This window comes from Tetrao urogallus, assembly GCF_951394365.1.
Source record: "Tetrao urogallus genome assembly, chromosome: 1".
Lineage (NCBI taxonomy): Eukaryota > Metazoa > Chordata > Aves > Galliformes > Phasianidae > Tetrao > Tetrao urogallus.
In genome coordinates, this window is record NC_136813.1 from 65876488 (window position 1) to 65948576 (window position 72089).

General features: G+C 42.8%; 1 protein-coding gene across 1 annotated transcript; it reads left to right on the top strand.

The window, feature by feature from the left end:
- Positions 1 to 34871: 34871 nt before the first annotated feature.
- On the top strand, positions 34872 to 42730 carry SHOX (SHOX homeobox; the record flags this gene model as incomplete). Its single annotated transcript, XM_079542627.1, has 5 exons — positions 34872 to 35145; positions 37446 to 37654; positions 41690 to 41747; positions 41828 to 41916; positions 42485 to 42730. The coding sequence occupies 5 exons, from the start codon at positions 34872 to 34874 to the stop codon at positions 42728 to 42730; spliced, it is 876 nt and encodes a 291-aa protein (XP_079398753.1).
- Positions 42731 to 72089: the final 29359 nt, after the last annotated feature.

Sequence of the window (72089 nt, forward strand, 5' to 3'; positions counted from 1 at the left end):
AATATGCAGGAGGTCTGGCTAAGATATTTATTTCTAATGCAGTCGCTTCCTACTGCAAAAGAAATGCCTTCAGTAGAAAACTTGCCATTGAACAAAACGCATGTTTTTGCATTGGTTTATATCTGGAATTAAGAGTGAGTGGGGAAAACTGCATGATGTTATAAAGGTCAGGAAGGGACAGACTGGATTTATGTGGCACTTTGTTAGCAACTCTAAGAAAATTGATGACCAAGAACGTAATAAATAACAATAACAGCATTTAATAAAACAAACAAAAAGAAACTTGTCTGTTCATTTCCAGTTGATGGCGGCACTCCATAATCGCATAGCACCTAATTATTATTCTGGCAAGAAACGATGTCCCTTTTGCTCCCCAGACTCTCATACGCCAAAAAGAGCCAAACTCTGATCTCACTGCGGGCAGTAATGACTTCCCCCCGATGCAGCAGCTCTCATGTCAGATGGGAGCCGCTTAGCATTGATGCAGATAGGCTGTTAGCGCTGAGAGGCAGCGCTGCATATGTGAGCAGAAGGTCAACATTTTCACTTGCCAGTTTTCATTGGCACACTGGGATTCTGTATGAAATTATCATAAGCTAATTAAATAAAACCACAATCTCGTGATGATCGATCAGGTCAGAGATTACGCCAAGTTGTCAATATATTAATTACTGTGCTTTGTTTTTCTTTCGTTTTGCTCCTCCTATTTTTTTTCCTTCCTTAATGTTTCCTCGCAATAAGTGCAAAATGGGAAATGATTTTAATTTACCATTGCTGTTTTAATTGTGGCTAATGGAAAAATGCTGTCTCAGACAAACATAATGGTAATTATTTCACTTCAACCTCCTTTTTTTTTTTTTAATTGAGAATTTATTCCGTAAGTGTATTTGCAAACAGTTAACCATAATGTATAGTAATTTTAGTGCTTTATTATTTTTTTACTGTATTCATAGATGATATGTTTTCCTTCCTCCTACACTTTTTTCTTCTATCGATTATGCATGTCTGGCTTAGTTGATTCAAAGGATTATGAGTATCAAGAAAACCTCCAAATTACCTAAGTTTAAAGTGACATATTAGCAATTTGGGACTTTACTTTATTTCTTCTGTCAAGAAAACCTAACATATCTGGAAGCACTTTCTAAATTCTGAGCAACAACAACAGTGTTCACACTGGGCTTCTTTCTGCCTCTATTAAGAGCAGCAGAAAAACAAAGCAAAAAAAACCACTGCACTCATATTTATGAGGTTTCGCCAGATTGCAGATTACTGAATCAGAGGAAAAGAGGCACTTAGGTGTCTGTGAGGGTTTGATCCCAAACTGTACACAGTCAGTGTGCTGAGGGAAAAGGGAGAAGAGAGCGCTGGCTGTCCAGACTCCAGTTCTTATTCTCCAATCTCTGCTGGCAGTATGTTTCTTCTGGGTTCATTCGGTTGCTGCACAGTGCCAATTTCCCAGCTGACATCTACTTTTTCTTGCTTTTCCTTTGCAGGCATAAACACAACCCACTTTACTCCTCCTTTCTACTTCAGACTGTGAATGGTCCAAGGTATTGTCTCAAGGTCTACCTGTTAGAAAGAAAGACCGATATCTGACATCCTTCTCCACCACCAGTATGTACACCCTACAAAGAGCTTCCTGCTCTCTTCCAGCTGCAGTGCAATACCTGAATGATGAGACTATTTTGTAAATACACGGGAAATTCACTGCTCCTATTCTAGATGTCTCCTGAAAGTGATAAATATATTTTCTCTACATGTGATTGTTTACAAATCAGTCTGTTCCATAATGTCTGCCAGGCTTTGTTCTTTCAGCCACCAGCCCTCCCCTGGCACTGTCAGTGCCATGGAATCAGCTTTTCAGAATTTTAGTCTCATGCAAGAAGTTGTGAGCTATGTCACCCAACTGTTTCTTGGTTTGTTGGTTTCCTAGCTTTGATATTCTCAGCCCCATGGGAATAAATCTAATTTTTTCAGCCAATTAAAAAAAAAAAATCTGTAAAATCCTTTTATCTCCACCTGATTTCCTCCCATCTTTTATCATCAAAATGCTTGCCTCATTTTCCAGGTGCATTTCTGTTACCTGGACTGATTCTTTCATGTTGAGAGGCCATGACTAGGGGAAAACACAGAAGCAGACAATGAACAAGAGGTCTCTTGGCTGGTGCTCCTCAAGTGACATGCGCAGCTCAGCCCCATTGCCCATGTGTAGAGCTGGCAGTGGGCTCTGGTGTTTGAATAGTACAAACAGTAAGGAATGTGGCAATCTTAGGGCATAATAGAGAATCTGGAAAATTGAAATTATATTTTGTCTCTGTTCTATAAAGTTTTTAAAAAGCCCACTGCCTCATTTTCTCTATCTTTAAAATGATTATGTTTAAACCCTGAGTAGATCGCCTTGAAAAAAGAGACAGGTGTTACAGCATCACTGTGGGTTTCCACGTGAGGGGCTTTGAGCCCTGTTAGCCATGGGTGCTCTGCCTTTAATGCTGGGGTCTGGGTGTTGGCTCTGCAACTGTGCTGAGTAAGAGTGGCATGGAGAATGGTCCTGTTGCAAGAAAGAATGAGCCACGCTGCAGACCCCACTGTAACTGTCAGACCAGGGGAACTGGTACCCATGCCAAGAATTAATGAAAGGACAGCACTAATAAAGAACATGAAACACCAACATCCCAATTGTGGGATAAAACAGTAGATGGACAAGATATGCAGAAACTATTTCTGGACCACATAAAATATACAGATTCAACAAATGATGCATTAAAACTGACAGCACAAATATATACTGACTTCCCTTCCAGTGCCTCTCTTACCGAACTGTCTCCCCCTGTAATACTTTCCTTCACTCTACTGATATAATCAATGTATAAAAAAATAACAAAACAGAAAGGGAAAAAAGAATAGGGGATTCAACTCTTCTTCGCAGAAAAGTCAGTGGTGACCAGCAATGCCAAGCAATTCTCAGAGTGATGCAAAATTGGTGGTATGGGAGGATACTGAGCAGATAAATAGCAGAAAGAAAACAAATAAAACAGGAAGAATGATCTTAAGGTATGGACTGACTGCCGTGTAGGTGAACAGACAGGCAGGAAAACACTGTGCGATAAGGAAGGTCCTAGACTTGCTTTGCTCCAAACATATTTACCAAAAAAAAAAAAAAAAAAAAAAAAAAAAAGCCTGCAAAAGCAGTAGAATTTCAGCAATTTCTCTTTACCATGGTGAATCACAAAGCTTATGGGACACACACAAACCCTCATAAACTTTAGGGGAGCTTGAGCTAGAGGGCAGCCTCGGAGATTTGGCAGCACCTGGTTTGGGAGTGCATTCCCCGCTGGGGAGCCAGAGACCTTGCAAGTGAACAAACACAAAGAGCATGCTTGGAAAGGGATAAACCTCTGTATTTGAACAGTACAAACGTTAGGAAATGCTCTCTCTTCTGCTTTCTGGGGTCTACAATAAGACTTGTGTCCAGAGGTCCTAGCTGAGCCCTGACTGCCCTCCATGCTTTCATCTTAATGACATCTCTTCTCAGTAGTTAGGACATTAAGTCCTGGCCTTATGCGCTTATGAAAATGGAGGTTGCAAAACCTCACTTTTTTTCAAAAAAGAGCCAGATTTCAAGAAAGGCCCAAACTGGATTGGTTGGATGTCACTGGGGGAGAGTGCAGCTCTCACCTTTCAGCCATACTGCCTGTGCCATGCCTGCCATTATTGATCCAGGGCTCTGTGGTGTCCCACCAGCTGGCAACAGTTCCATAGGTCATGAGTGGATGAAAGATGTGCCCAAGGCTAGCTGCTGGGGAGGCAAACAGAACTGCCAGAGCTTCAAGGGAATATTTGCCTCTCTTGTGGTAAGGAGAGGAAAGGCAGGCTAGCCAGTCTCAGAAGTAATTGCAGTACATGGAAACTAGTTTTCTGATGTACAGGCTGCTTAAAGTACTCTGAGAAGTATTAAACTAAACAACAGTGAGCTTGTTGGTGAAGGAGAGAGAAAGCAGAAAAATCAAGATACCCAGAATAAAATTAATTAAGGTGACAGGGACCTGAAGAAAAATCTTTAATTGTCTTCAAGGACTGCAAGGAGCACAGTAATAAGCAAAAAGAAATGGATTTGCTCAGTGATGACCATGAACACATTTCTGTGGGTATTATATGACACTGGATGGAAAATTAGCTGACCTGATCTCAGAACTGGATGTTGGAGATTGTTTTGACTCAGATCGACTGCATTGACTCATAGAAAGCACATAAAGTTCACAATGGTACTATTACTATTACTATTAAAGTATCACAATGGTACTAAACTACTTAAAGTTTCTAGGAGTCCAATTTTACTATGTTGGAATAATGAAGACATAATTCAGCTTAGAAGAGCTAAAGTGGCAAAATATGAAAGACTGAATTATTTTATAATATTTATAAGTTATCCAAGAGCGACAAATTTTAAGTCAAGAAAGAAAGCTTAAAAACAACTAGTTTTTTTATGGGAAGAGAAATATGCATAACAATTAAAATCTGGTATATAATACATGGAAAAAAGAAATGTGGATAATAGTGTGGATAAATTATGAAATGTAGAAAACTGTTGAGGGTACAAAAAGGATAGAAAGGAAAAGATATAACCAGGAGAATTTAAGACAGTAGGAGGAAAAGGAATCCCAGTAAAAGTGCTACTTCTGTAATTAGACATGTTAGAACTGCCGTTAAGAATCTGAAATATTCAATAAACCTTTCTGCACCATGGCTGGAGGAAACGAGGAGGAAGAAGCTGATAAGGTATTAAAGTTACGTAATAATGATAAAATACAAGGACTGTTCCAAAAGTAATGTCTCCTATTTTACGACATGTGAGGCAGACTTTGGTGATATGGCTCTTGAAGTTGAATATTCCCACCAATATTCCATTACATGTTATTGCTGTGTGACAGATGGTAGCAGAGGAGAAATTTGACAGTGTGGTGTCTGACAAGGAAGTGTAGATGAAGCAAAGATGTGTCATTGAATTCCTCCATGGAAAAAATGGCACCCATTGGCATTCATCCACGCTTGCTGAATGATTATGGAGATCATGGAGTGGATATGAACACAGTGAAGCAGTGGATGGTCTGTTTCAGCAGTAGTGACAGTGAAAATGTGATGTGAAAACCAGGTTCCATTCTGAACAGCCGTGCAGATTTTTACAAGTGTGGTATGTAGTGTCTTGTTCATCACTGGTGAAAATAGCTAATGGTGGTCACTATGTAGAAAAATAGCATTTTATTGCTGAGAATTTCTTCTATGCAATAGTGCTGTTGTGCTCTTCGTATGTCAGTTGTGATTTCCACAGAAATAGATAGGAAACATTGCTTTTGTAGCAAACTACATATATCCCCATTCCACATTAACTAAAGACTGTCTTAAATTACCGATACTGAAACAAGGCCTTTTCAAATTATCCTGTCTGAGAGTTTCAGCCTCTGAACTGAAAAGCTTGCTGGTTCATTAATGCAGCTTCAGTAAATCCTAGGAAACAAAAAGACTTCCTCAAAAAGCAGATGCACCCATATTTAGCAAAAGTTGAAGAGATGCCTAAGTCAACGGATAGCATTCTCTGAAAAACAGCAGAAGAGTGAATTTAGAAAGAGATTAATAGCAATTTAAAGGAGGGAAATGTCACTAATAATTATCTGTATAAAACAATCTTGTTGGACTAGCTCAGTATAAATTTTAATGTTATTACAGCTTTGGTTGATGGAAGTAGGAGTATTTGCAATGTAATAAATGTCAATATTATTGTATATTGGACTACACATCTTGAATAACAAAGCAGAATGTTATAAAATCAATGTCATATATTAAAAAGACTGAGACTGTGTTCAACGGTATGTTCAAATCTAGTTATAGATAGGAAGACTCCATCAAGAAGGCCAAACAATGATTTTTTTTTCCTGTTTGTATTGCAGCAATAACTTAAGAGTCCAGGATGGAGTTCCTCACAGCTGAGGAGATTTGAGGATAGTCACTGATACAGAGAGAAAACATTGGTCTTTGTCAAATAACTTTTTGGTATGGCTGAATGCAAAATGCCCTGTCTGCAGGTCAGACTTCCACAGGGTGGTTCTTTTTGTGGAAGGAGAAAATTTGGGAAACAAGTCTTGTTGTCAGGATGAAAATCTGACTGTTTAGTCCCTGTCTGTATTTTAAAAAATAATAATTAAAAAAAAATAAAAATAGAGAGAGTTGGAATATTTCCATGGTGGTTTGTACTGGTGCCTTCGTCTCTTGGGTCCCATGCTGAGATCTGGTGCCAAAACTTCAGGAAGGTTATAAAAAAAAATTGTGTGAGTTCAGAGAGGAGCTCTGAGAATAATTAAAGAATAACTAATAGGAAAAGATTTAAGTAACTTCTAAGAGAGAAGGTTAACAGTGAACTGATTATAGCCCGTAAGTACCTCCACAAGGAAAAGATTTAGGTAATTCAGGGTTTTTCAGTCTGCCAGACAAAGGTGCAGTGACTAATAAGACCAATGGCTGGAAAAGGTACTGAGGCAAATTCAGACCAAAAAAGAAAGTGCGTGTTCTTAACAGCAAGGATAATTAATCATTTGGAATGATTTACATGGAATTGGGCTGGATTCTCCATTACTGGAAATTTTTAAATCAAAATGAAATTCTTTTTTTTTTACATAGCCATTCTGCTGCAAGCATGGCTTTTAATCTTAAGACATGAATTAATATAGGGAACTTGTAGGGGTTCTGTTGCACAGAAAGTTGCAATAAAATTGCAACAATCCTTTCTGGCTCTAAAATTGGCCAGTTCAGGAATCTACATCAATAAGGGGTTTATATATTTCTTTGTTTAACACTTTGAGGGTTTCATTTTGTTTTTGTGATGAAATCTGGCTTCTTACATATTCATGGGATTTCAGGTGTCAGGACTTTAAGAGCCACAGCGCAACAAAGGCAAATAGATGTATTTTCAAAAGCAGAGAAAGTCAAGATCAGTCACTGGATGAAATTCAGTTTTAAAGATGCAGCTATCCAGAGATGAAGCACTTGTTACAGCCTTTCATTTTACAATTTTATTAGTCCAAGCCCCTTAGGAATGAATATTCCTCATTGGCCTAATAAAAATTCATGGCAACAAAGTTAATAAAATGTCTCATCACCTGACAAATCTGGTAAGGAGTATTTTAAAAAATCTATTTTACAAAATAATCCCCCAAGGCCTTGCAGCATAGTCAAAGAGTTAACTTTAAATACTCAGAGGTGGTGACCTGTCTCTTGGTCACCCTGTGTGCCAAAGAAGACCCATCAGCCTTCAAAAGGAAGTCAGGAAAAAGCTGGGATTGTTGATAAATGAAATGACAAGAGGAACAGTGCTCTGTGATTCAGATTCTCTGACTCCATGAACTTTCATTTCCTAAAAATACTTTGGCTTTCAACAGCATTTATTAGTCAAAGTATTTTCTAAAAGTCCTCTCCTTTTGCACCCATTTGCCATTATCACCAGTGGGATGCAACACTATGTTGCAGTGCAGTCACCGCTCTCTGTGTTCTATAGGGGACACTTAGAGACCCCTGTGACTGAGGCTTTATGGAAGAGCCTCAGTCGTGATGCAACCTAAAAGCTAGAGTTTGGGGCATTATAACACGCTGCCCAGGGAGGTAGTGGAGTCACTGTCCCTGGAGGTTTTCAAGAAACCTTTTCAATCAAGAATGTGGATGTGGCACTGAGGGACATGGTCAGTGGGCATGGGTGGAGATGAGTTGATGGGTTGAGGGTTAAACTAGATGATCTTAGTGGTCTTTACCAACCTTAATGATTCTATGATTCTCTCTGATTGCCTTTCAGCTGGCACTGTTTTCTTTTTGGGCGTTTTTGAAAAAGTTTTCAACTAATACTAATTTCAACTAATCTTTTGAAGCTAGAAATAATTTTTAATGCAGCCCACCTTTGAAAAATGGAGCAACAACATCCATACTTTTTGAACATTACTGTGTGCCTTCATACCTATATTTATGTGTACAGATCCTATAGAATTGCAGGCACATTGGGTCATTCAGCATATTTCCAGGCTGAATGAGCAACTGTGTGCTCCAGGGGTGAGTTATATGTGTACCAAGGATACATAAATGAGTGTGCTGCCCAATACAAGTGGCCGCTTACATCCCGTCTTGCATGTGGGACAGTGAGGCACAGTGGACAGAATGTTTATGACACACAGATCTGCAAAGGATTTTCCCCTACATGTGCTTGCATTTGTTCCACCTCTTGTCGACAAGCATACTTTACTAGGGCTGTCCTGATTTTGTAGCTTGCATACAGAGAACGATCCCAGCAAATCTCACCCTGAAGTGAAAATTTCTGCCTTGCAAAAAGTAGAGTCTGGCTGAAGATATTGAGGGATTTTAGCTGTGGGATTAGGAATAATTCTCCTTTTTCTGAATATCTAGAGGATCATTTTCCTTTATTCTGTCCTGCACTGTAGTGACTCATGTATCCAGTATTCTTCATTCTTTTTTTTCATACAAAAATGATTGTGTAATTAACTTTACAACATCTGGGAGTAAAGAAAAAGAAAAGAAAGCCTATATCAAGGAAAAAAAAGATCACAAATGGGAAATAATAACGAACATGAGATCATCTTTATATCACTGCAGACATATTATTAATGTTTGACTCAAAGAGATCATTTTCTCTAGACTTCTTGCTATCTTGTTCCTGATTTTCAATGACATTCTGGCAATATATTAAGCATTTTCATGCACTTAATTCTAAAACAAGCTATTTTTCTCCTCAATCTCTGAGTCTTTCTTAACATAAAAGAACAGGCTTCTTCAGTTTACCTCTGTACAGAGCATCTCAGATGTAACCCCTGGATGTACTAACTGGCTTGACATAACTCTCTGGTGGTGCAGAACAAGGGCTGCTGGCTCCCACTTCTCTCCCCCCCCCCCTCACTAGCTCTTGTTTGGGTGGAAAGCAGGAGGATAGGAAGAGGCATTCTGGGACAGGGTGGGGCACACCTGTTCTTGGCTAGCCCTCAGCTGACACATGGTTTCTTACAGTCTGAAACCATCTGGTAAAAATTAAAACTGTCCCTCCTTGGGTGCAATGGGGGGGATCTATGTCAAAAGGTCCAGAATTTGTGTTATTTTAAATTATACGATCTGATGGTTGACAAAGATCATCACAAGAAGGGGGAGGAATGTAGCATGTCCCAGAGTAGCATAAAGTTTTGATTTGCATCAGTCTTGGATGGCTACTTAACTCTTGAGTGGTGAAATCATGTTAAAGTTATGAAGCTCAACTCACCAAGAGTTTATACCATATGAGGACAAGTTTTGCCCATGCTAGTCTCAGACATGGCAATAATTTATTTTTCCAAGGAGGTGTTGAAACTTTCTCCTTGTATCTCTGCAGATAGAGTCCTGCAATACTCATCAGCATGGCTTTTTCAACATATTAAAATCTACTTTGCCACAGAATCAAATACATTTGTCCACCATGAAGAGTCCAGATCTCTGCTGACTCATGAGTCCGCTGAGTTTTGTATTATTCATACCCTCAGTGAGCAGCCAATGGCATTTCTGGCTACTTCTGGAAGTTCCTGGACCTCTTTGGTACTGCACACTCTGCTACCATCCTTGCTCCCCTTGGGAGGGGCAAGGCCATGAGGGGCCATCAGGGAGCTACAAGGGGAATAGAAATAACTTGGTTTAGCCCTTCACTTTGGCACCAAAATCTGTTGCTGTCTTTGCTCTGAGATATCTATTTTTTTGTCTATTGGCAGATGTTTGTAATAAAAGCCATGGTTGCTCTTCTGTCCTCTTAGAGTAACCAAAGGATGTTTGGTTTTTTCTTTCTGTCTCCATTCCTATAGAGACAGTCCTAAACATGAAATAGACTCTAAGATACTGCAAAAAAACTGAAAACAATAATTTTTTTTTGCTTAACTGCAATGTTGTTGGAGTAACAGAGATTTGGGGGAGCAGCTTGCACCCCTGGAGTAGCTGTACAGACTCTTCAGGAGAAGAAGAAGAGAAGTTGAAAAGGCAAGACACTTGTTGCATGTGAAAAGAAGAATCTTGGGTATAAGGAGCTCCTCAGTGGAGCAGATGATGGGCTGGAGGAGAGTCTGTGGGTCAAGAAAAAGCCTGTGAAGGGTACATTATAGTGGGTGTGTATTAGAGGCATCCCAGCACAGTAAGAAAGTGGAAGAATCCTTTTTTAGAGCACAGGAAGAATCTGTGCTGAATCATTAACCTTGGTTCTTATGAAGGAATTTAACCTTCCTTGACATCGGTTGGAAGATCAGTGTGGTGAGATATGAGCAGCCATGTGATTTCTAGAGACTGCCATGAATAAATTCATGAAACGAGTACTGGGTTGGCCAACCAGGGGTGATCTGTTTGAGAGCTGTATCTGATCTTCATTGACATAGAAGAACAGGTTGGGGATGTGGAAATGAGCAGCATCTTTGGCTGTAGTGACCATGAAATAGCGAAGTGTGATATTTTGAACACAGTGAGGAAGGAGAGCAGCAGAGAGCAGACCCTGGTCTTCAGGAGATTAGGTTGGAAACAGGTTGGTGGGATCCCAGGGGAAACAGCTCTGAAGGACAAGTTTGCTCAGGAATGCTGGGAGTGAAATATTCTAGACCTACCACTTCCAAGTGACATCAAGGATTATAGCACAGGCTTCTGTGGCTCCATTAGTAGTAAAACATTGAACAAGGAAAATGTGGATCACTGATGAATGGGAAGGGTGGATTAGTGACAGTGGACACAAACAAGGTTGACGTAAGTGCCTTCTTTGCTTTGTGCTGAATGTCATCCTTGTACTACTACCTGTATGCTATAAAATCAAATCGTTGTGTAGTAATCTATCAGATTCATAAATTTTGTTACTGTAAAAATGTTTATGTTTACCATTTTAAAAGACCTTGCCTATTCACAACTGTGACATCTGGAAGCAGGAGAAGAAGAGGAAAAAAATATTACTAGTTTTATTTTACTCTAGTTCTCGCTCTCTTGACACAGTTAATAATACTGGTGGACTCAAGTTCAAGCTGCATTTCAATATTGGCAGGAAAAAAAAGCACAAGCATGCAGGGTCTTCCCAGTGATGGCTGTGAAATTCTCCTGCTTGTGTAGATCTATTATGCACTGAAATATTTTATTGAGAGCAGAACCCTTTACATAACAACACCTCATTGTTTCTCTACCGAGATCCGACCCTGCAACCATAAGCAACTCAAACCCACTGAATTCCTTCTGCAGAATTCTACAGGCTTTGGAGTAGACCCTAGAGCTTTAAGTAATTAAAGTTGGCTTTCCTGAAAGTTTAGATGCTCTCCTTCCCCTCTCTGAGCCTCCCACATCTCCTACGCAGATGCTGGAGGATCCTGGTTCAAGCAACTCTCGGCTGGTCCTGAGGGTAGGTGTGCTCCCAGATAATGCGTGATACTCCTGCTCTGGCTGCTGTGAGTCATCTGCTCAGTGTCCACATCTACACACATCTCGTGGGCTTTGCGGATTGTCTGCAGAACATTCATGCTGGCTGCCCCACTGTGTCCCCCATGCACAGGAGCTTTGCAGAGGGAGAACGAGAATCCTTGAGGTTAAGAATTCAGGAGAAAGTCAAGTAGGGGGTTGAAGAGGATTTTGCAATGGAGCAGGGAAAGTGTTCGGCAGATAGGAAAAGGCAAAAACATTCTCAGTGCGTGAGATGGGATTAGATGCAAAAATAAGCAGGAAAGTACAAAGAGTGAGAAGGCAGCAGCCTTGCAAGCTGCTTACACTGATGTCTCAGTAATGTGTTTTGCTTTTAGATCTTCCTAATGCTTCCTGAGATGTGAGGAGTGAGATCACTTTCTTAGAAAATTTCCTAGGACTACAGCCCAGTACTTGAAAGTCCTATTAAAATATACAAGCTTGCTGCTTTAAGACCGTAATTTTAACAGGTTGGTTGGTTTAACAAGACCTATTTTGGAGTGTGGACCTACGTTCTGAGATATGTTTTGGATTAGTGTGATGGAAATGCGTTGGTTTTATAGGTCAATTTTCCACTGTAAATTGCTTCTCACTTTTAATGGATTTTTATCCTCTAACAGGTTTAGTCTTTTAACAGGAACTCATTGGACGTACACACAAGTGGATCAGTCTCCAAATAAAAGCTGATTCATGATGTTAGCAGTAGCAGTAGACATTATACTAAGGACTGGGTCCTCTACATCAGTGAAGTGGTTATTTATGCTGTATGGCTACCTTACCACCTATCAGGATTCCAGCCACTGTCTGGTAAAACCCTGTGGTAGTTTTGTATTATGGTTATCAGGAAGCCCTTGGAGGAAGAGCTCTGCATCAGGAGATGGCAATACTGCCTTTGTCTGTGGCCCTTTCTTGCATATATAACAGTAATAAGATTGCCTAAATCCCTTGGAGGATTTGCTCACATCCCTGTGCCAAGAGCTCTCCATCTTGTTGATCACAGAAGCTCTGGGCTGCAGGAAATGAGTGAGCAAACTTGAGGGAACTTCACTGTACATCTTTAGACATGGATCAGTTCATACCTTGCTGACATTTTCTAGGCTGCAGGAGAATGGGAATCACATCACTTACTCGAATAGCCTGCACGTGAGATGGATGGTCTGATTACACTGCCCAGGACCCCACTGCGTAGTGGCATGAGCAGGGATCACAAGTGTCCAATCCTCCCCACTCACCTCAGGCTCCTGTCTTACAGTATGGGATGGCTTGTTCTCTAGAGGGTCTTCATATTTTGCCATTGGCTACAAAAGCATAGCTTGATCTGGACCTCCAATCATAAGTAGCCTAGTTTTAGTCCTTTGCTCTTGGCCTCTTACTCCACCTTTCTGCCAAGGGTGGTTGCATCTGCTGTACGAGGGGTAGGTTTTTGTGGCTGTGGTGGAATTGCAACTGAGAGACAATATTGTACTGACAAGTGGTTCACAGACTAGTCCTTCTCCTCTTAAAAACGTGCATGATTTGTTATGGGTGCATTCTATGCAGATATCTTTTAATTATATCTTCATCCCTTTATGTTGTGCTTACTCCATGACATTGATGTTTTCCCAAGTACAGATACTCAATGCGAGTGGAATGTTTTCCTGGCCTAGTGAAATTGTTCCAAAAGCCCAGATGCAGGGGATCAACTACATTAAGACAAAGCAAGAAACCTCTCCATCCATGAAAAAAAAAAAAAAAAAAAAAGACAAAGTGCTAGTTTCTACTGATTTGGAAGCAAAACATTTTAGTTTCACTTTAGGAAATGACATCTTGAATGTTGGCTAGTATTTATGTAGTGCAAAAGAAAATCAACTTTAGAAGCAGAAAAAAATTGTTGTTATAGATGTTGTGGATTTCTACATTGATACAAAATAAGCTTTATCTTCTGGCTATAAGGTATTTTCCTCTTTCTTTCTTTCCTTTTGTTTTTCAGATTTGTCCACTGAACCAAAAAAAAAAAAAAATCTGTCATGCTCTGAGCTCAAGTTTGTATGTTGTGAATGTTAATGGCCACAGGAAGAATAGTTCAATGTAAATAAGTTACATTTTCAAAATTAATGAGGTCTGCTAATTGAGTTTATCCAGGTAATAAAATCCATCTAATAAAATGAATCCATCAAATCTAATTCTTCCAGTTCTATAAAAAATATATGTTTCTCTGCCTGTATATCATCTGTGTGGAGATAATGAATACCTTGTGACACTGGGGTCATAGGTCAAATCCCAGACCTTATTACAAATCTAGGGAAAATTACCTTTTCACTGACCTATAGTATGACCTAATAGTCTAGGAGGAGTTAAAGGCCAATTGTTCATTCAGCATCACCAAATAATATATATATAAGTGTATATATATATATTTAATAACACAGATGCAATGAAAACTTATGCTGTAGATGTGGATTTATAGAACATCCACAGGGATTTCTCATGCAGATCTCAAGATGTCAAAAAACAACATAACAGCAACACTCTGAAGTGGATGTTTGAAATGAATGATGACAGACCTTGGCGTGTCGGGTATGGTTTTATTGTTCCTCCAGTGATTTGCGATAGACCCGAGCAGTGCATCTTTAACAACTCAAGACGACAAGCTTCTCTCACACATTTAAGGATGTGGGTTAATTGCAGCTACTTTTGCTGGCTGCAAGGAGATGAGGTGTTCAGGCTGCAGCTCCAGATAGCAATGCCAAAAGCCCTTCCAGGAGATCCCAAAGCTCCTTTGCTGTTGCTTCCAGGTGGAGCTGGGGCAGGGCTAGGCTGCCTCATTGAGCCAGGGAGATGGCCCAGGTTCTTCAAAAAGCCCTTGGAAAGGGGCATCTGGGGCCACGACAGGGTTCCTTGCTCTGTTTTACAGCACAGCCCCTCCAAAAACCATGTCAATGGAAGCAGGAGGGAGCTCGGAGACCTGCCAGGTGTGCAGGACCAAGCAATACCCCAGCTTTCTGGCTGAAGAGAGTGGCTTTAATGTGAAAAGGAAGGAGTTGCAGCTGAAAACACTGTCTAGTACCAGCTATTATGAAACCTTTCACAAGAGCCTCATGCAGTCAGAACAAGGGGAGCCTTAAATAGTCACAGCTGTTCTCCACATTCATTTGCTCTCTTCTTTAAAGGCTCAGTCCCATTCCCAGCACGCAGGTCATTCACATTTCTTTTCCAGTGAGCTTTTCTCCCAGCTCCTCTGCAGCTAGCAGCACAAACACATCTCCCATGCTTTTCTCCACAGCCATGTCGAACACCATCCCGCAATCTCAAGCCGGCCTTGATTTGCAGGTCTGCTGCCCCATAATGACTGACAAACAGGCCACAGATTACTTCCATTTTATGACTGGAGTTTAGGGAAATTGAGCATCCTAATTAAGCACAGATGTAAGGTTAAAGTGTAGAACAATCTGGACTGGTTTTCATTTAAGTCCCTTTCTGATTCATTTGGTTCTATAAGAGAGTCACAATTAGAAAAAAATATTTTGTCAATGTTGAAAGACATGTGATGTAGAACTGATTGGATTAAATCTGAGTTCATGTGAATTTTGGCAAATTCAATTAGGAGAGGCCCTTGCAAGTACTCTGTGGAAAACCTCCAATGGCTTTGCAGACTGTATTTGGATTTTCCAGTCCATAACGCTGCATGTGTTGACAGCACGCCATTGCAGCGTAATGTGCGAGCATTACAAACAAGTTTCTTTGCTTTGCAGGAACCGTAAGGTCAGATGTGCAACGAGACTGCAAACCCAGCTGCATCTGAGCCTTCCCAGACTGTGCAGAACCCCAAGTGGGTGTGCTCTGGGGGCAAGGAAAGGACAGACCATGGTGGGCTGCATCGAACGAGACCCTAATTTCTGGCTGCAATCCCTAAGTGCCACCCTGTGAGCAAGTACTTGTACCAGGTACTAAAATGTCTTGTGAAATGGGTTTCTGAGTCTGAAGGTTGTGGGTCTGATCCTGCTGCTTTTTGGCAGTTCTCTGATTGCTCCTCACTTTTTTTCATAGCTTTTGCAGGGGGAAAATACATGCAGAAGGTGCTGTGTCAAGTGGGACCTACTCAGGGTGTAAGGAGGTGGGAATTAGCTGAGTTTTGTCCAAACCAAACCTCACCACTCCCAGCCCTTCCTTCCCACGTGGACACAAATGCTTCCCTGCTAGAGGTAACGAGCCTGAAACTGTTTTCTTTTCTGACTTTGTTCAAGATAAAGTTCAGCTCCTGGCTTCCCCTGCACTAGGTAGGAATGTGCATCAATTTTAGTACTGGTAACATGTGTTGTAGGCTTATATTATTTTTAATAATCCTTTGTTCTGTCTCTACTGGCAAAGCATGATCGCCGGGGCTCCTTTGGCTTGATAACAGCCCTGCACAAACCAACAGGCACATAGGCACAGCCTTGTTTGTGAAAAGCACCTTTTTTCCTTTCCTCAGAAATGCAATGTTTTTCTATTGATGCAGAATGGGTTTGCTTCTCTCTACTCTCTCTGTTCTCCAGTCATACACTGGATAGCACGGCAGAAGAAAAAAATAAAGCAGAACTAAACAATAACAGCACATTAAAATGGACCCCTGCAATACAGTCAAAACAGAAAGCAGAGAAAAGGACTGGTGATAGAACCACAACATTCTCTGGCCATGTCCCATTACTACTCGTAGAGGGGGTTTGTCCCATGTGTCTCATCAGGGTTAAGACCCTCTTTTGCTGTGGCTTTCTGAGGAGCCCCTGGCCGGGCCAGCTTTGCCAAAGAGCTTGAAGAGATTTCAGAAGCTTTAGAAATGCTTGCTGCTTTTTGATTCAATTTACAGTGCCCCTTCTTCTTGCTTTTTCTTTCGTAAAATCTGGAAAGAACAAAAGTCACTTCATGTGTTTCCCCAAAAAGAAAAAGAAGCAAAGCCATCTCTAAATGAAAACCCTGCAAAAGCAGCAACCAGGGATGCAGTGGCCATGTGGTCTGGAGCAGCAGTGGCTGCAGATCTGGCTGCTCTGCAATGCACACAACATTCAGGCACGCCTGAACCCACTTCTATTTCCTTCTTTTGTCAAATTTTTGTATTTGGTGATTCTGCCAGCAGCAAGAGTTGTTTACATTGACCCTTTCCACTGCGGGTCTCTTTTTCTGTGCATTTAGTGGTATTGACTCATGGCACTGCAGAAAGCGTGGCAGTTCACCGTGCTGATGCATCTCAGGCTCCTGCTCTTTAATAACAATTTTTCCTCTCAGAAAAATTTTTCTCTTGGTGGAAATTCTGGGCTCCATGGGAATTTTGCCCTTTCCTTTCATCCTGCCAAGTTTTCCTCTGTCGTCTTCAGATTGCGTTGTGAATTTTCTCCTCATTTTATCGTCTCTGGAACTCACTTCCTGCACTCCTCGAGTGCCAGTGTTGACCTGTTCCAGCACCCTTCCCCTTAAATGCTGTTCTGTGGTCAGACGTCCTTGTAGGAAAGCCCAGGAAAGTTTTCTCTGGAGAACCTTGAAATAAGATGTGCAATCTTCTGCAATCTGGTATACCACAAGGCAGAAGAGGAAATTATGCTCAGATCTTTTGTACCATTCAAATTGACATGGGGATTAATCCTTCAGATTTAGGTGGAATCTGAACCGGCTCTTCCATCTCTCTAAGTTTTGGATGCATAATTATGTCTCTGCGAGGAGGCCAGGGATAGATTCTGTATGACACAATTATTCTTCCCCTTGTCCAGCCATCACAAACAATGAGGCCAACTTTTTTGATACTTCCTTGGAAGTATGCACGCAAATCCCATTAACAAATTAAATGCTATGAAGAAAATCGTCTTGAAGCCTTGCGTGTAGCTGTGGAGGAGCCAAGTTGGGTCATATTGCAAACTTGAAATAAAAATGACTAAGTTAGTGATCTCTGTTTTGGAAACAAACTTTTCCTTGGAGGTGCTTCGGAGGCATGTGGGAGTGTTTATTTGTCTGGTATATGTGAATTATTCAGTACATCTTACTGAACTGCAGATCATTATTTTTTACTGAGGTGCTTCTCCAAATCCAGTGTAGCCAAATCAGTTCAGGTCAGTATGGTTTTAGTACATTATTATTAAAATCATGCTGCAATAGTTACCTTTTTTTTTTCTTTCTCTGTAGTGTGATTATTGGATTCTGTAGGATTAGGAGCTGTGCAGCCATCGCTTTCCAGACTAGTTGCCCAAAATGGCAGCAGTGCTATAGCTTCCACCAGAATTGGTTTCTTACCCAGTCATCTGGGCTTTATGAACTCAGTTATATTGAGTCAGTTGGACTGTAGGACATCGCTTCTGAGGTATACTCAGGTGTACTGACAATCCACTTCTCAGCACCAACTTCAGGATGTACCTTTAATGCTCGGAATCACCTGGGGACCACAGATGGTCAGGCACAGATCTGCAGCACAGTGCTGTTAAGTAGCATGTGGGATCATACTCAGGTTAATAACCTCCCTCCCTTCCTCCCAACCCCCTTCCTCCTTCTGTCCCTGTAAGCTGCTATATGTTGTCGTTTAAAAATCTTCTATCTGCTCTGTCTTCCTTCACTGTACATAATGGTGCTTCTGGAAAATGCCTTTTGGAGGCACAGGCTATCTGTCCAACTCACATTGATTTTGCATGGATATGAGGTCCATGAGCAAAATTTGTCAAGAAGGACATCATCCTAATTCTGTTTGAAACTGACAAAGGAAACATAATAACCACTGTTATTACCAGAAACACACACATGCCAACACACTTCAACGCATTCAGTGCTTTTTTTTTTTTTTTTTTTCCCATGTATATTGGGCTTGTTCACTTACTCATGCCCAAAATGGAGCTCCTAACTGTGCATCTCTCAGCATCGTGTGACTTGGTGCAATTCTGCTACACTAACTCCAAACTCATGAAGAAAAAAAAAAATAAATCCAAGTGTCAAATCACTGCGTGTTGCATACGTATATGGTAACAGCTAATGAAGTCCGTGCTTATGCCAGGCAGGAAGGGGAAATCTGCAGCCTTGTTAACACTTTTGAAACGAGAGGCAGAAAAAAATCTCATCTGAAATTGTGGGTCTACCTTCATACCAATGCAATATGGATCCTGCCCCCATGCAACCGTGCAAAGGAACAGGGAAAAACACTCTCTTAGAAATAGCTTGGACTGAATAGTTTGGAGATGCCACAACCTTGTCATTTCCAGGGAACTGATCAGAAATTTTCCATCTAAATTTGAATTGATCTGAAGTGGAATGAAAATGGTGCCAAGCTGTTAGCAAATTCTTTGTGCCCACGCTCCGTTTTCCTATGGTTCTCCTTGAGCCTGACTCACCTCCTTCTGGGATCACTGAACATCCTACTCCTGAATTTGTTGAAAGCTTATCTGATCCTCTACCCTTAAAGTACAATTTCTGAGAAATTTATGTACAATGTTGTGAATTGATATAAAAGTAAACATTTATTATACAGAGAATGAATACTGAAAAGCAATTTTATTTTATGGAAAAATCATTCTGTCAGAGACACTATGCACATGATCTAATAAAGCTCTCAGAAACACATGAGGGAAATGCGGGGTTCTTTCACATTGGGGTGAATTTCACATGTAAGACCTCAGCTACACTGAGATCATGCTATGAAGCAACCTATTGTATACATTTTGCATTGAAAACAAAAGGTAGAACTTCATTGAAATAATCATAAAACTATTTTTCCTATACTAACTACAGCTGTGGGGCATGTTTCTATGGAAACAGTTTTCCTTATGTGCTTCTCTATAGCTAAAGGTCTCAAATGGACCTTCTGTCTACTCATTGCCTGTATAAACTGCAGATTCTGTACAATAATCTCTAACACAGATCAGCTGAATCTCCTGATATGTGTCAGAAAACATTATCAGGAGGCAAACACCAGTTATTGCAGGTTCCCATAAATTTATAGATAATCAGGTCCTTAGTGGCAAGTTGGCATCTTCAGTGTAAGGACTGTATTGAGGAGTTCTGATTAGAGGTCATTGTCCTACCCAAAGCTGTAACACACAGCCAGGAATTCTGCGGCTTCACCTTTGCTGTACGAAGATTTATGTTGCTTTGATTTGAATAATTTATGCTTCATAGTGCCTTTCAGATACCAGAAGCTATAAACAATTTGTTCTTTGTTGACATAAGTAAAACACTTGCAAAATCGCTGATTAAATGAACTGTACACCTTTAATACTTTTCTTACGGTAAACCATCATTGTAGGAAGAGAAGGCGTAAGTAAACCTGATATTCTTTCAGTGATACCTGACAGCACAAGTTGATGGTAGATAAAGCCACATAGATTATGAGACAGCTGCTATTTAAAAATACAGAATAAACCTTTTTAGGTATGCTCAAGCTGTAAGGTAGTAGCGTGTAAGTTCTTTTTACATTCAGAAACACTGAAATGTAAAGACACACAAATGCAGTCGTTTTTATATGCCAATGTACAAATAGTATTCTGTGGATAAATAATGCAGATGCAGATAAAGTATAGAGACTGTGATACCTACACGACTGGGTCTCATTCAGTCTAGTAAAAGGCAATAGGTACATCTATGGGGGCAGCTCCGAAAGTAACGCCTCCTATTTTATGATGTTGGCCCACAATGTCAGATGCAGATGTTGGTGGTATGGCAGTAGAGCTTAAACCTTCCCACCAACACCCCATTATATTTTGTTGCCATGCAATGGATGGCAGCAGAGGGGCAGCCCGGCAAAATGGTGCCTGGCATGGAAGTGCGGGTGGAGCAAAGGTGTGTCATTTAATTCCTCCATGTGGAAAAAATGGCAGCAATTGACATTTTTGAATGCCTGCTGAATGTTTTCAGAGGCAAAACAGTGGGTGTGAGCACAGTGAGGTGGTAGGTGATGCATTTCGTTGGAGGCAATAGAGACAGTAGGTCATTTCCACCAAAGCAAATTTTTACAAGTGTGGCATTCAACTTTTGTTCTGGTGAAAATGCATAGACAATGGTGGTGACTGCTGAAAACCAGTGTTTTTTGGCTGAGAATTTGCTCTGTCAAATATTTTTATTGTGCTCCTTATAGCTGTTGTAGTTTCCAAGGAAATAAATAGGAGGCATTACTTTCAGAGTAACATATGTGCATTTACCATAATAAGTAGAAAGATTTGTTTTCAAACTGTGGACTGTTATCAGAGAACATCATGGTCCACAGCCATGCATATTGTTGCCAGAATGAAACTGTGTTATAACAACTAGTAAACGATGAAGTTTACGGGCAGTAACTTGCAGCCCCTGTACAAGAAAGACTTTGGAATGGGTCTGGTCCAGAGGAGGGCCATGGAGCTCATCAGAGGGCTGGAGCACCTCCTCTATGAAGACAGGCTGAGGTAGCTGGGCTTGATTAGCATGGAGAAAAGAAGAATCTTGGGAGTTCTCATTGCAGCTTTCCAGCACTTGAAGGGAGATCATGTGAAGGAGTGAGATTAACATTTTACAAGGGCAGATAGTAACAGGACAAAGGGGAATGGCTTTAAAATAAAAGAGGAGAAATTTAGGTTAGATGTTAGGAAGAAATCCTAACAGGCTGCTCAGAGAAGCTGTGAGTATCCTATCTCTGGAGGCATTCAAGGCCAGGTTGGTTGTGGCGCTGGGCAGGTCGAGCTGGTGAGGAGCAGCCCTTCCCACAGCAGGTGGCTGTACTCAGTGACCTGTAGTGTCCCTTCCAACCTAAGCCGTTCTGTGATTCTATGAACCTGTGAGTTCTTGTTATTGTGCAGGTGAATAAGACTCATCCTACTCCTCTTTGGAGTTCAGTATGACTCCAGCAGAGCTGGACAGTCAGAAATGTCTGATATTTTATGTAAGAATTTCCTCTTTCTGGTTTTATTCCGTGGCACAGTGTTTTCGGTCACTAATAGAAGACTTTTATACGTACTTTATGTTTTCTGTATACTATAAGGTGGCTAATCTGCATCCTATCTATGAGTAAATGTGCTTGGTCTAAGCTTCCTAACTGGGCATGCTGCATTCGGGTGAGGGGCAGCAGGAGGGAATGAACAAGGAGGAAATCAGGATGAACTCCATCCTGGCTCTTGCTGTTTTCTGGGAACATCTAGAAGTTGAAAACAGCGTCCTTGTCTATTACCACCTCTGCAGCCCCGCCATGCAGTCCATATTGTCATCACCATGTATTATAAGCCATGAACTGGGAAGAAAATATCTCACTGTAGAAAAGGATGCAGATTTCCTGAACTCACAATTATGATTGTTTATACCAGAGCAGAGTGTGTGAATAACCAGAGGTTGCTGCAAGCATGTTGGGATCAATCTGTGATCTCCTAGAGGACTTTCATCCTTCTTTTTTTTTTTTCCCATCACTTTTACATAAATTTGATTCCATTGTTTTACTGTTGTTTGGATAGCTAGGGCTTTTATTTCCTCCAGATGAATGTTTTGAAATGTGTGGAGTCTTGAAAAAACGTTCAGCACAGGGAGACCTGCAGAGTGATTCAAGGGTGGTGGATCTCACTGGATCTAACAAAGGGAAAGGTGTGGAAGAAGGACATCCTGCTGAAGAGAAATATGGTCAGAAAGACAGAAAAAAAAAAGAAAAAAAAAAAAAGAGAGAGAGAGAGAGAGAATTAAAAAAAAAAAGAAAAGAAAGCTTTTGTGCTCTCAATTTACATGTTTTGATTCACTCCAGGCATTTTTCAACCAGTTAACATCAGCCACACGTGAGTATCTCTGTCAGTCAAAATATCTGAGATCGCACTACAGGTGTGTTGAAATGTTGAATATCTGTTTATTGTTTTGTTTTTGTTTTTTTTTTAATTATTAATTACTGACTGGTGAGATACAAGTACTTGCTGATTATGGGCAATCATTTCAAATATATAAACTTATTTCATAGTTAGGTCTCACTTCACAGTCACATTCAGGAACCTAATAATCAGCTCCAGATTTGTGCAAGAGCTATATTAAAGAGATACAACCTAACACTATAACATTTGTTACTCTGCTTTTTTTTCTTTTTTTTTTTTTTACAGTTTTTTTTTTTTCTTTTTCTTTTTCTTATTGTTAACATATCCAAGCTTAGTGAAATTGCATCTAAGCCCCATGCACCTGCTTGGGCTCACCGCCCTTCTTGCAATTGTCTAAGTAAATCTCTGTTAGAGTTAAATGCAAAGAAAATGAATAAATAAGGAAAACTGCATTAAAAAGAAGGCTCTCTGGAGCCAGAAACATCTCTGCTCTATAGTTTTCTTTGCCCCTGGCAGAGGCCAGTTTTGCAGGGCAGCTCAAAAAAGTGAGCACCAGCATTTGGGATCACCTTGCACTGTGTGCAAACTCCCTTTCTCCTAACCCACACCAACAACGTGAAGCCTGCTCAGACCTTGAGCTGTGGCTACTCTGATTCCCATTGCATTTAACACCAATGTTTTACCTGCTAGCTGTGGTTCTGTTTTCAGCTCTGAAGAGCTCCTTTGCTAAAATAATGTTTCCATCATTTATAAACACCCCTTTCCACCATCGCTTTAGCACAGGGCATGTCAGCATACATAAGCTATCGACAGCTGTATCTCGACTCACCCTTTGAATTATGGAAGAGCAGTAAGAGCTGCCTATCGGAATGGCCACTTCATTAATCAGCCTTTTAATTTCACAATATATTGCTGCTAGGGATGAAGAGATGCCTGACTTGGGTTTGGCTAAATCTAACACTAACTGCAGTGTTTACAAAGGAAAGCATCACACACACACACAAAATAAATATTGGACAAAAAATAATCATATTTGCAGTTAGAGACTGTGTTTTCCATTCTAAGCACATCCAGCCCTTTCCCTTCCTTGTTTTGTGGCATGAAATTTTTAGGTTGTTCCTTTCACTGTTTGCATTTTGTGGGATGGAGAAATCTGAATAAACTTCCCTTTAAAACCTCTGTCCCAAATCTTGGTCTTTTTGTTCCCTTCTCCATTAATATGGCCTGGTGTTGCAGCCTTGTAGCAACAACACAGCAAATCTCAGGGTGAGACCTTGCAGGATGAAGAGGTAATTCTATTTTGGAGTAGGATGGGTCTGGCTTGGTCACTCTCCCAACCTGCATGCTTCCATGCCCCAAGTCACGTACGATCATGGCCAAGACAGAAACCCCAAATCCCTATGGCGACAGCCAAAAGTAGAAGGTCCAGTATTTCAGAAGCAGTGATGCATCTAAATCTGTTTCCCAAGAAGAAGAGCTGGGCATCTCCATCATGAGCAAATCACTCGGGACCAGTCTGTTCTGGAGATGGTGGTTACACTAGTGGCTTTGACATTTAGCATCAGGAATTTATGGTCTGTGTCCATCAGAAACACAGTGAACAGTGATTTTTAGTATGGCAGTGTAATTCAGGGATGAAAGGACCCCAGTAGATGACCCAGTCCAACTGTAAGTATGTCCCATATGCAACTGAGCCGTATGCACTTATAGCTGTGTATGTCTCATAAGACTTCCTTCAGTTTTTTGAAGAACGTGACTATGAAGGTTATATAAGTATTTTCCTACTGAATGTTGACTTGGATTAAGGAGTCCATATAATTTATTATTTGTCAAATATAATTTTAAAAAGACAAGAAAGCATTACTGATGTTCTGTAAATAGTTTTGCTTGGCAAATAAATTTCAGAATTTTTGATGATTGTTTTGCAAAATTCTTTATCATTCTTTACACTGAAGATGGCTTCCAGTAGCAGACATAAGCCTGACGTCTTCCTTTCAGCTTGGCAAATAGGGGAAACACATGAGGTCACCTGGCTTGCAGCTCAAGTCTGACTTGGAGGTAGGAAAAACTGGTGACTGCTGAGCCTTGTTACTGATCGACTGTCTAATAAAATATAAAAATGAAGCAATGTTAAGAAATGTCTCCTCAACCACCCCTGCCAAAAATCTTTCTTAAAGTACAATTTAGGATTAGCAAATGTACTAATGCAATTTCTCTCCCACTGGACCTGTTTTATTTTAAAATCACTTTAGAAGTAATAGAAATTTTAAGTGTCCACAGTTTACACCTGACATTTCATCCAATCTATCTGTTATGTAAGGATGATATATTTGAATATGAAGGATCTTGAGGCACGGAAGGTTGCCTGGTAATGCACAAATAGACCACAAAGGAAGTTTTCTTCTCCCTCACTCACATTATGATTCTCTGAAGGACGGTATCATTTTCACATCTCCTCCCTCAAGCAGCATGAAGCCTGTGTCCACAGAGCCTGGATATTTGCCGTGGGAAAACAAAACAACAAACGGGGATGAAAATGAAACAAAACAACTCTTCTTTTTTCATGAAAAATCTTAGAAAGTAAGGGACAAAAAAACAGCCATGTTTAATTACTGTTACTAGTAAGTTATTTTTAAAATTAATTGCATCTGTGTGCTTCTGGAAAAAACAGTCACATGAGCTATGACGTAAAAATTTAAACAAGGAAAATTATTCAGAAAACCCCAATGCATTTCACTCACGTATTTGTAAAAAACAGGGATTAGTCAGTTCGAAGCATCTAAGTGAACATGCAATTGCCCAAACTGTGACTGCAGCAATCTTCAGTGCTGCTCATTTGTGCACGTGAGGCAGCTGAGGGGAGCACCCACTGCTTCTCTGTCACAGAGAGAAAGAGGTTGCCTCTGGCAGAGGCATGGCAAAAACAGCTGTGATGGAGACTCCTTAAACTGTTCCAGCTAGGTCTGCCAGGTTTAATCTGATCATACCCCCTTTTACTGTAATACAAAAAAAACCAACAGTGTGTAATTACTTAAACCTTCCTTCTCAAATGCACTCTCTAATTTGAGGTGCCTCACCTTTGCTGACTTGTGAGGTACGTGGGACAGGGTTTTTGAAGAGAATGGCACTTCACTTACAAATGTTGAAGACAACAGGACTTGACAACACACACTGCGGCTTCATATCCAGACATGTCTTAAATTAGAGAGACCATGCTGGGCTCTGCTCTCCCCTGCCACTCCAGCACAGGATCCGTGCATCTACATGGTGCAGGTGTGGGGTCTACATACTGCATGGTTCCTGCCGTTCCACACAACATCGCCCTGAGAACTGCAGATTTGGTGATGGGCAGGGAACATGTGGAGATGTTGTGAGATATTGCCCTACATTTGCCTTGCAGGAAGAAGATGTGATAAGGCCAAGGGAATAAAAGGGAGAGGACCCATTCAACTTATTTTCTGTGGTATGGAAAATGCCTAAGGGTACCAGGGAACACGACACCATCGAGCAGTAGACACAACAAAAATAGAAGCAAAGCCCTGAAGTGCAAATAAGGCAAGCAAATGAAGGCAAGATGCTCTGTTACAACTTATTTTGATCTTGGGAAACCGAGGCAGGGAGAGATTAAATAGTGATTTGCTCAACAGCACATGGGAAATGCACGGCAAAGCCAGAGACCTCCTCCAGTATTCAAAACCCAGGTGTTCCCAAACTACAGCCGGGCAACCTCCCAGCCCTCTTTCGTGCCCTATTCTTTTACTCCTGCCTCTCACTGATTTCTTTTATCTACATCAAGGCTTTCATATTACAATAGCACTGGCCTCCTGATTTTTTTATTTCTTTACTAAACCTTGTATATAATATGATATATTGAGCTCCATGCCACACCTTAGATCAGAGCATGTCTTCCTTCAAAGAGAAGCAGTGGCATTTGGGGCAGGAGGAGCTACCCCCTCTTGCCCTGATGTCCCTATCCACTCTCCCCATTGAGTCACAGGAAGGACAACCATAGCTTGGAGAAAGGCCACCGTGAACTCCATGCAGACAAGCCTCTCTCCTCATGAACACAGTGAGGATTCATTAGTACAGAGAGGATCCAAAAATATATAGGATGAAGAAAATTAGGCAAATCAGAGATGCATTCAATTTTGCCTCTTCTCCCAAAGGTCCCTGGAGGAGCACAGACAGTTTAACCACTTTAACAAGCTTCAGTGTCCAGAGGCGATGTACTTAACTCTCTTTCTTCTTACACTCTGAGCACCCTGCTCCTTGTTTTCAGCTTGTTTCCAGCTTAGCTTATGTAGGATTTTGTCCCTCTAGCCCAACACCAGCTTGTCACATATTTCTCCAAGATCTGTTGCCCCCATTATCTCATTTATTGCATCAATGGAGCTGCAGCAGGCTATCTTCTGCCTTCTCCCAGACTGGAAAGGCACTCAGGGCTCCAAAACCTTCCCTATCCCTCTGTGCAGTTTTTGTCGTCCCACTGTGGCAATAGCTTGGCACTCTTGGTGTGTACCTAGGAACTTCCCTGCTGCAGCCCAGCTAACCACGGAGAGCTGATAATCTACTAATTAATAACATGGAGTTAGTGAGTAACTCATGCTTTACAAATAAGTCAGCACACAGAGGTCTCAAGACCCCGGTGCATCCAAAGGAAGCCCGAGAGAAACTAATTGACATCTGTGGGGGCTACAAGGTCTGTTGGCTAGCCTTGCAGCTCTCCACAGCTGCTCATGCATACCCAGAGGAGCTAGGAGGAGGCTGCAGGCAGCCAATTTTTAAACAAAGCCAGAAATCTCCTCATCGTTGTGGATGGGTGAAAGCTTGCGTGCATGGATGCATGGTGAGGAGTTTAAACAGAAGAGAATCTGCAAGGAATGTGTGGTGTGATGTGGGTGCACCAAAGCCTAAGTGCTGCTTTCTTGGCAACATTGAGGACATGATTTCCTTCTTTAAAAAAAAAAAAAGAATAATCACTCTTCTCCTGACAGCGACTCCCATCCCCTGCCCAAAAGGAACAGTATGACTCTATCTGTGAAGCAGAGAGGCCTGCATGTCAGCCCTGGGCCTCCATTTCTTTGGGGCTAATAGAGGGGACCCAACATTTTGTGAAGGCATCATCCTTGTTGCCAAGCAGCTGAGCCGTCAAGAGCAAGCACTGGGAAAATCACTGCTGGGGCAGCTCTGAGAAAAGAAAGCAGCTGGGACAATAAGACCCAGAGACCTCAGTGTGGGGCAAGGAGGGCAAATACTCCATTTTGCTGCTTCTGTTGCCACCAGCATCACCCGTTCCACTGAAGCAGCGGCTCCACTAGGCTTGAAGGGCAGCCCCACTGCTCCCTGGGTGCCCCAGGAGTGCAGGTCCCAGCCCTGCTGTCACCCCAGGCTTCTCAAGAGCCAGCACAGACCCGAAGCCCTGCATTAAGCCAGGTCTGGCAGTGAGACTTGCCCCAAGCAGGCTCACAGCCTGCAGGCTCCAGCACAAAAAGCAGCTTCTATCAGTGCGTCCAAAAGCTGGCCATAGGTGTGGCAGGCAGAGGAAACCTTTGAAATGGTCATGAAGCACATGGCAGGATTTCAGTTTTCCCTGCTGTGTATGCTGGGTGCTGCAGGGCCGCATCCTGTTGGTCACTTGCAGTTCCTGGCAGCAAGGGAAGCCCTGGCTGAAATATGGGCACAATGCAGGGGAAAACCACAAGTACAGAATGTTCCCCTATTAAGGAAACTCTAGGGAAATTAGAAGTGTTCTGTGTGTATCAGGAAGAGATTTGGATGTGCCATTCAATGGCTGAGCCTACTAAATGAAGGTTGTCATATCACTTATCCCACTGGCTTTCCCCTGCCAGAGCATGTCTTTCTGGCTGCTTCCACTCTTCTTTTCTGTGCTGGACACAGGACTGCACTGCAGGGAAGAACTGCCCAGCTTGGGCAAATCCAAGGGTTCCGTCTGAGTAAATGCTCCTCTCAATAATGGCTTTTGCTCCATGGAAAGTCGGGGATGTTTGCAAGGGATCAGCAGCCACAGTGGGACTAGGAGCCAGGGAGCACCCCCAGCTGCCTCCCGGGGACCATTCCACCACAGGGCTGGGAGTCAGCCTGCGGCAGGGAATGAGGAGCCTTTCCATGTTAATGTTCACGAGGCAGAAAGCCAGTAACCCCTTCTTCCCCCAAAGCCCCGAGGAGCAGAAGGAGAGGACGAAACCATGCCATTCTCCCCACCAACCTCTCAGAGCCTCATTTGTGGAGGGGAGCTGGAAAGCCCAGCAGGCTGCCGCTGGATAACCTGGTTGCAGCGCTCATTCTCTTCTACCTAGAGCTACTGTTCTCGGGCTTCCCACCTCCCCAACTCTCACCTACGGTAATCCTGATCATAAGCACCTCTGCGCAGCCCTGCCTGCAACACGGAGCCCTTCCTGCCGCCGCCGCGAGAATGTCTCCATTGTAGCCCTGCGCAGGCACTGTATATAATCTTTCTCTGCCAATATATGTCTTCATGAGCTGCTGCCCTCCCCCTGCCGAAAATAAAACGGCTATTCTTTTCTGTTTTAAGTAGATTTCGTGCAATAAAAAACGTTTTATTGCTTCCAGTAATTGGTATTTAATTTGCAGGCCTTTACAACTTGCAAAGAACAGACTGCTTGAGCCGGAGCACTGGTATGTGTGCACACTTTGTGGATTTTATTCCACTGGCACTCGCTTAGTTGACCGGTGTAAAATGATACAATTATGGTTTTGCAATCAGAAAGGTTGCAGATAAAGACCCAGAAAGACATTACAGGGTTCTGGGTCCAATTTGAAGCAGCAGGCAGGGCCATATAATTTTAGGGGGCGCTGCCAGCCTCAGACATCAAAACTTGACTCCTGTTAAGTGTTTTCTATTTTACTGTCAAAATATCAAAGGCTGCTATTTAAACCCTGACTCTCTTAAAGTTGATATTTTTTCTCTCTCCTCCCTACCCCCCTTCCCCTCCATCGTTTGTTTTTTGTTTTTGTTTTTGTTTTTTTTCTTTCAACTGCCCCGATAAACACGAGTCGAGGCGACCTGTGAATCACCCATTGAACAGAGGCACTGCAGATCTTTAGGGCGTAAGCACCCGAAGGGCTCAGACCCCATCCCCTCGGATAGGGAGGCAGTGAGGCAGCCCTTGCCCTCGGGGTGTCCGTCTCTTCGCCCACCCGCAGCCCAGGGGCGCGGGGCCGAGAGGTGGCCGTACATCTACTCCCCTCCCCCCCCCCCCCCAGAGCACCGCTGCCCCCCGCCCGGCCCACGGGCACCTCAGGGCTAGAACCAGTGCGGGACGGTCGACCGCGGAGCCTCGCGCATCTCCCACGCCGAGTGCCGCCCGCCCGCGGGGCCGGAACGCACCGGCGGCCGTCGTGGGCTGCGTCCTCCGCGTGTAGCATGGCGTGGAAGCGGAGGTAAATCCGCGGGCTTCTGCCCGTAATGACCCCGCAAATGAATTATTCCTTCCCCCGAGGATCGAGCAGTTTCTGATTTAAGTTTGGTCGAACGTTTCGAGAAATTTCGTTCTGGGGGAGAAGAGACAGCCGTGCCCCTGACAGAATAAATAAATAAACACCGAAAGCGTCTTCTGTAGGAAGGGAGGTAATGTGCTCAATTATTTTCTGAAAAAAGATCATAACATCTGGAAATTGATATCAAATGGTGTACAGCCCCTGAGAGACGATAAACTTCCACTGGATAATATTTCCACTAGAAATCTTAATAATCCCATAAATCTTCCCTGCGAATTGGGAAAATGTAACAGTTCATTGAAATGCTCATTGGGAAATAATTGAAAAAATGTAATAGTTAGCTGAAATATTCGAGTTTTCTTCTGCCTTTGGTGCTGTTGCTAACTCCGTGCATGTGTGTAAATATCTCTACTTCGTTTTAAAGCCGTACGCCGAATATTCCCTGGAGCGCTGCATACCGTAAAAGCAAAATATGCCCTTTTGACTTATTAATCATTATTACAGAGCTCAGCGCTGCAGCGTCCCTCGCACAGGGCTGGGGGAGGCGAACGGCCCTCTGCGCGCATTTTGCGTCCCTACCATAGGCGCAAACTTTGAGGCTCAGAACTTTTCCTCTCTCTCTCTCTCTCTCTTTTTTTTTTTTTTTTTTCTTTTTTTTTCTCTCCGGCAAATATTATTTCTATTATTATTGTTGTTGTTATTATTTTCCTGACAGACGCTTCCAATTGTTTTCGAGTTATCCCAAGCTACCTAAATCAGGGGGACCGCTCGGGTGTGTGTTTTCGCGCTGAGTTGAGGTACCCCTTTGGTTACATTTCTACGATTCGGGCTAACGAGAACGAAGCCCTCTGCGTTTCTGCCGCACTCCATTCGCTTCTGCATCCCCCCCCGGCCGGGGCACTCCGTACGGACTCACGGGTCGGGCCCCGACGGCAGCTCACTGCGGGCAGCCCCGGCCGCAGCCGCTCCGCCGTTCGCTTTCCGTCGAGGTCGTTTCTCTCTTTCCTTTGCAAACATTTTCCTAAAAATAAAACTTCCACAGAAATGTTTTAAGATGCGATTCGCGAGGAAACGGTTTAATTTTCACCATATGTCGCCACAGATTAAAGAAAACAAAACAAAACAAAACAAAAACCTTTCCGCTGAAGCTACCAAAACCAAAATGCTCTATTAAAAAAGACTTAATATAAGAATGCTTTCTCCTTAATGAGTCCTCCAGCCCCCTCTCCCCCCTCCCCCCCCCCCCCCCCACCTTTTGGGCCATTTTACGGCCCTCAAAGAAATCTTTCAGGTGACAGCGAGGCGAAGAAGCGGCGCAGTGATGACGGAAGAGCAGCCCCTGCCCCGCGTTAATGCCACCGACGGGCGGGTCCGTGGCAGCCACCCACCGCCGGGACGGAGGGACACATCTGAATGAAAATCTATTAGCCCTCCTCGCAGAGACGAGCGTCGCGGAAATCAATAAACAGCAGAAAAAGAGAAGGCGGCGCAGGTTCCTAAATTAAAAAAAAAAAAAAATAAAGAAAGAAAGAAAGGAAGGAAGAAGAAAAAAAAAAAAAAAGGAAAAGAATCCCATCTATGAAATGTGCGAGGACGGCTGTAAAATCCTGACCCCCTCGATCGATACTGATAAATATTTAATGCTTTCCTTTTTTTTTTTTTTTTCTTTTTTTTTTTTTTTTCTTTTTTTCCCTCCTAAACACAAATTGAAACCCATTAACGCCGCATCCATTCTTATTATTAAAACAAATTGTCCTCGCAATGATGCGCCCTGGAAATGGAGCCCGATTGAAAGGGCAGCCTCGGAAAGATGTTTACTCGCTTTCATGTAAACCAATAAAAACCTGCGGGAGTCCGTAGAGCGGGCGGGAGGGTTTGATGTGCGTTGTCCATGATTACAGCCCCGGAATTAATCACGGGAGCGAGGAGGGGGGGCAGAGGGATGCGGTGGAGGATAGGGCTCTGCTCTGTGTTCCGAGCGGCGCTCCCTGCGCAGCGCTCCTTACCGCGCGGTTCCGAGCGGGGATTTCGCTGTTGGCTTATTTGCCCCATTCCGACCGAAATCAGCTGAATGGGGGGGGGGATGGGGGGGGGGGGGGGGGGGGAGGGAAAGAGAGATGGGGAGGGAGGGAATCGGCTCCTCTCTACGTCACGCCGTGAGTCAATGTACAAACGTAAATTCCTCTTAGAAATATGAAATTCAATGCTTTGCTTTGGAAATGCTTAAAGCTGAGGAAACGCTGACGCTCATTCAGAACGATCCCCCTCGTTTCGCTCGGAGAAAGCCCCTCACGGTCAAGGGATCCCTTTGCATGGGGAACAAAACCCACCAATATATGGATATTAGGAAAAATAAGCGTCCTTCGGTGGCACGGGGTGCGGGGCCGCTCCTCGCAGGGCGATGCGCGCACAGTGCCGCTTTATGCTGCCCCGAGAGCTGCAGGCGCCGGGTTGAGAACACCCGGGGAGGGGATCGGGGTGCTTTCGGGATGCTTTCGGGGAATGGGGGAAGGGGGGTTGCTTTGAGGGGTGTTCAGTCCCGTGGAGCCGGAGGAAGGAGGATGGGGAAAGGGGAAAGAAAGTGGGGTGGAAACTGGGGGAGGGAAGGGATCAACGCTGAGCTCCAGGGAAGGATTGGAAGGGGGTGGAGTGTGGGAGTTGTGCGCGGAGCTCTTTGAGGCCGTGCTGGGAGGGAAGGATGGGGTCCGGGTGCTCCGTAGGGTGCCGGGATGTCTTCCCCGCGGAGGCGAAGTAGTTTTGCGACAGTGTCCCAGGAGCTCCGTGCCTGCAGGGAACGGGTTTTGGACGGCAGCTCCCTCCCTCCCTCCCTCTGCCTCCTTGCTTCCTCCTCCCCCAGCCCACCTCTCCTCCCCAGTCCGTTATCAGAGCGGCACCGAGCGCCATTCCCCCTCGCATCCGCAGCCAAAGTTTGTGACGGGCTCCAAAGTACCCTCACCTTCATCGGCACTCCTCTTCGTGCCCTCGCTGCCCGCACGCTGCGGGAGGGGACGCTCCCTATCTGCTACGGGACGGGTCCGGCAACCCCCGCGCCCCTTGCGTGGGCCGTCGGCTGGGTCCCCAGGGGGGAGGAGCTGCGATCTGTACAGCTTCTTTTTATTCTTCCTCCCTCCCTCCTCCCCCCCCCTTCACTTTTTTCCTCCTTTCCCTTTCCGATGCTTTGTTTCGCTTTTTGCATTGGGAGAGACCCTGAGGCGGGTGCCCTCAAGCCCGTGCACCCCAACAGGCCGCCTCCTCGCAACCGTCGGTGCCGTCGGGCTGTTCATTTTCCGCGTTGCCGGAGCCGGGGGGAGGGAGGGGGAAGGGGAACGGCTGTCCCCGGGGGGCAGAAGAAACGGGAGTGCCACGGGGCTTCCCTCCCTCTGGCAGCTGTTTTTTGGGGGGGGTTTGGGTGTGGGTTTGTCCTGGTCCTCGAGGACGCGAGCCACAGGCGTAGCAGAAGGGCGCGAGGCTGGGAACTGGGATAGCGGTCCGGGGACGGCAAACTCTGGCAGCCCAAGTGCAATGAACATCGCCGAGCATAAGCATAAGCTCCGACGCAGGCACATGGCTGAGTGCGGCTCCGGAATCCGCTTTTTTTTCTTTTTCTTTTTCTTTTTTTTTTTCTTTAAGACATTGCTCCCACGTCTCCCTCCCGTTTGCCCGTATTATTAACGCAGGGCCGTGTGATGCGTACGGAGCGTTCGCGCTGACAGCTCCGCGTGTCACGGTGCTCGGCGTCCGCGGCCCCTCCGCAGGCTCTGGGGGAAGGACGCGGCCGAGACACAGAGGCACAACAACTCGCGCTGCCGACACCCAAGCGATCCATCCCTGTCCCCTCCATCATCACTTCCAATTCGCGCAGGGGGAAATTGATTTTTTAAAGCCCTTTATTAATTGCTTCCTCGATTATTTCCCCCCTCCTCCCGAGGAGGTGTTAACTCTGCTGCCGCGGGTTCCTTCGGATTCATTACGCCTATCAGTGGGGCTTTAACGCTGCGCTCATTCCCAGCGCTCTTCCCGAAAAAGGACCAAGGCTCCGCGCTCGGGCCAGAACCTCCGCACTTGGCAGCGCGGGGCGGCGGCGTGGGGCTGCCCCGGGGCAGGGGGCCGTCGGCACCGAACGGAGCTAGGGCAGAATCCCGAAAGCGAGCCGGATCCGTGTTTAAAACTGGCGGGGTGGGTGCCGTTAAAATATACATATATATACGCACATATATATAAAGAATGGGAAAAAAAAAAAAAAAAAAAGGAGAGAGAGAGAGAGAAAGGGAGAAAGGAAAAAAAAAAAAAAAAAAAAAAAAAAAAGGAGAGAGGCAGACGATGTCGCGCTCCATTTGCCGTGTACGAACTCCCGTGCTAACACACCGCCCCGCACGCACGCAGCAGGACAGCTCCGCAGCCACACACACGCGTTTCCCGCAGCAGCACCTCCGCGCATCGCGCTGACATTGACACCACACGACGGACCGCGCCGTGTCCGTTCCTCCCCCCACCGCCCCTCACCTCCGTTCTCGCTCCCCCCGACCCCACGTACCGTTCTTGGCCCGCGCACCACCAGCTCACGGCAGCGTTGTGCCCGGCCGGTTGCGGTGTTGACCATTGAATTGCGCTGAATCCGGCGGCATTCCCAAAGAGCGCGACAAAAGCACCTCGGCAGCTTTTTTATTCGTTACCTTTTTTTTTTTATTGAACAATGTTTTTCCGTTCGTCTCGCTCCCGTGGCCGCGGGAGTGCAGCCGCCGCTGGGCTCGGTCCGGTTCCGCTCGGAGACGGGCGATCGCTTACCCCTTCCCGCAGACGGTTGGGGGGGTTGGGGGTTTCTCTCCGTCCCCCCCTCCCTCCCGCTCTTCTCTCCCTCTTTTCCCTTTCGCCTCCCTAAATCAAGGTGCGGAGATGCCAAGCGGTGATGAAACGAGAAGAAAGCCAATTGCTGGCCTGAGGTGGGGGAGATCGCTGCTGGGAGTCCGCCCGCGACCACGGAGCGGGCGGTAATTGCTGCAGACGGGGAGCGGGGGGCTGGGCGGAGGTGGCCATGTATAAATAGTGTGATCTCAAATTGAAAGGCATAAATAACAGCGGGAGTGAGCTCACCCCGCACAGCCCATCTTCCGCCGCACGCTGCGTGCGGGGATCGCGGCCGAGGCCGGGGGATCCGTGTGGATAGCAGCGCGGGCAGCCATGGAAGAACTCACGGCTTTTGTATCCAAATCTTTCGACCAGAAAAGCAAAGAGAGCGGCGGCGGCGGCGGCGGCGGCAACAAGAAGGAGACCATCACGTACCGGGAAGTTTTGGAGAGTGGGTTGGCTCGCTCCAGGGAGCTTGGGAACTCCGATTCGGCGCTGCCGGACATGACCGAGGGCAGCAATCATTGCCCCGTGCACCTTTTCAAGGACCACGTAGAAAGCGACAAGGACAAGCTGAAGGAGTTCGCCGCGGGCAGGACGGCGGAAGGTAAGAGCTCCCCTCCCGGTCCCGGCCCTCGGAGCCCCGGCTCGGTGGGCCCGACCCCCCCTCCCCGAGCACCGCAGCGTACGTCCGCGCACCGCGCACGGCACCGTGCGGAGACAGCCGCAACTTCGGGCCTCCCCCGATCCCTCGCACGGGGCATTTCGCCATCGGCGCGGTTCGGAGAGGGCAAAGCGCGTCCGCGGGGTTCAGTGCTTCCGGGCAGTCGGTGCGCTGCGGTGCGGGGAGAGCCCCGCATCCCGAATGCCCCCCGCTCATCACCTGAACCGGGCCGGGCCGGGGGGACGCGGCGGTCCCGCGCTTCGGGAAGGAATTGACATTAAAGGCGGTTTCCGAGCTGGAATCATGGCCACGCTTGTAGGGAGAGAATTAAAAATGGAATGAGGGGGGAGGGGGAGGGAGGCTAGAAAGTTGAGAAAGTGTCTCCGGGTGGTGGGACAGGTGGGCCCGCCCGGGAGCTGCCGGCAGAGGGGCAACAAAAGCGGTTTATAGGTGGGGAACAGCGAGAGGCCTCTCAGCCTCTTCCTTCTGTTTGATCTCGTTTAGTAGAACACGGGGTGAAAGGCAGTTTAATATGCAGGCCCAGCGTTGGTTTCCTACCCTTCCCTTTCCCACCTTGGAAGCAATGGGCTCAGCCGCACGTCCCCCATTTCGGCCACAGCCGGTCCCCGCGAAAGCGCTGCCGGGATCGGGAGCGGGGCTGCGCGGCACAGGGAGCCCTCAGCGGAATTACCGTGCGCGAGAGGGCTGGGAAATGAGACCGGGATACGGCAGGGGGAAAAAAAAAAAATCTTAGCAAACAAACAAACAAACAAACAAGTAAATAAATAAATTTTAAAAAAGAGAGAGAAAGAGAAAAAATAAAAAAAAGGAGAAAAAAATAAAAAGAAAAGGGGAAATAAAAAAAAGAAAGAAAAAAAAGAGAACGAGTGAAAAAATAAATCTCCCTGCTACTGCCCCTTTTCCTCGTGTATCGAAATCCTGGCTGTGTGTTAGGCTAATCTCATCTATGGCGAGGGGCCGGGGGTGGGGATGGAAGGGAGGAGTTGGAGCGCACGGAGGTGCCTGTGACAGTTTAAATTCACGCCAGGTTGCAGTCGGATTTCAACTGATTCCTGCGCGTGATTTCAGTGTTGTTAATATTTTATAGCCAGTGCGGATGTGCTGTAGACCCGTATCTCCGAAAGGAGACACAGTTCTTGGGAGCGGCTCGTTCTCGCTGTCGGCATTTGCTGGGTCCGTATCCCGGCTCCTAACAGGGGTTCAAATACATCATGAGCAGCCGATACCTCCGGGCCGGACCCTTCCCCGAGCTGTGCGGGGAGCCCGAGGGGTTCGCGGACGGACGGAAGTGAAGGCAGAGCGCTCAGCCCTGTGCCCGCTCTGCTTCAGCACAGACACGGCTCAGGACGGTCTGTGAAGGTCAATGAAGTGACGCTGTGCAGTCGGTCATCTGAATTTCGCTGTGCTCTAATCGTATGGGCTTGTAGATATGTACATGTATATGTATGTGAGTGTATAAGGATTTGTGTACATATGTATGTGTGTATTTCTCTGTGTGTATGTATTAAATGTACGCACTTGGAGAAGAAAAACGGTCCAGACCTGGAACAACCCGCGGGGCAGTGGGGTCCCGGGCACTGCTTCTCAATCACCTCCGCCCCCCTCGCCCCCCCCAGCACCGCTTGCCTTCCCGTTAGTCCCGTTTATAAGGGTTTCAGGCCTCCCGGCACTGAGGAGAATAAGGAGGAAAGAAGGAAATAAAGCCTCTGTGCGGATAAGGAGGGAATGTTTGGGGATCTGGGGATACTTCCAGCCCTGAGCCCTCTACTCACGCCGTGCCGGGTGGAGGGGAGAGGGCGAGAAGTAGGCGGTAAAGGGGAGACGGTCCCGGTGTCAGCCCATGGAAAGTTTCGTTACGAGGCGAACATTTCCACCGTGGCTTCACCGTGACAGCGGCGGGGAGCTGCTTACACAGCCCAGTTTACTTAGGGAGTAAAGAGGAAAGCAGAAATCCCATTTCACCGCCGCGAGATAGCAGGGCCTCAAGAAAGCAAAGGGAATTTAAGTATATGTACAGAAGCGAATATTTCAGTTTTCTGCCGGGAATCGGCCGTGTTCAGTCCTCCAGCGGCCCCCGGCCCGGCCCCGACGGCGCGGCCCGACCCGGCCCAGCTCTTCTCGGCAGCCGGCGCCCGGCGGGGTCCCCGCAGGTGGGGATCGGGGAGGGAGGGAGGAGAGCGGATCGGTGCCGAGGGGCTCAGCGTTGTCATCTCCTCCCGCAGGGATCTACGAGTGCAAGGAGAAGCGGGAGGACGTGAAGTCGGAGGACGAGGACGGCCAGACCAAGCTGAAACAAAGGAGAAGCAGAACCAATTTCACACTAGAGCAGCTGAACGAGCTGGAAAGACTTTTTGATGAGACTCACTACCCGGATGCCTTCATGCGGGAGGAACTAAGCCAGAGGCTGGGACTGTCTGAAGCTAGGGTGCAGGTAAGAGAAAGGCTCTATGTCTGGAAGCGTCACTGCTCACTGCCGGCGTACCCAGCGCGGTGCCCGCTCCGTCCCGAGCGGGAGGCGGAGGAGACGAGTGCTGTACCGTCCTGACACCTTGCCCTGCCCGAGGGCAGCTACTCGCTCCTTTCATTGCCTAGGAACGCGATTTAATGATTTTTTAAACAATTATTATTATTATTATTATTGACTGGGAGAGTGGTGGTGACGATGTGTCTCTAATAACTGCGCGATTGGTTTTATTATTATTATTATTATTATTATTATTATTATTATTATTATTATTATTATTATTATTATTATTATTATTATTTCATTTATCATCCTAGTTTCCCTTGCAAACGCGTCATTAACTCTCTCTTAATCCTCATTTCTTTCCCCGCTTCCTTTCATGGGGCCATTAGGATAAGGAAAAAAAAAAAAAAGCTCCGATCACAATCCACAATCGCCGTGCGCGGGGCCGGGTGCTCGGGGACGGGATTAGCGGGGCGGGGGGAAGGTGCCCCTCTGCCTCACGCAGCGTATGAATGCATGGCACCCATCTGCCGAGTCCCCACCTCCCCCCACCCCCCCGGACGCAGCTAAACACCAATTAGCCCCCTAAGCTCTGCCAACAGGTCGGGTGCTGCGCCTTCTGGGGCCGTCGGGGCCGCCAGCCTCGGGGGCTCAGTCCTCGGCAGCGATTGTTTTCAGCTCGGTTCGCGGTTGGGTACGAGGGAAATACACCCCCTCCCCAAAGTTTACGGCAAGGAGGGAGTGCGTCTCCACAGCAGAGGTCTCGTAATCCAACCCAGCACCCCAGGAATAATTAATGGCACCAACCTGTGGCTCATTGAGGGACCCCGTCTCGCTAAGCGAGAACTCGGTGCTCAGAGACCCAACCTCAAACCCCAGAAAGTTCCCACCCGGCCCCTCCGAACGAACGAAACACCCCGGGAGCAGGAGATGCGCGTTTATAAGGACATCGCGCAGGGTCCCAGAGGTGCCGTAGGCGTTCGTCGCTGCCCGAGCCCTGCGGGGAGCGGGCCGCTGCTTCCCCCATCCCTAAGGCCCCGCTGGGAGCCCGTGGGCAGGGGCCGCTCCTCCCGCACCCTTCTCTGTGTGACAAGCGGCTGCCCCGCTTTAGCAGCCTCCTTCTGGAGGCATGTCCCGAATTCAATAGTGGAGCCGGGCGGTTTGCGTTCACGCTTTGGCTTTTGGAGGCTCTTCGTCGTCGTGCCCCCCTCCCCACTCCCCTCAGCCCGTGTTTCCCCCGGTGTGAGCGGCTGCTGAGCGTGCGGGTGCTGAGCTCTGCCGGCCGGCGCCCTCCAGGAAGATTGATCTCAGCGCACCATATAAATTAATGAAAAGATTAAACTTTTGCTGAAGGGGACATCAACTCTTATGTCATCTTCCCAGATCTTCTTACTTGGGCTCTGTAATATCTTTCCGAGGCCTTGATGTACTGTTTCTATAAAAATAAATTACTTGTAATTGAATTCTGCACTCTTTCTTTCAAGTACTTTATTACTGAGCAGCACCTTAACAGGATGTGCAGAGTTGCAGGGAAATTGGTGCTTCGAGTGTTCGCAGAGCTTCAAACAGCACCAAAAGGAAAAAAAAAAAAAAAAAAAAAAAAAAAAAGAGAGAGAGGGAGGAAAAAAAGGCAATGCTGGTTCAGGCCATGAGAAAGACGATATATATATATATATATTTATTAAAAGAATGTTCTCATGAATGAAAATAACGCTAGAAAGGAAAGAAATATCAAGAGGGAAAAGAGGAGAGATGGATAATTAATTAAGAAGTAAACAGGGCATGCTATCCATCAGGAGATGGAAATGGTAAAAAAGCAGAAAGGAAGGGGAAAAGGAAAGACTTTCGTAATATTTTCAGAACTGTTCTCTAATTCCTCTCCGAAGCGCCTCTGCCTTGTCGTTAAAGGATATAGTTTCAATTTAGTGTGGAAATTTGCTGTAAATAAATTGGAGCTCCTATGGTAGCTAGTCCTTATTAACCTTTTATTTTTAGTGTTGTACTGGAAACTCATATCAGCCAGCTGTCAGGGTTATAATTGAAAGTTATGAGACCGTAGTGAGGAGCAGGCAGTAATTCAATTACAACAAATATCTTTGGGTTTATGGTGCAGGGCTAAATTAAATGTCATTATTCACTGTCTCTAATGGAAATCAAAAGGAAATCAGATTAGAGCATTTGTGAAAGAAATCACTGAGTGATCCTTAATGAAGAAATAACTGTCTAAAACAGTGTACTGCGCTTTACTTAGCATATTCATGACTAATTGGAATTGATCGCGAATCACACCGAGCCTGATTTATTATCGCTTAACGCGGCGGCTAATTCATCACTTTTATACCTCATAACCTTATTTTTTCATAGCTAAAGGGAAAGGGCACTTCGTTTTCCAGATTTAAATACAATTTCTGGTTGAAAGATGTTCCTATTTGCAGAAGAAGTTGTTTAAACGCTGCTTAAATTCCTCCTGACAATTTATACTTCTTTGGCGAGGCAGCGAGAGCGGGGGGGAGGGCCGGGGCGGAGGTGGGGGGGAACACACGCAAGGAGATTTCCTGCAAGGATTTACAACTGTAAAAAACGCATTATTGTCGCGACCGTGCGGTGATACTTTGCGTTCTTGTACGTAAACCTCGGTAAAAAAAAGGAGCAGCGCTGCGCGTCGCTGGGATTTGCGCGTCTGCGGAGCGAGCGCAGCCCCGTGCCCTGCGCGCAGCCGGGAGAGCTGCGAGGCGGCTGCACCCGGAATGGGAATGAGAACGGAACAGGGAATGGGAACGGGAGCGGGCAGAGCCCCTCCGTCCGCCCGCCCGCCCCCTCTCTAGGTAGGAGAAACGGTGCTAGAAAGGAGAGAGGGCCGATTCCTGCTTAAGAAAATCGCTGAGGTACCCGAGGTAATTAATGCCTTTGGAAGCCTTTCTTTGCACTAATTACTCCGTTGTAAATGACCATCATTAAGGCAATTGAAGAAAGCTTGGAGGCAAAATTTGATGTAGGAAGTGCAGTTAGTATTAATTAACCGTATGATCTCTTGGCAAGTGCGAGAACATCAAAGGTTGGAGGTGTTTACTTAGCGACAAGATTTTATCAGCGGTGAAAGTCAATGTTTGTCCACAATCGGCAGATTTTGTGTGAGGATTGGGCTCTGCGGTGCTTTCTGCTCTGTCTCTGACGGTTCCAATGGGGAGAGCCGCCACCCCGAGCTCCTCAGAGGGGCACGGTGATGGGCGAAGGGATGGGCGTCAGAAGTGCCTTCGAAAGGAGGCTGTAGGAGGCAGGGGGGACTGCTTGCTTACGGGCGTCTCTCGGTCAGGGCTCAGCACTGCTGTGTACCCCATGTGGGAGACGTCGCAGTGTCTGCTCAGAAGCCCACAGAAGCGCGTTTATTTTTCCTCCCCACGTTTGGGAGTGACTCAGTCCTTTGTTCCCGTTCTGTATCTCGCTTGTCCTCGGAAGTCCCCAGCCTTCCCAGCCCCGGGGGAACGGTCCGTCCCGTCGCTCAAGTGGGCTTTGGCTGCTCCGGACTGCTGAGGTGTGATGAGGAAGGCAACCGGACCGCTGGGGGTCACGGCGAGCTGTGCCAGCGCGGGGCCCCGCTGCAGCCGGGTGGCACGGCGACAGTAACGGGGCACTCGCTGCAAGCGGCGGCTGAGGCCCCCCACGCTGTGAGGGGGCTTCCGGGCTTAGTTCCTGCTGGGAGACCCGCTCCCTCCCCCCCCCCCCCCCCCCAAAAAAAAAAGCGAGGTACCCCCGGGCCCTCCATAGCGCGCGGAGAGTCTCGGGGCCGGGCTCTGCCCCAGGGGACGGAGCTGAGCGGAGCTGCTCTGAGCCTCTCCCTCCGGCCTCAGCCCCGCAGTTAATCCGCTTTTTTAGCAGCTGCCTCGCCTACCCCCAATTTCTTTTTCTTTTTCTTTTTTTTCTTTTTTTTCTTTTTTTCTTTTTTTTGTTTTTTTGTTTGTTTGTTTGTTTGGTTTGTTTGTTTGCATTTTCTTTTCGCAGGTCTGGTTCCAGAACAGGAGAGCCAAGTGCCGAAAGCAGGAGAACCAGATGCACAAAGGTGGGCAGGGGCCAGCCGGGGGGACGCTGGGGGGCGTGCAGGGTCCCTTCGACGCTCACCGGCCCCGTCTGTGCCTGCAGGTGTGATCTTGGGCACCGCCAGCCACTTAGACGCCTGCAGAGTAGCCCCGTACGTCAATATGGGAGCCCTGAGGATGCCTTTCCAACAGGTAGCAGCAGCGCTCTCACTGCCCGTCCCCCGACCTCTCGCCGCGCTCCCAAGCTCTGTGTACGGGGGGAGGGCACGTATGACACACGCAGCTCAGCGCACAATCCCCCCAACCCCCCAGGAGTCGAGCGCTTCCACTATTTCGCTCAGTGGATGGCGAATCGATTCTTCGGGCCCGGAGGGACCCACGGCCACCTCCTGCTTCTCGCAGGCACGTGGAGGCTGACAGATTAATTGTATTGATTTTGAAAAGCCATATTTGAAGCCATATAATTAAATACATAAATAAACTACTTCTCACCACCCCCCGCTCACACTCCTATACCCTTCCTCGGAGCTGAAATCTCTGTGCCAACGCCGCGCGTTTTCTCGCACGTCGGAAGGGTTCTGAGGCAATCACCGTTCTACCGCGTGTGGGTTTACAAAGGGGCGTCCCTGAGAAAAGAGAGAGAAAAGGTCCAACTCAGCTTTCAGCACTGGGGTTAACACGGATAGGGGATCGGGGTGGGGGGGAAGGGTTGGGGACACGCACACACGCGGTGCTGACGCCGTGTCTCCGTGCCGCCCAGGTCCAGGCTCAGCTGCAGCTGGAAGGCGTGGCCCACGCGCACCCGCACCTGCACCCGCACCTGGCGGCCCACGCGCCCTACCTGATGTTCCCACCGCCGCCCTTCGGGTTGCCCATCGCCTCCCTGGCGGAGTCCGCCTCCGCCGCCGCCGTGGTGGCCGCAGCCGCCAAGAGCAACAGCAAGAACTCCAGCATCGCCGACCTGCGGCTGAAGGCCCGCAAGCACGCCGAGGCCCTGGGGCTCTGACACGCTCCGGCCTCTCGGCCTCACGCCTCTCCTTTTCCGGCTAGCACCGCGGTCCAGGAGCTCCGCAAGGCAGCCCCGCTCCCGTCAGCAGCGCCTTCGGCCGCGGGGAGAGCTGCGCTGCGGGCCGCCCTGCCGCCCGCTCTCCGGTTTTCCGGTTTTTATTTTCTTTTCTCTCTCTCTCTCTCTCTCTCTTTTTTTTCCCTTTCCTTCGTTTTTATTTTCGATGTCTTTCCCCCTTTTCCTTCCCCACCCCACTCTCCAGCTCTTCCCGGCAGCTCCGTCCCGCCGCTTTCCCAGAGAGGACATTCGCGGCCCCGCGTCCCTCTCCGGCCACGCACCGCCCCCGGCACCCCACGCAACCCAGAGACTCCGCGAAGGAGAAAGTAGGTGGGAGGAGAGGCAGACAGACAGACAGACAGAGAGGGGGACAGAGGAAAATGGGAGAGAAAACCGTCTCTGAGTCACGTTAAGCCGTGAACGTGGGGGACGCTTCGGATTTGTTGAGCCTGGCAAAAGTCGATCGCTCCGTCAGCATCCCGTCACCTGCTGCTGTCCCGTCAGTTTCGCTACCTTGTGCATGTGTCTAACTAAACACGTTTGGAAGATCAGAAGTATATTAGAACGAAACGAAACAAATAATAATAATAATAAATAATAAATCCTTGGGGCTGGTCTCCATTAAAGATGACATTTCTTTGTTGCCAACAGTATTATTTCACTGCCATGAATCTCTTCCATCACTGAGGAGCTGCTGCTGCAGAACTGGTTTGAATTTAGATGTGGAATTTCGGATTTGAGGCAAGGCAGTTTCTTTTTTTTTTTTCTTTTCTTTCCTATTAAAAAAAAAAAAAAGCAGCAATAAAAAAAAAAATGTGCGTCTCAAATGGCTATGTCCTTTGAAAGGAAAAAAAAAACCACAACAACAACAACAAAACAAACAAAAAAGCAGAGAGAGACTAGAATTTACCAATCGTTAATGATAACCTGGAAGATGGGAACAATAGGAAATGCACCTGTTTTGCCAGAGTTACCTGAACTCAAAGAGATGTGTTGTGCCATAGAAACAGGTCATTTTTTCTAACTTTTTTTTTTTTTTTTTTTTTTTCTTTCCCTGAAGGTCTGGATTGTTTAATTGAAATGTTGCTGTTTTACAGGATGTAGAAAGAATGACTTACACGATAAAGACGGACATATGGTTTTAAGGCATAATACTGATGCAGCATTAATTTTAGTGAAATGCAATTAAGTGCAGTAAAGTGCAATACTGTAAATATTATAGATTAAAAAGAAATAGGCGTACTTATTCTGTTAATAACCCATTCTGCAAGAACCATAACTTAAGTCCTTTACACTCAGACTGGTGCATTGCAGCTCCTTGCCAAAATGACGGTCTGAGTCTCCTATGAGTGGATAAAGTTATATGTATCGCATTTGGGAAAAGGTAGATGCCATGATTTCTAGTCGAGTTAATGTGCCATATTTCTGGGAAGTAAGCTGAAAAGTCTGTATGATGTTTTTGCAATCAGTCCTAAGTAAAAAAAGAAAACAAACCCACAGAAGCGTTTTGTAGAGGTGGACAAGTTCAATATTTGGCCATTAAAAAAATTTGCCTGTGATTTAGATACCAAACCTTAAGCTTAGGCTTAAACAAACTAACTAATATAAATCCAGAAATGATGGAGAGTACGAAAATCCTTTAAATTATGTTACCAAAGCGTCTGGGTTTACTGGCCTTCTCTCTCCCTTTCTTCCACATTTCTACTTTTTATGCTATTTGCTTCTGCTCTGTTTATTACATTTTTTTTCTTTCTTTCTTTCTTTCTTTCTTTTTTTTTTCTTTTTTCTTTTTTCTTTTTTGATGGGGAGGAGAGAGGAAGGTACAAATACTGGTCTTGTCTGCATCTAACAAGATAGCTATTTGTTGCTTTTGTTATCAAGGCCTGCATTGATGAATGGTTATCCTCTCAACAGTACTGTTATTAAGCCTGCTTTTTAGATCTCGTTTAGCAATCCATTACTAGTTTGGGCTTTTGCTGATATTTATCACATCCAAATAATACTGTAGGACAAGAAAAAAAAAAAAAAAAAGCAAAAACAAACAACCCATGCTGTAGACATTTGTCTTTTTTTTTTTCTCCTTCAAATTTTGATATTTTCTAGCAAGTGAAATTTCTGAAGTGTCAAGTTTGTGCCATTTCCCTTCAATTTATTATGTGAGAAGTAGTCATACTTTGGATTAGCTGGAGCTGAGAAATGTTACCTGCCTTTTCTACCTCTGTGAAAGCCCAGTACCTTTTTGAAACAAGACCAATATATTAAGATAGTGTTACTCCTTGCTGAGAAATATGGACAAAAATCTCAGGCAATTAACGTTTTCTTATTGAAAGAAAACATTTCCTAGAAAGAAAAACATTATTCATGATGATATATGAGTTTCTGGCTAAAAAGGGAAATATTCAGTGTGGTTCCAGCATTTCCAACACATGCATATTTAAAATAAAGCTTATATAGAGTGTTTTAGTATATAACAAGCAACTTGTTATATTGGATACCCACAGCCACCAAAGGAGAATTTGATGCAAAGTGCCGAAGACCAAAAACGTTCGATTTGGTGAACTACTTGTTATCTCTGCCTGTGATTTAATTATTTCCCTTTCAAGTCCTCTTTTGAGAGTTTATGTGATTTTTTTTCAGTCCTGTGCTGGACTTTCACAAAGGAGTGACTTTTCAGCCCTAAGCAGTTCTACAGAATAAACTCATTTGAAGTGATAGGATCGGGATCTGAACTTTCTTGGATGTTTTCTAAGTGAGGCTGTCCAATGTTACCAATCTCGCAATGGTACAGGGTGCATGTGCTGTATGCATTCCTCACACATTGGCAGGAATGATTGTTTCACTTTTACTATGTTTTACTATAAGTACGTACACAGCAGAAATTTGTGTAGTCTTCTCAGAAATTTTAATGCATAGATTCCTTCTTGTATTCAAAAAACGCTGATACTGTGCATGCAGTTCCCTGCTCACAAAAAATAAGGGGGGTAATGACTTGTCGTACATCGTAACAGAATGAAAAATTCTTGGTTTCTCTGAGTAGCTAAGACTTGTTAATGAATGTCTCAAGGACAGCCTTGGTTTCCACTGCAGAAGGGAGAAAGGTGGCAAGAGTACCTCCTTGTTTTGAAGGAGGTACGGTAGATCCACTTGGGTTAAGAGGCAGGATGTTGCTGAGAAGCTACCAACTGGTACTTTGGCACTTTGTGCCACTCTTGCATTGTATTTAATGGGAAACAAAGTGAAAAGGGTGCACTGTAGCCAAAACTCATTTCTGATTTCCTTATTTCTAGAAAGGGACACTTGCATCAGTGGTGGTATAAAAACTTTGCTGTGGATCACCTCTTCTTGTCATCCATACATTGCTGGGAAGAAATGAGAAGTCCTACCTGGGCTACCATGTACAGCGCTGTACTTCTCATTAACTGTAAATCACTGTGGCTCCATTTACCATGTGGAGATCCAGTGATCTGTACAAGGTTAGAATCTGAAGTCTTCTCTTCAGTCTTCTCTTTGCATTTCCTTAACTATTTTTTTCTTGAGGAGGCTGAAGAAAAGATTGCCAAGGTCCTGAGGTGCTTATTAAAAGTATTGTAACTGTATTAGATTCTCAGGCATGCCAAGTTTCATTTATGGTCTGCCACAGCAATCTTTGTGTTATCCTTCACTGAGAAGTGTAAGATTTCCAAGATCATCAAAACAGCAGATGCTGGGCAGAATTCTTGTGGAGACGTTCATTTAGTGTGTGTGGATTGCTAAAGAATTTTCCTCAAAAGTTTGGTCTGGTATTTTGAGAAATAACTTGAATGGCTGCCAAATGAATGATGTTGTTTATAAACAAGTCTATAGAAAAGACTTTTTGCAGTACGTGGGCCTCTTTAAAATGAAAAAAAAAAGCATCTGATCTTTTGAAACGATTGAATAGGCTGAAGTACTTCATCCATTTGTATCAAAATAGCAAGCTGACTCCGTGGTTCATTTTTACTGACTTGAAAATGTGTGAAAAAATTTTATACTGGATTGTTTTTTTTGCTTAGTAGGGTCATATAGATGTAGTGACATTTTGGTTAATATCGTAATACTTAGCATTTATATAATGTTTATTTGCAAAGCACTGTATAAATGTTTATTATTTAATCCTCTCCCATTATGAAGTAGGTAAGAGTTATTATCCCCATTGTTGTAGAAATTAGGGCATACAAATCAAGAGCCAGGTTCCATCCCCCAACAGACAGCACTGCATATGTTTGTTTTTGTAGCACAGCAGCATCTGGATCATACTCTGACAAGAAGCTTGTGGTGTTAAGACACCTTTCAGATCAGTAACTAGCAGAGGCCCAGCTCCAAGAAATTTGAACTCCATACCTGGCTTTGTCAGAAGTCTTAAAGGGAACATCAAACATGATTCAGAGTGGCAGCATGCACTTGTGTGCTGTCTCCACAGAACGTGAAGATGCTGCCTGATCCGCTGACCTTGGATGTCAATGGGATTTTTGTTTATGAATCAGTGGGGTCAAGTTGTGGCAGTGCTAAGGCTAGAACTGAAAATCTGAGTTCCCAGCAGCACGCCCAGATTGCTAGAAAGCCCCACATTTCCAGCTTCTCCCACAATATATTTTTCACACAGACCAAGTGTGCTGATGTCAATTCTTTGCATGCTTTATCTGCTATGTCTTTTAATCTGATGTTTGCTATAAAATAATGATAAGACAGATTTTGGATTGGCATAATACTGACACATTGAGACAGCTGACTCAAATAAAATAGACATGTAGTCCTACAGAAATCCAGGTCCTCAATAGAAACACAGGTTCCGATTTTTTTTTTTTTTTTGTGCATGACAAAAAAATATGCATGTTTTCTCTTCTTTTAAATGTGCTAGGCAAAACACATCATTTCTTTTCTCACTTTTTTTTCCTTTGTTTTTCTTTTTTTCTTTCCCTTTTCTCTCTTTCTTCTCTTTTTTTTTTTTTTCTTTTTTTTCTTTTCAGGTAATTTTACTTTTCCTACTCTTACTTTGGAGATAGCAGGCTTTTTTTTCCCTCTGCATTTTGAGGAAAGTTTTCCAAGTAAGGAAAAAGAAGATTACATGTCTTTCTTAGGAATGTGTTGGTTTTTGTAATATCTAATATCTAACAATTCAGGTGCATCCCTCCACTTACTAATGGTACTCTATATAAAGCGCACACAGCTGATGTGGTTGGATCTTTCTTGTTCTTCATCAAGAAGGTTTATTGAAGTGTCCCTCTGCTCATCTGTAAACAGCCTACCAACCCCATTATGGCTTTTTTTCCTCCCCTTCGTCATGTGGCAGAACTCCTATGGTTAGCAAGTTTCAAAACAACCACGGTAATCATTGCAAGTTCTTCTCGTTCAGTCACTTGAAAAACTCTACTTGTTGTGGTACGATGCTGTAGACCTGGAGAAGGCCTGGTATTGGAAACAATGAAAAGAAATGCAGTGTGCTACAGAGTGTGATTTCTTCTCCTTAGAAGAATAGAGCCTTCCACTTTTTGTAAGATAACATCTCTAAGTCGCATCTCTTCAAAAGGTGCACCATTGGTCCCATCGATGTAACCCAGTGGCTATTACTACACTGATTATTTTTGTTCATTGGGCTTTCTAGTTAGATCAAGTGAAAGGCCATAGGCTTGGGTGTTTGAGGCATTCTTCAAAAAGTGTATGTCACCAGATATCCCTCCAATTTTATCTGTTAGATTTATTGCTAACAGTTGGTGCCTAATTTTAGTAAATTAGCCTAGAAAGTTTCTGATTTCTGATAAACAATTGAAACTTGATGCAATTCATACACCTTATGTCAAAAAATTGATATTTAACTAAAATCAGTTGAGGAATGTAGAAAATATCAGATTTTGAAGCTGAAGATATTTATTGAAAGGCAATACTTTCATGAATCTAGGCTTATGATATGTATTAATTACATTAAAGACAGGCAAATATCTCTGTTTCTTTGTATTAATGTATGTGGATGTTTTATTTATTGTTTTGTTTAAAAATTTCTAAATGTGTATTATTTTAATTATGTTGAGTGTAAATTTGACAATGCTTTGCCTTTATTTTTATATTTTTAAAACTTGTTGCTTCTGCAAAACTATGAGCAGCCAGTACTATTTGCAGTACCATTGCATTGTTTTGGTTATGTACACATAGTGTGTCTGAGTTTACAGACATTTCAGGGATTGTTAAAGTGAAAAAAATCTCCGAAACCAACTTGTCTTACAGATTTGTACCCTTCTGCTATTGTGGAAGAGAAAAAAAAAAAGAGAACAAACACACAACTTTTTTTTTTATTTTTATTTTTAGGTTTCGGTTATGCCAGCATGCTCCTACATGAATTCACCAAACATGTTGAGTTCCAGTTTTAAAGTGTATTATGTTGAATCACATGATATGAATGTACATCTTGTAAAAGTGAGATATGAATAAACTTATAAATATTTGTAATCACGTGTTAAAGAATACCCAAAACAACTACTACCAAAGGGACTATAAATAATAAGGCATTTTCCCTTGTTAAAACAAAGCTTTTCCTTCTGTATTTAACACTTTTTTTTTTTTTTTTTTAATATCTCACTCATTTTTCTCATTGCAAGAATGAATGCAATGCATCTTACTCTGTAGTTGCTCTACTTACAGATATCTCACTGTCTTCTGTGTTTTAGAAAGCAAGATGTAGCTTAGAGCTGACTAATCAGAATCTACTCTTGCACTCCATCTACGAGTACTTTTTTTTTTTTTAGATTGCTGATTTTTTCTTAGCATCAAGAGAAATAAAGGACTCTGCATACTGGACCATTTTATCAGTTGTATTTAATGGTTCTGGTCTGTTGACTGTTTAAATCAAAGGGCAAGGCAACAGTTCAGGCACTTACGTGTCAAGCAATTAAGGATTTTTTCCATGTTCCTTCTTGTCATTTTGCTATATGTAATTTCCTGCTATAGTTTTCCTCCTTCCAATAGCAAACCAGCATTTTGATGTTGAAAGGGTTTCCTGAATCCTCTTGTTTCCATGTACATACTGTTTCATTCACGCCAAAGGAAACTAGGCCAGTAGGAATCTTTCTGTTCAGTTGCAGCCTGTGAACCAGGTTCTGAACTTCAAAACTAGTTGCAAGAATTAGTGCTGACCTGCCTTGTTTGATACACATTGCATTTAAAATTTCAGTCTTGCATGATGGGCAGCCCCATGTCACAGTCCTCCTCCATATCTTTCTGGCATGTCTTGACTTGAACTGCCTGTATGAACTGAAGCTGGAACATGCACCTAGCTTTTCTATCCTTATATTTGCTGCAAGTATTTGCATCCATTGGAAGACTGACCTGGAACATAGCTGGAAAGCAATTGGTACAGTACTCCCACATCATGATTATTGTTTCTCTCTAAGCCAACACCACAAACTGACATCCTGTTTTTCCTGACATTAGCTATGTAACAGACAGGCTATTATAAGAAAATTAATCCTTCCTTTTTCTCTCTTAAATATACATGGGCAGTAAGAGCTTGTCTGTAGCATGCACTGTAAGAGGAATCAGAAAAAAATATAAAGTGGTAGCAGCATGTGCTGAAAGATTAGCTTCAACAGAAGACTAATAGCAACCTACAAATACTTGTTTTAGCTTTTTTTTTTTCTTTTTTTTTTTTTTTTGGTCTATTCATAATCAGTTCAGATGTTGAAAAAGAGAGAGCTTCTTTTTGCAAAAGCATGGTTTCCAAGGGCTGATTGTTCAACTGCTTTCTGATTTCATTGACCATTTTGAATGCGGTTTCCCCTTTTCTTTGGGCATGAGAATTTATTTTTAATTAAAAAACAACAACAACAAAAACTCACAACCAAACCAACATAAAATCCCACATCTTTGGCCCTCTTGCCATCAGCATTTTGGCTATTGTACCTTGTTCCCTCTGTAGGATCAGAATTGATTTGGATAAGAATAAAACAAGTAAGAAAATAAATGTCTTATGAATTGTCAGTAAAATTTTCTTGTTTCTTAAATAGCTTCTATTTTAGACTGTTGTTTTTTGAGTTACAAACGTGAAATTATGAGGAGCTGCACAGGAAACAGAACTGAATATCTGCTGGCAAAACGCCTGTGAACTGTGGAAATTTTACCAGTATGAGTGGTTCAGTCCTATACTGCTTGCCTACAGAAAAGTCCAGTTTAGAGAGATCTATATACTCAAGTCTGCAGAGCAAGCTGCAAAAAAGTAGATCTAAATTCATAGGCCACATGTAAACGACTAATGATTGCACTACAAAACAGAAAGAAATTTATTTCATTTCCCCAAATACTCAGACTTTGTTAACAATGTGATTAAGAGTAGTGATCCTATTCTTGCATTTAATTGATAGTTTATAATTGCTACCAAGAGGTTCAAAAAAGGGTCTTAATGCCTCAGTTTGAAATTAGATTTCAGAGGAATTTAAATGCTTAGTTCCAAAACTTAACACAAGACTCTTGGCTACTTCTCCAACTTCTCCAGCCTGTGGGCTGCAGGTAGTCTCGTTTAACACTTTAAATATCTCCATAAGCATGATGTTCTGCTTTTGTGTGTGCCTGGCACCTGACAGATCTCTATGGCTGGGAAGCTTGCTCCTTTAGCCTGATTGAATTACAGAAACTGGGCATCTGTTCCATCTTGCTTAACTTCAGATTTACAGATATCTAGAGCAGAACTTGTCAGTGGAAGCATATAGTCACTTTAAGCAAATAGTTGAGTATAGTAAGGATGTATTAAGGATGTGCTCGGCTGTAGCAATCTACTTGCTCTGTGGCTACATGTCTATTTGGACAGACCAACTCCATGGCAGGTATATTCCACATGCTTCCTTCCTCCTTCCTTCTGTGCTCTGCTACAGAAGTGACAGTGGTTCTGTCACTTTTAAAAGTTTTTTTAAAGGACATTTCCTTATACATAATGACTCTGTGGCTACTAGATTCACATGGGATTCTACAATTTGGGTTTTCCTGGCTTTCACTGTCTGAATAGGTGGGGTAGCTGAAAAAGTAGAGCTCTTGGTTCTGGAGAAATACTTTATAGAACAAGGCAGGTAGGGATTTGTTGGGGAGTTGACTGTAGCAGATGACGTTCTGATTACATAGCAGACAAACGTTCCTCTTGCTCTGATTTCTATTCTAACTGGTTTCTTTACTGTACTTTTTTTCTGATATGGCAGTCAACAAAAGCACTACCTGTTCTTCTACACATACTTGGGAAAAAAGAACCATCTTATAGTTTCCTGTAGGTGTAGCTCAATATGAGAAGGTTTGAATATTTCCTAAATTTATTAGTCCTGTACAGAAAAGTTCCTAGGTTTCACTAAGTTTTCAATTTTCCTTTTCTCCTAATTGTAGAAAGACCTCTTTAGGGGAGTGACATAGATGTACATATACATATAAACATTAAAAAACAAATTCATCAAAACTTGACAGAATTTCAGTTGCCACATATACAGTCTTCGGGTCCTTAGTGAAGCAATCTCATGTGGTTCCATTTGATGTTATCTGGTAAATTCTTGCTTCAAGACATGTATCTTAGTTGGTCCATGAGGCAAACTGTGTTCAAGGATTGAATTAGGACAGTGAAGAGAATGAAATCATTTTCTAGGGGTGTTCCTCACTTGCTTGAGGTATCAATGAGTGTCTATATGTAGATGAGGTAAAATTGCAAAAAGAGCAAGTTTGTCATTAGCACAGCTACAGATTTCCAAGCTGATACTAGGTATGTTGAAGGTAGTAAAGCATTTCCAGAATGAAATACATGCTTTTTGTACTTTGGGAGTTAAAGCCACAAGATCAGGAGGCTCGTGTACTGAAATAAACAGCTCTGACTGTCACAACTTTAGCAAGCTTAAACTTTCTTAAAACTTAACTTTCTTAAGCTTAGAAGCTATGTCGATTTGAGACCTTCAGGAAGCGAGCAACATTATGCAGTGGTGTAGATTTTTGCAGTCAATATACCATTCACTTATTGCCTTACATTAGGCAGGTCATTGTGTCTTTCTGCTTCAGCCTATAAAATGGGTTTAAAGACACTCTCCTAGTGTGTACATAGGAATCACACTCTCCTAGTGTGTACACAGGGAGATTGTGGCCATAAATTCATTAATCTTTAGAGCACACTGATATGCTAGATTTGTGAGCATCAGCACAAAACCCATGAGGCAACAAGTAACTCTGTATTCAATGCAATGTTCAGAAGATATGCAGTAAATAAAGCATGAGGATAAAGAGAAATATTGAGCAGCTGGTGTATTCACTGAACACTGTGCAATGAATAAAGCTGGGGTCCCGTGGATTAAAAAAAAAAGAAAAAAATGAAAAGACTTATCATATAATTAAAGTATGTATCATAATATGTATACACATGGGAGTAGAATTCAATTGCAGAGTAAATGCCAGTAATGGCACTTCCTGACTTTTGGGTGTATAATGAATTAATGAATGCTTAGTTTTTCAGCCTTAAGAATCTTTTCCTTCAACATTTACATATATAATTGCCTACTTATTCTTTTACAAATTAAAAAAAGCCATATTGCATGCACTGTAGAACCATTAGGTCTGAGACACAGGACTCTGCTGTAGTCTAGAGATGTATGTTAATAGGAAAAGAAGGATGGTTATGATGTCATAAACTTTCACAAGACTTGGGCAAATGAGAGCTATTGAATTTATTGGCAAAGAATGTACAGGAAATTAAATTCTATGATATGAAGGATGGTCAAAGAAAAATAATTTGGGGCCTCGTGATGAGATATCAGAAAGAGTAAGTTTTTTATCTAACATAAGCTTTCAGTGCAATGTGAGTCTTTGCTTAACAGTAAAGGATGTGAAAGACTCCCAGAAATTAACTGTGGTGAACAAATTGTGCATTCACTGCAGGATGAATGATATTTGAACTTGGGAAAAAGAGTCTCAGTTCACTTTTCTTTCATTAAATCCAGATGGATCCTGGTGAATCCTATGCGAAGTGTTCTCTATTGTCACTTACGATGTGGCGCTGGTGCTTCTGGATATATAATTGTTCAGAATGTAAAAGCTGTAGCATGTAAACTGAAGTTAAGTTAGCTCAAAGGAAGGGGAACAGCTGGGAAATGCAGTATCTGATCAAGTCTGAAGTGATTTCATTAGGAGATACACAGGCCTTAACCTGGCATAGGGGGTGAGATGAATGAATGTGTTATCACTGGTTGACAAATGAGGTCTTTCTTCACGGGCTAATTTAATTCAGTGTATACCATGATTGCCAAGGACTATGAACACATATATGGATATTTGTGGTTGTACTGACTTTTCTGTGTATCTGAGCCTCAGGACTCAAGACAAAATGTTTGCAAGAGGTGCCAGCCATCCTTAATATAGAAGGTTTGCTACTGCTCCTCCTGTAGCTACTAGCTTTGCTATAAAGGGAAAGCTGTAGTATGGGTAAAACGTTGAACCAATTCTTTGTGCAGTACAATTACTATTTCTGGATCTCATGTGGTTTTTCTTTTGTCTTTGAGATTTGCACAGGTGCAGGGACACATAGTTTTTTTTTTTGGTCAGTGATGGGAAGAGGGATATTTGCTATAGATTGCAGTGCCTTTAGAAAGTCCAGCCTGGAATTGACATGTAATGAGTGGCAAGGTTTGTACTAGGGTGATATGCTTAAGGGAACCCTTTAGCTTAACAGAGAGACACATAATTAATTTATTAATATCTTAGAATTGTTTCTCACTTCATCCTCATTGCTAAATAATTGGGTAGTTTAGTTTAGAAATGGAACATGCCTAGGCCTTAAATAACATCTAATATATTTTATTTGAGGAGAGTTCAGTTTTTTATTCACAAAAAAAGCATAAATAAGAGATTTTTTCACAATGAATACTTTCTGAGCCAGTATACAGAGAGCCAGATACAATAGATGATACCATGAGGTCTGGAGTTGCTTTGGTGAACAAGAAGATAATAAGGATTAATAAAGGAAGACAAAGAGATGGTAAGTTCAAATCACTTGTCACTTTTGGTCCTTCAGTCCTTGGTGCTAAATCCCATCAAAACTACTTGTATGTTAAAAACTGAGAAAATCATGTTCTCAGACCTATTACTGCAAATATTTCTATCTGGGCCTCCTTCACTTTATGTTGCTCCCTATGACTGTTGCTGTTACAGGAAGGCACATTGATGAGTGACAGTTTCTGTCAGATTTAAAAAATTATGTTAATTTATCTTCTTTCTTTGTTACTCAGCATTCCCTTATTTCTTTTATCTGAATGTTTTCTCCATCCAGTCTTCCTCTTTAACTGAAGTCAATGGTGGTCTTTCTATAAACAGAGCAAAAATCAGATTGCATAAGTTTTCGCAGTTTTTGGGAAAATGGTGATAGAGGTTGGTCCTGCCAGATCAATGCTGACTTCTGAAAGAGCAGCAGCAGCCACTGTGTTATTATGCACCATAGTACAGCCATGCCACCAGCCAGATTAGTCTCAACTGTTCACTGAGGTTGTAATCTGTGAAGTTTGTAGGGCCCAGAAAATTTTATTCCTCTTGATCTAAGTCACTTTATGCAATGTGAAGGAAGAGTACTTCTAGCTAGGACCTGTAAACTATTGTAGAATGTCATAATGTATTACAAGTAGAACTGCATCTTATATTGACTCAAATGTTGGAGTATTTATTTGGGAGCTGCCCTTCTGAGGCAAGCAGTAGCTGATTGCTTGTGTTCTGATGTTATTGAATATGTTGCTTCATGTATTTAAAGTCATGAGTGTCTCAGTACTTACCATCCTGAAAGACTATGTCTGGAGTTGTCCAAAATAGTTCTGACCCTTTGTCCCTTAAGATATGCTCTAGGGCATATCTGTTTGCTTGCTCTCTTGGGAGTTGATATGGCCTACTTTTCTCTTTGTGGATTATGCTTTGAGGAAGGGTTATTAAAAAAAAAAACAAGTATTTAGAATATCCACATATATCATCTAACATTATGAGGGCTGATAAAAAGTGCTTACACACTTTGGTGTGTTTCTGCCGAGGGTACAGGACAAATGCAGTTTTATATCCTACACACTCCTGGCCATCACTTTGGGTCTGAGTTATAGGAATCTATCTTTGTCTGTATCTCTAATCTTAGTTGTCATTGGGCTTGGATGAAACTTGTGTGATGCTTTCTCTGCCTTCTCATTTGTACGTGCATTTGTGATTTCCTTTCTGGGATGTCACTGTATAGTAGTCTCTACTTACATGCTTTGCATGTATTAGAGGTGACAGAAAAACAACCTCTGAATATTTAGTTTACGTCCTACCGACAGAAGTTTGGTATGTTTTCCTTCCAATAGTGTGTATCCTTCAGGTCTGTTGGATGAGGCTATCTTGGCATGAACAGGACAAGATTAAGCCTCATGAACAGTCTCCCAAGTTCCTCCAACTGAGTGCTATTTTTGGAAACTGTAAATGAGAAATCTGAAGAGTACACAAACTCTTTTTGGTGCATGAGCACAAGGTTAAAAAGGATTGTCCGACTCATCAGATGCAATTACCTGACTCCACTCATCCATGCAATAGAGCTTTCTCTTCCAAGGCTCAGGAAAGCACAAGGCTAGAATCCAAGGGATACAACAAGCACACACTGGGGATCTTGCTTTTTATTTAAAACCTTCCTCCTCCTCCCACATCTTGTTAGACTCCTCCTATTCATGTTTTAGATATTGACAGGAGTCTCTGAAAGGTTACTCTTTCTTTAGAAAGTCTGCACATGTACATGCCACCTTGTGTTTATAAACTTTGAGAATTACCATCTTTCATATCACTTACATGTTTGTGTTTTGACATAATGCACTTTTTCATCTTAATAAAATTATTATTGAAATAATTACCTATCTTAGCTACATTGCATATGGCTGAAAAAGATGACAGAGTTTAGCTTTTTGTATATGGACATAGGAATGAGAAAGAAGTAATGTTTATTTCAGAAACTGACTGTAGCTATAGCAACAGATACATGATGTATTTCATCTGGGAAACACAAGCAGCCATGTTAGAAAAGAAGGGTTTATTTCAATAATGGCTTTTCAATTATTCATTGCACGAATTTTACAAGCCAAATTACAAAATACTCTCATGGTCCGACTAACGAAAATTAAGTTAATTTTGATACTCAACAGTGATTATTGCTGCAAATAAACACTCTTCTCAGGTTATGGTTAAAAAAACTGCCCAAGAAATATTTCCCAGAGAGCCACTAGCAACAACAAAAAAAGAAAGTTTAACATTTCTCAAGTGTAAATAGGATGCAAAAATTTTTATAGCTATCCTCGTTACCGTTTGATATCCGTAGTATCTAAATCAGAAAAACAAAGATTTCTAACTATATGTCCACAGGCAGAATGGGTTATAACTGAATATTTATTTAACTGATATTTAAATGCTTACCTAATTCGTAAACATTTGTGTTAGGGTATGTGGTTCCTAAAGGCGCATTAGTAGGCTTACTAATTTAGGTTGTTTCTTTTTAATAATTCAAACTAATGCCGTCTTTCCAAAGCCTTAGGTGTTGTCCCTGGCTGCTGCTTTGCTTGTACTTTATCCATCTGAAGCTGTAAGTCTTTTACCCTCCTGAATACTGCTGTCTCTGAAAATGCTATGAGGAAACATGAGAAAGCACTTTATGTCTTTGTTTATAGCAGTTACAGAGAGCCAAAGCTGTGTGCTAATGATCTCTATAGTGACTAATGAGTATAGAAGTTTTCAAGCAAGAAGATGTTGAAAGGGACAAAACAGCAGAAGCAAGAGAGAAAGTCTTTGAACACTAAATCAGAGTGCCAGTATTACAAACTGGCAGCAGCAACCTCAAATTTGCAGGTGAAGTTCACATGCACCCAAATATCAATATAGGACATACAAAGCGATCTACACTTTTAACCATTATTTTAATAGCTGCTAATTTTCTAATTAACAATCAGAGGAAATTAATCAGGAATTAAAGGGAGGTATAAGTTTTGTACCATTTATGAAAGGGTTAATTTTATCATTTAAAGAAGCATGCAAAGAAAAGCATGTGTAAAGTGAATGCAGATCTGGCTCACATACACACTTTGGCAGCAATTCCCAGACTAAATCCTTGACCGGCTACTTTCTTTCCACACGCACATTTTGTGACATTTGACTCAAAATTTACACGCAAAATTGGTCCATGCAGAAGGGAAGACTGCACTCATGTTCCTGAGTGCCTACTTTAGATTAGGGGCCTTCCTCCTTGTTGTCCCCTCCGGTAAATGGAAATCCATGATATATTCTGGAGTTGCTTCATGGAGATGAAATGAGGCTTTTCTTCTTTATGTAAGTGCCCAAGCAGCCTGTAAAAACCTGAAGTCACTAAGAATGTAATTTCTTACCTTATGAAGGACTACACAAAACTGATCCTTCAAACATCTTGTCCCCAGTGAGCGTGTTATAATAAAGAGTGTTTTCATTCTGAAGAGATTCACCATTATAGGGGAAGGATTTAATGTATTCATTTTTTTTTTCTGAAGACATATTTTTACCTCCCCTTTCCCGCCAAAAACCCAGAGTTAAATATTTGCTTACATTTGTGAGCATGGTATTTTTTTTCCTGTGATGCTTGTAGGCCAGATTTAGATTTTGTTTAAACGTTTTGTTATGAGAGAAAATTACATTTATGTTTTAAATTTACTATTTCAAAAACAAACACAACAGACTAAATTTTCCATTCTGACCTACACAGCAGCTCTCAACTCCAATAGTCTGTTCTTCATACATGAGGGCAACTCCCATTGATGTGCGGATCTGAGAGGAGAATTTTGCCCTAAGGGCTCAATTTTGCTCTGAGATTGACATATGCATATCATCAAAAATAGAATAATCTATGCATTTGAGGAGCTATCAGCAGTTCCTTTGCAATGCTGTTGCTGTTGGAGATTTCTGACATATCACTAAGATGTGTGGTAGGCTGAGAAGTATCTTAGGTCTAATATTTGTGCTAATCCCCTCCCCCCTGCAAAAAAAAATTGATGAGGTTTAAACAAAAGGGTGATCTTTCTTTGTTACAGTAATTGGTCATATTATGCTATCTCAGGAAAATTTCATAGAATCACAGAATGACTTTGGTTGGAAGGGATCTTAAAGATCATCAAGATCCAACCCCTTGCCATGGGCAGTGTTGTCACGCACCAGATCAGGCTCTGGGTGAGTGACAACCTGACCTTGAACGCCTCCAGGAATGGGGCATCCACAGCTTCTCTGGAGAGCCTGTGCCAGTGTCTGAGTAAAGAATTTTTCCTAACATCTAACACAAATCTCATCTCTTTTAGGTTAAAGCCATTCTCCCTTGTCCTATCATTTTCTAGCCATGTAAAAAGTCAGTTCCCCTCTTTCCTGTAAACTCCTGGAAGGCCTCAATGAGGTCTCCTTGGAGCCTTCTCCTCTTCAAGCTAAACAAGCCCAGCTTCCGCAACCTTTCTTCATAAGAGTGGTGCTCCAGCCCTTTGATCAACTTTGTGGCCCTCTTCCGGATCCACTCCAACAGCTCTGCAACCCTCTTGTGCTGAGGGCCCCAGAACTGAATGTAGTACTCCAGATGGGGACTCATCAGGACAGAGCAGATGGAGGCAATCCCCTCTTTCCTCCTGCTGGCCAACTTTCTTTTGATAGAGGATGCTGCAAGCACATGTCCAGCTTTTCATTCACCAGCATCCCTAACTCCTTCTTCTGTGGAGAAGGATTCTTTGTCTCATATCACTTCCTTGAGTAGCTTTCATTTTAGTGCCTCCTCAAACATGTACTCAGTCAGGAACTGCATTGCCTTCATGTAGTTTTTTTCTCTTCTTTTTTCCTTTTGCTTTTCTCCAGATTTTTCAGGTCTGCAGGAAAACATCACCACGTGCATGTACTGAGCACACATTTGGATAGAAATCATTAGGAATTCCAACCTATTTCTCCCACAACTTTCTTTCCCATCTGTGCCAGCGGTGAAGTTTGTTTTTGCTACAACTTGTTTCTGCTGACTTCTAACATCTAACAAGCAAATCCTCAGTCCAAACAGTAACACAGGGCTAGCATGGCAACAACTCTTTAACTGCTTGACAGTGTTGGATGCTCAAGACTCAAAGACTTACTTTAGCTAAGACAGGTCTTTACTACAGGAAGATTTTTTTTAGATTGTCCATAAGAATGCAATATTAAGTCTGTCTATTGTACTAATAAATATCTGTGTCAGCAGATAGGAGACAGTATCATATAAAAGTAGGTTTTCATTCTGGTTTGTAATTCTTCTTAGGCTACGACCTGCTCCCATTTTGGAGGCTGTAGCAGGAAAGGGATTCCTCTTCTTGCCATGGAATAGGTAGAATGGCAGTGGTTTCCCTCCTTTTTTTTCCTCCCCTTTTCTGTCATATTGAAAAAAAACCAACACAATCACATGAAAATGGCAGAAATAGCAAATGTCTTCCTCTGCAAACTTGTTCTTCTAGAGGAAGACACTGAGGAGCAGTTCCCAACACTGCTCCCTGGCCCCCTGCACTCTTGCTACCTGACACAGGTCTTCTACGGGTGTCATAACGGCTCTTTGGAGCAATTGGTTAAAGCACCCTTAATATAAAAGGGATGGTTTGTAACTGTTAGGAACAGTGCTCATACAATTATTCTACTAGCTCTTAAACAAAGGTAAGACAGCAAAACTTTGGGAAAATATGCCTTAGGTGAACAATAATGTGCTTCAGCCTCAGGTAATGGTTAAGTTTTGGAGGGGAATACAGCTTGTCTTCCATACAAATGTTGATTATACAGGTTTCTGTTAGCTCAGTGCCCAAGACTCCCACCGAAGTGGATGGATGTCTGGTTAATTCAATCAATGGAGTTTAGAGCAGATACTTAGAGGCTTACTCATTTCTGCATTTGAGATGTTCTTACTCTATCTCCTGTGAGAGGCAGCTAGAATACACAAGAGCATTCGAAATGGCAGCTGACTAAACTATGGGTCTCCTAGTTGAATAGATGGACACTTTGTTTTTCTGTAGCATTTATGTTATTAATGCCTAAGTTTAAGTATCTGAATCTTGAACAATTCCCTGCTCCACAGTCAATGTGCCATGACTAATTTATAGAATTTGGTCATGATGACTGTAATACATGATGTAGGATTAATTAAAAAAAGAAAAGAAAACAAAACAAAAACAAAAACAGCAGTATTCTTTCTGATTTTGTAATTAATGTTTATCAAAGGCATAGAGAGCTTAAAAATACAGCAAAAAATTGCCTTGTAAATAGGGATAACAATTTATACTTGTTTGGAATTTTATAATACTCTGTGTTTTAGGATATTTTTTCTTTTAAGAAGTATAAATATTTGCATACAATGCAGTAAAGTGATTCCAAATGTCATGAAAATATATTTCCAGCTATGAGATATATCTGTGCTCAGGGACCTGCTCTCTTACTATATCACCTCACCTTCCTGATAACTACTTTAAGTGCTTCTCAGTTGCTGCTTGGAGCTGCAAGATACCTTCTACAGACTCTCACTGTAAACTTTAGCCAGGAACTACTGCTCGAAACCTTTCAACTTCAGAATGCTTCACAGGCATTTAAAACTAATCTCAACAACACTCTTTAGTAGGAAATATAGCGCATTTTACAGGAGGGGAAACTGAGACAAAGAGATAAAATGGCATCCCGGGAGAACATAAGAAATCCTTAATCTGCTTCAGGCCAGTAAGCTTGCTGCCAGGCAATATGGAAATGCAGAAGAGCAACAAAGAAATGTGTGGGGCTCTCATAATCTTGACTATCAGAGTTACCTCTTATGATATGCCTGTTGTAGATATGGTTGGTGACCTAGCTACAAAAACCTCCCACGTTGCACAGACGGACAAGTGTGATTGTAGGGTACTGATAAACACTGGCTGATTGTCACACTCCTCACATCAGCTCGCTGCAATGAAAAGTGTGTGTCTGAAGGTCATACACAAACCAGTAATTCTTAGAAAAAAAGGTCTCAAGATAACAGATCAGCATATGTGTGGCTGAAATATGATTTGATTCCTGGAAATGGCATAAAAGGCAGTCTGCACTTGTTTCTATAGCAGAGGATGTCTTAAATCTTTCACACTAGTAGATGTAACCCTCTGAAGATGGAAATCCCACCTCCTCAAGCTGGTGAGGCCCATAATGAAACATCAATCATACTCCTGATAGATACAAAAAAATATTGGTATTAAAAATAAAAGTCTATTAGAAAAATAGACTTCTCCGCATTCGTAGCAATTAACTTCATACACAAGAAAAAAACATTGAGACATAAGTTCAGAATCTCTCTGAAACAGCAGAAACCTGCACTGAGAAAATCCAGCAGGCTGAGAAAAAGCCCTAAAGCAAAATAAAGCACAAAAATCCAGAGTCTTTCCTTACAATTTATGTGATGCAGCTGAGTGCATCTGTAGCGGCACTCCAGAAATCACTTTTCATTAAATCATACTTTTCCTGTGTTTAGTTTTTTCCATATGTCATAAAAGAGTATTGCCTTACCGTGCCAGTCAGATAGGCCAAATAGCTTCTCCTAGTGGCAGAGGAGACTGCAGGCTGCATCCAATCCCCCATCATACAGGATCCACTGTACAGGAGCACTGGCGATGGCAGGGGTTGACAGTACTGGATTTACCACATAGGAATAATAGGCCAGCGCTTCCCAGAATTGTTGGATTGGCTGACCCTGTGCTGGACCCCATATAGGCCTCATAAACAGGCATTTTGGTCCACGAAAGTAAAATTCTGTCTATGGGACTCAGGACTTCTATATGCTTCTCTCTCTTGCTACCACATACTGCAAAGGGGTGGTCTACGGCCCCAGCCTCATTAGGAATAACTTGACTTCCCTGTCTGCTGATAACACATCTGATCATGATATTCAGAAAAAATACCTCGAGGGCAGAACAGAGACCTAAGACTAATTTTTCAGGCATTGTTTTGGCACTGGAAGCTGATTATCTCTCCTTATTACGTCATGTATTTTGAATTTTAGCATATCTTGATCTGAGGACAAGAAAGACAGCTTTACTATTCTGATAGAAAATCTGATTTCCAAACCTTAAAGATAATAAAACTTGCAATACTGATATCCATTTATCTTATTTGCCAACATTAGCGTAATTCTATTTCTTCTTTCAGAACTCTTTTCAATAAGCTTTTTTTCCCACCCATCCTTCTCTTTCTCTCAATTTCCCTCTCTCTTGGGGCTCAACCTTGTCAATGTTCTACTTCATTCACATTTTACATGGCTGGTCAAAGTAATGTGCTTAGGGTTATGAAATGTTGATGGATGGCCAAACTAAACTGTAATACCATAGACCTCCTAATCTATTGTATTTAATTAGAAATTTCCCAGGATCCCTCAATCCTTTAAATTCTTTATTGAGTGAAAGCTATAGGGAAGCACAGTAGCCTATTTTCTATAAGAACACTGTCTAGTATAGGGACAGTGCTTGGTGTTGATCATAATCACCCCATTAATTTGGGCTCTTCTGAAGAAGAATCTTCAATAACCTACGGACTGTGCAGCACAGTCAGAAGCTTTCTTGGTAACCAAGATGCGAACACAAATTATTCTTTCATTTATTATACAGTAGATTAAAAAACCTCTGTAATAATCCAATTTTCACTGTTTCACGTTATTTCATTTGGTCAGTTGGCAGTAAGAATGATCAGGTGCCATCTCAATTTAATGACAAGTCTGTTTTGAAAAACTGATATTTGGAAATTATTTTCAGTTGTTTTTACAATTGTGCATGTGACCAGCCAATACAATCTTGAAATTAAAACAACAATAACTGTGGGCAAGTTTTTATTACTTCAAAAGGTACTAAGTATATGGTTATATCTTTAGCTGATGTAACCACAATGCACTTTCAGTGATGTCAGTAAAACCACTCTCTTGTTTTTTACAGGACACAATGAGCTACGAAGGTCCAACTCGAAGAAATCTCTCACTGCCTTGGAAGAATCTTGCCAAATTCAAAAGGGAAAAAACTATTAATATTTTAAGTCATGAGGGTTTAAAGTGATGGATTTATTCAGGATTAGGATGAAAAATTTAATCCGACTTCTTGTTTTGGATTAAGAAAAGTGCTTCCAGAGCCCTGAATCTAAGTAAAGATTGGCCTTTTGTTGATCTGTAATAATACTGCTCCTCTTGGAATGTGAAGATCTGCAGGGATTATGATGAGAACATGGAATTTGGAGGGGAATAGTTTAACTATGTCAAGTAGTTTATTCCCCGGCAGAAGTTCAATATTCCATTGAAACTTCCATTCCAAACAGATGATAGACCAGCCCTATGCGAAAATCCTACTGAATTTACGCAGTGGGAAGACCAAAGCTGTAGGAGCATTTATTTCAAAAACATAAAGTGTGAGTGAACACAGAAGATGAAAATTTTTCTACAAATTCTTATACCATTTGATAGTATTTTGCTGGTGGATTATAAGGATTTCAGTCAAAATCAGCTGTGTTGAGAATGTGGAAAATATGATTAGATTATGATGTTATTAATTCATTGGGCCTTCCCATAAAGGTGATATTGCCATGGTCTAATTTGAGATTCATCTTTAGCTTGTTAAGTGTCTTATATTCCTACGTGACTTAATAAAATCCGAGAGTACATCCTACTTCTTGGCAGTAGCTTGTGGGCTCGTGATACATCTTTTTCAGTTATCCTAATATTGTTAATATATACAGACAGATTTGTTTATGTAGGTGGGAGACAAATAGATTATAATTTGCATCATTACTTACTGGATCAGCTCTTGCAGCAGCCTCAGACCTTTTATGAATATGCAGATATGCTTGTGTATGATGTTTTATGGAAGGTATTTCAATATTTTAAATATTTTTCTCTTTATAGATATATTTTTGCTGCCTCTGCTACGTTGTGCTAAGTTTTTTTCCAGATTATGCCCTTCTGTCTGGACCCATCTAGATGACTACCTGTGCAACTGACTGCATGGAACCTGCTTCAGCAGAGGGTTGGGCTCAGTGATCTCTAGTGGTCCCATCCAACCCTCACAATTCTGTGATTCTGCGTGATTCCGTGTATTTTGGCAATTTTAACCACCTGGAATCTGGAAGACTGTTCTTATTTACAATGGATTTCCAGATAGGTGATGACCTGGTTGGGCCAAGTGGGTAGTTTGAGCTTTGCTCATCACAAACAAAGACCTGTAATACTGAGAATGGATAAGCTAAAGTATGAGGCAGCAAGCCTGGTATTGCCACGAAGTTTCTGGTAAAGATGTAGTCAAGGATGAACAGAAGGAAATTATGTTTTCTCACTTCAATTTATCTGTTGTGACATTTGCCTGCTTCTCTTATATACAAAAGGTGTGAGTTTATTTGCTTTTTAAAATTTATAGCTGTACCAATGATCTTGGAACAGATGTGCTAAGTCCTGGGCATCTTGAGAGCAGCACATTTACTGGCTGTATGCAGACCATCTGCACCTTGCATGTGTAACAAATCCAGTCTTTTCAAGAACTGCTGGATTTGCTGAACATGTGCTACATGACTTTCACACCTAGGAAATGATGAGAGAAATTGCTCCAGTCCTGGAGCAATTGGCAAGGTTGGTAAGAAGAGGAGAAGCATCTTCCATTGTAGGGAAACTAACTTTAGAAAAGAAAGAGTGCTTTCCCATTTGGGAAACTTACCCTGTGAGCTTTGGACAGAAGACAAATTCGGTGTCTCTGAGAAACCTTAGTGTATGAGAGAGAAATCTGTTCAACATTTAATATGGCTTCAGGCTCTGTAATCCCCTGAGGCAGCAAAGCAACCTCAGTGCCTTAGAAACTCCTTCAAGATGTCATCCTTGTCAGCGTGGCACTTGGGAACCGCTGTGCTGGCAAGCCACAGGGCAAGGATTATATCTCTGGTCTGTAAAGGTGAGGTTGATCTAGTTGAAGACTGTGGAGTTGGTATAGCTATGCACAGTCATGGAAAATGGGCAGGATACCAGGTCAACTTCCTGTTCATAAATTAAGCACCAAGAAGTACCTGATGATACTAGGAATAAAAAGGAATGCAGAAAGTGTGCCAAATAGAAGAATGAAGCTATTGAACATTTCACAGCAGAGAAAAGTCTGGATCTGTAGAGGATCACACTAGAAGACCTGAATGAACCCATAGTCTATCTGCATATAAAAAGGCAGACAGAAGATAATAGCTGTGTATCACAATAGATGTTACTTTAGTCTTAGTGACTTTCTTTTGTTTCCAGTTACTTTGTCAGTCAGAAGTAATGGTAAAACTGTTCAGGAGTATTTTACTAAGGAATATTGAAATAAAGAAATGTATATTTTATAAGGAGATTAGAAAAGAAGGTGTCTCTCTGTCTGAAAGAATAATTTTGCAATGTAATGGGGCAAAGTCTTGGTCACAGAGGAACTGTGTCTGGGATCTGGAACAAATTGCTGTTGGAACACTGTTGTGGTGTAATCCAGCAAGTGGATGAGTACCATTCAGTTATTTGCTTACTCCCTCTGTTCCCATGGGATGGGGCAGAGAATCAGGAAAAAAAAAGTAGAACTCGTGGGTTAAGATAGAACTATTTACTAAGATAAAGTATAATAGTTATTTCTCTCTCTCTCTCTCCCTCCCTCTCTCTCTCTCTCTCTCTCTGAATGTATATAAAAAGCAATACACAATCAATTGCTAACCACCCCCATATGATGACCAGCTAGCACACCAAACAGCAGAACAGAGAGAGATGAACTTCTCCCCCCCTTCAAAACTTCTTCCACATGATGTCATATGGTATAGAATATCCCTTTGGGCAGTTCAAGTCAGCTGTCCCAATTATTTTCCTCCCCAGCCCCTTAGGCCCTTTGCTGAGAGTGGCCTTTGCCGTATACAACACTGCTTAGCAGCACCTACAAGCATCAGTGTGTTATCAACATTGTTTGTCTCCTAGAATCAAAACCATAGCATCATGCCAGACAATTTAAAGAACACAGTTCTATCCCAGCTGAAGCTAAGATAAACCTCAAGGATTGAGAGTTGACACAAAAAATAATTTTTTTCAAAAAAAAAATTAAACTAAGGAACTAGGGTTCCTTAGTTTAGAATAAAGGAGAGAACATAGTGGAGAATCTAAAATAGTGGAAATGAAGATGCTTGCGGAAGATGTGATTGGAGTTCTATGAGAGCAGCCTGCAGATGGTATGGGAAAAACTGCAGAAACCATAAACTGGAAAAAAGACATGTGCTGGATTACATCACTGCAAAATAGTTTGTAAGAAGAAGCATAGAGGAGATCAATGACAGCACCATTTGCTCTGGGGGATTCCTCATAAGAGCAATTCATCAGAAGATGAATGGACTATCATCCTGAAAGCAAGTAAGACATTTATTCATTTTAAATTGGATACTGGTGCACATGATGGTGTGTTGATTGAAATAATGTTATCCTCCTGACAAGAAGCAGATAATAGAGAGTAAGGGAGGCTTATAGGGGTAAGCTAATAGCAACTAAAGTTAACACGGTGGTTAATAAAATGGACAGATACAGTCTGTATTAACCTTCTGAAGAAAAGTACCCATTATGTAACAGAGAATGTATTAAGCTTTTGTTCTCATTGAGAGGATGTGTTCACTGGTGAGGACAATAGACCTGAAAAAGTGTTAGAGGGCATTAGCCAGGGAAAAAGCAGAATGCACATCAGAATGGAGAGTCAACCTCCCACCTGTTCCTATTCCTATTGAAATTCCATTCCTCTTAAGGAAGAGCCTAAAAAAGGAGCAGGGTGAGTTTATTACCCCAAGAATCACAAAATGCATAGGAGAATGAACTGTGAGTACATTCTCTGTTCATCTGTAGAGAAGAAAAGAGGGACAGTATGTTTTGCACCTGGATAGACCAGAAGAACTGAATAAACAAAAAATGATTATAATAGAAAAGATCATAGTAATTTTTAGGAGATCTCTTTCAGGGAAATTGTCTAATACCAGACATTTTTATGTGCTGGATGTATCAGCAGTTTCAAGGGAATGGCTTTAGAAATTTCCAACATATGTTTTGTGTATTTTTCATGTCCTACTGAGAAAATCTTGTTTCTTCATACTTCTATTTAGGTCGTGTTCAGCACTTCATTTATTTCATCAGGAAATACAACAAAGTTTTGATGGTACAGAATGAATTGATGCTCCATAGATGATATCTTAATCTGAGAAAGATGGTAAAAGAAACTGGAATATTAGAAGAGAATGGCTGATCATTCTGGAACAGAAACAGAGTTGTTGGGTTAGAGTGATGTCAACAAAATATAATTTTCTGAAACATAATGAACACATCTGAGAGAAAGGGTTGTTTGGCATATAAGGCATATAGGTAGCAGTGAAACCATGGCAGTTGACAAATAGTAGATTTGGTAGAATGATGGATTACTTTAGGACAACTGTACCTTTAGCTGCTCTCTGAGTAAGTAAATAGAGAATGCACCTATATGGTGGCACTGCCTGACCTTAATAAAAATAGAAGGTGTAAAAGGAACTAATTTAAGAGGATGGAATGCACAAAACTATGTTGTCCATTTCTACCTCTATGAAAGATTTTGGTACAATCTTCTTGCAATAGAGTGGTCACAACTAGAGAACATTGGTTTATGCGTAGTAGATGCTAACAGGAAATGAGAGTTAATAAGCTCAGATAGAGAAGGAGGCTTTGGCATAGTTGTAAAAGACTTCATGTCTTAGTTGTGGGAGGCCTTAGCTATTACTATTTTATTAGCTGAAATCGACTGTGAGCCACTTATTGCTGTTACTGAAAATGGCCTTGCAAACACTCCAGAGAATTCACAGCCCACTTTTTTTTTCAACTACAAATGGATGATTTGTAAATTGAATCTGAACCTGGAAGAAATTTAGTGATGTAGACACACTCTTTAAAGTGTTTGACAGAAGTGGTGAAGAAATTCAGCATTAGCATGTTATGCTAATAAAAACAAACTTTTGTATTCTGCAGCAAACTGAGGACTGTGAGTTTCAGATTGATTACATAAGATGAAACACTACAAAAAGTAATTAAAATAACATTGACGTGAACAGCACATTCCTCACCACTGTTAACAATTTAAGGGGAGCTACTATCATGATATACTGTTTCAAGAATCATGAGTTTGAAGTAGTTATTAAAAAGTATATGGAAAGTAGTCAAAGAAGTCAATATGAATTCTTTGAGGAAAAAAATACTAAAGGAATGAAGGGATTTATTTTGACAGTAATATTGAAGGGTTTCTTAAGTTTTTCTACATATGCTACAAATAAAGATCAAGGTGTAGGAAAGAGTTGTATTGATAATACAACCTGGTGCAAATTTCATGATGAGCTGATTGAGACACTCTTCATTCTGTAGTGTGACATCTGTGCATGGCCATCTGGAATATGGCTTGTCTTTTATGTCACTGTTTCCCTTCTGAAATGCACCACCCACTGTCACATTGTGCTCACATCCATTGTTTGGTCTCCGTAAACGTTCAGCAAGCATTAATGAATGTCAATGGATGCTGTTTTTTCTGCATGGAAGATTTCAGTGACACCCCTTTCCTTCATACACACTTCTATGTCAGATGGCATTTTGTCAGACTGCCCCTCTGCTGCCATCTGTTGCACAGTGACAAAATGTGGTGGAATACTGGTGGTACGATTCAGCGCCTATTGACATACCACAAGCCTCTGACATCATGGGCCAACATAATAAAACAGGAGATATTACTTTTGTTGCAGCCCTCATATGTATTGATTAGGAAGAAAAAGCCCAGTACAGAAATCTAAGAGCTTTTTACTATTATTCTGATTCTAACGAGACAATTTTGTTGGGTGATGCAGCTAAACAACTGATGATAGACATCAAAGATGTATTTTGCCTAACATGACAGCAATGGGCCAGAAATAGATAAGTATGAATGTAAGTGATTTGCTGCAAAATGTTGGTTTAATCAGCTGTATGCTAGTCCCAGTAGCTCTGGTCCAGTAGACTGGTGAGAAACAAGGTGTGACATAGGAAACAGAGGCAGCACACTTAGGCTATAGGTCTCCAGCTTGCAAATGAGCCTTAACGAGTAGCTGTCCCATCTTCTGGCAGGAGCCAGAAGTCTGCTGTGCCAGAGGAAGCAAGGCATAACTTCAGACTCCATTGGACCGTCTAGTTATTATTGTGATTTCATGTATTTACATTAATAATGGCTTTAATTATAGCTGTCGTTACATTCTGACTCGGTATGGAACGTGTGGTATTTGGGACTGCGCCTTCAAAGGCTGAGCAGCTTGGCAGGGCACTGTGAGACTCTTGTTGCAGTGCACAGACAGTTGGAAGCAGAGTGGGGATTATTCCCAGCACCTCTGCTGCTGAGTAGGACTGAAGACCACAGAAGGAAGAGCTACTGAGGGCCAGAAGACAGCCTGGAGGCAACTTGCCCATGACCTATGATTGATCAGTAAAGACCCTGTGGAAGATAGGCCATTTGCTCCTGGTGGAAGAGGAGATGCCAACCCACCCAGAGGGAGGGATTCTGAGAAGTCTCTGAAAGGAGAACCTCAAGGAATGTCCCTCCTCCCCACAGCAGTCATTCCTGCGGGAAACACTGCCTGCCTCTTGAGGAGGTGGTTAGTCCAGAAATTTTGATACGGGGCAGGAAAGATCATTTTGCCCATTTTCAGGGCTGGGTGAGGCCTTTAGGATTTGGTCCACAGATAGCAGAAATTATAGTGCTTACGTTAATATGAAATAGGCTGACAGGTACTGCAGGTGAGACATTTTTCTGGTGTGTACAACTTAACTCTGGCAGGTTGAGATGGTGTGACTTGGTTCCAAGCCTAATAAACCAGAACTTGTGTTTCTATGAATGGCCTCATTCATTTCAATGGGAATGTGTGTACATATGTGTTTGTGTGTCTGTGTGTGTGTATAGAAAAGAGAATCACTCTTCTCCCTTCTCCTCATGGCCTATATCATACAGCATGCCTATATATCCAGGGTATCAACTCTTTTATAAGGAATCTGAAATAAAGAGTCTGAGAAAAGTTTACCAGCATCATAGTTTATAATTCCCTTTTGGCCACATTTTGTTTGTCAAAGAGAGCACAAGAATGAGGCCACACATAATTTAACACCTTCCCCTATTTAGAGTTTGTTAGTTTAACTTTTTCTGAGATGTTTTTTTAAAAAATGTTTGTCTGAATTTAGTGGTTGTGAAGGAAGGTGACAGCTCTAAAGACTGTAGTTTTCCTTGCAGAACGGGCACCAGAGGAGCTCCAGCACAGCCAGTTTCCCCATATTGCCACCCTGATTTGACCTTGAATGACCTTTTGCAGGGCCCAGTAGATTTGGTCTCCAACCGTTTCAGCTCTTGGCCTTTTTACTAAGACTGACAGCTGGGTTGCACCAGGAGTGATGGTGCTTCTGGGAGGCTGATACACATCCAAATCAGAGCCTGACTTCTTTCATATAGGTTGAGCTTTGTAACAACTTTTTCAATAATAAGGAGGCTGGCTAGCAGCGCTAATGAGGCTGAGATCTCAGAGTGAATATTTCAACACCTGCAGCTATGAAAGTGATACCTTTCCCAAGGGCTCTATTATTACAGCAGTGCTTAGACTCCAGTACTTACTGGGCCTTGTACAAACCTGGAGCAAGGCAGAAAAGGGTTTGGGAGGAGAAATCCTGAAAGCAACAACCTGTTGTCCTTCTCTTTAATAAAAAGAGCAGAGGCACAGGGAAACTAAATAGCATGGTTAAATGGACAAAAGTGCTGGCTATCACAGTGTCCTGGCTAGCACAGCACATCAATCCTGCTGCATCCTGAAGGCAGATGATGAGAACCTCCAGCAAGCAGATATTGGCTCAGGCAGCAAATTAGTACTCCGTCTTGTCCAAAGATTTTGGTATGCCCTTTGAGCACTGCTATAGAGCTGGCATACTTCACTCACCCAACTATTCCTCTAGGTACCTGTGCTATAATCTAGCAGCCAGGTGGTCTCACTGGGTTGGAAATGTCCTCCAGTTCATACAATAAACTGTGCTAAATGTATTGTTCCATGACAAAGCCAGTAGGATCCCAGCTGAAGCCAGCTCATGTAGTATCAGCACATTGGTTGCTTGCTGAAAATAGCACATGGCATTTCTTCCTGCGTAAGTTGCAAAGGAAAATTAAACAGATTACTGTATGGTCCACAGAAGGGCCTCATTTTTTGATATATGGTGAACAAAATCTTGTGGGAAGGCATTCATTTCCTTTATTTCTGCACAACTCTGAAT